The sequence below is a fragment of the Apis mellifera genome, linkage group LG12, assembly GCF_003254395.2.
Source record: "Apis mellifera strain DH4 linkage group LG12, Amel_HAv3.1, whole genome shotgun sequence".
Taxonomy (NCBI): Eukaryota; Metazoa; Arthropoda; class Insecta; order Hymenoptera; family Apidae; genus Apis; species Apis mellifera.
In genome coordinates, this window is record NC_037649.1 from 11,101,771 (window position 1) to 11,173,859 (window position 72,089).

The following is a 72,089-nucleotide window of genomic DNA, read 5'->3' on the forward strand; positions in this document are numbered from 1 at the left end:
ATGTCTCGTCCACCCCTTGGTCAAGGATGGTTTAGGGTGGAGAGGAGAAAAGACGAAACGAAGGCGGGGGGAGGGACGAAAAGGGAGCGGAGGGTGTGCGTACGCCCTTACGCACTTACCCTTACACGTATCCAGGTAACGTACACTTTTGCATAAAGCAAGCGCGCACACGCGCGCGTACACGTAGGTGGTGAGCTCGTCCTCGTCGTATATCCTCACATAAATTACACCGAAACGTGGCTCGGAGGTGGTGGCGTGTGCGCGCGCGCGTGATAGTAGCCGCGGCGTCCGAGGTATATCCCGGAGGAGGAGAGAGGGAGGGAGAGAGAGAGAGAGAGAGAGAGGGGTGGGTGGGCAGAGAAGGGTGGTAGGTAAGACAGAGAGCGGCGCAAAGACGGACAAGGGTCGGGGAGTTGGGCGGAGGTGGCTCTATCTCCTGCACTCCTAACTAACATGTATTTTGCATAAAGCTTACATTACTTGAATTACAATGCTCCGGTGCCGTCTCGTTCCCTTCGCGCCCTTCGCATCCCCGACGCACGCCTATATCCCGCCACCCTTGGTCTCTCCTTCCGAAGGAGAGACGCTGCCACGTAAATTGCTTCGCAGAGGCAAGTTTGCGCGCAAGTGGCCGACACGCTACGCGCGTACGTTTATCTACGTGCGTTGGCCACGCACCGTCGAATCCCTCTCTCTGTTCCCGTGTTCGTGACGCTGATTTTCGACAACTTCCTCCCTCCGCTCTATTAGATAGACGCAGGAGGCTAGGAAGGCGTGTAGTGTAGGCCGCGTTGCAGGAAAGGGAGGGGAGGGAAATTCGTTATTTCCGTGGTGGGGCGGGATGTAAAATCGATTTCGAGCGAGTTTGAAACTCGACGCGTGGAGAAATCGATCTTTCGCGAGAGGATCGGCAAGTTGATACGATTGGGACGACGATTATTGGATCGGTGTGGCTCGTTGGCCGCTCGTGGCCGATGAATCGCCCGGTCGGTCGGGGGGAGGGGGAGAATTTAACCGGATTCGGTTTAACGCGAGAAACCACGGGGAGAGGGAGAGGGGGAAGTTTCTCGATCGTTGTGCCTGACCTCGAGCAAGGAGAAGTTGCGAGATGTTTAATTAAAGTAATTTAAATGACGCGGTTGAACGGATCGCGGGTTGAAAGCGTCGCCAGTTGGCCGCGACTTTAATTATTTGATATCCAGTTATCCGCCGAGGATGTAATATCTTTTGTTTCGACAAGTTTCAGCGCCTTGTGCTCGCGTGGCCGGCCGAAATTTCTCGTTCGAAGAAAGAAAAAAAAATAATCTTAACAAGTCAAAAATGTTAGAGGATCCACTCATCCGTTTATCGATTCCTGGAGAGGATGATCGCCTCCTCTTTACCGATTTTTTCTTTTCTTGCGTCGCTCGTTTTTGCGTACAGTACAATACGTAACCAGTACTGTCAAACAGAGTACAAAGAGGGAAAGACTTTTCGCGTACTGAAAAAGATGCTCGTTCTTCGCACGCAGAAACAAGCCACAAAGAACTAGCACGCGCCAAGCCCTTATCGGTTTTTCACCTCGCGTCATCCCTCAACTTCTCTGCCCTCTCCCTCTCTCTTTCTCCTTTTCATTATTCACGCTCGCGTGCTTCTCCGCGCGCTTGCCTGTTGCCAGGTTAAAAGAGGAGGAAAGAAACAAAGAGAAGGAAAAAAGAAGAAGAAGAAGAAACAAAGTACGAAAGAAACGCGACAGAGAGGAAGATAAAGACTTTTCAGCGGGTGAATAAAAAATAATTTTTTCTTGGGGGAAGCATTCCCCCCTTTCGAGCGGGGGTGGCCGAGCGGAGGGGCGCAACATCTTGTGCACTCGAGCCACCCCGTTGGACAAAGCCCTTATTGGCTTTTTCCTCCTCCTCCCGGCCCTGTATCCCTTTTGCCCGGCTTTCCTTACATTATTCACGCTTGTGTGCCACGCGCGCGTGTACGTGCGTGGCCGCATCACCGTAACGAGGAAAACTCGCGCCCCGTCCCAACACTAATGAACATCGCGGGCGCGACCGCGTCCCTCCGACGAGATAATTACGAGGCCGTGTCCTTGGCGCCCGCTTTTGTCCTTTCCTCCTCCTCCTCCTCCTCCTTTCGCAGGATACCCCGTTCCTCCTATTCCCCTCCTACCCCGCTTCGACGAGCGTATTAACGGAAAGATACGCGGTGTAAATCATCGGATAAAACGATAACTCGATCGTGGGAGCGGATCGGAATGACGAACGTTCCTCGCTTCGAACGTTGACCGTGTCCTGGTCATCGGATCGGTCGAGGAGGAGAGAAATTAATGGGAGGGAATCGTCGTTGATTATTCTCTCACGGTGCGTCGTCGTCCGTGCGAATGAAAATTACGATATCGAAGAATAGTCGGAATGGAAGAGGATCTCTTTTCTCTGCTTCGATACGGTGTCTTTTCCTTTTCCAATGGTCATCGAAAGGATTATGCCTACTTTTGCAAAGGATGGATCTATGAATCGACGTATAAATTCAAGGATTACGTTGAAAACGACCCGGCTCCTTCCTCCGCATCGGCGGATGATCCATGCACCACACCGTGCGCCGGATAACTTATTTAAGGAGAAGACAACGTACGAGATACACGGCCTGCTAGAAGGACGAGCGTTGGGCTACTTTGTATGTACGCATGCTGACATCTTACCCACCCTTTCAACCGCCTCCGCCTTCCTTCAACGGTGGTCGAAGCGGAGGAGTGGGCTGCGAGATCAATACTGGCGCCCCCTGGACCAGAGCCGCCACCGACCCCCCCTTTTTCACCCCCTTCCTCAACCCTCGCAGCGAACGGAACGAAGAGAAGGAGAGAGGGAGAGAGGGAGAGAGAGAGAGGGAGATGGAGATAGAGAGAGAGAGAGGGAAGGCGAAACGAGGCCCACGCGTGTGAGAGCCGGACCTCTTAGAATCACCAACCCCCAAAAACCCAGCCGCCTACGCTGCTGCCTCACGGCCACCGCCGTGGCAACCACCCTCCACGAACATTCACTCTCACCCTTCGCCGCTTTAAAGCGATGTATCCGTATTATAGGCCTGCTGGAAGGAGCCGAAGTAGCTGTGCGAAAAAGAACAAAAATTTAAAGGCGAGCTCGTTCGTTGATAAACGAGAATTTCGGTATACGATACGAAAATGAATGTAAAAGTTTGGATCGACGAAAGCCTTGGATTTCTGGAATAAATAAGAGCTTGAAAATTCTAGGTTGGAAGCTTGAATTTTAGGCGCGATAGGGGAACACGTAAGATGTAATCGAACGCAGATGTAACCGGTTTATCTTCCCATTCGAGAAGTTAATATCTCGGTTTAATTATATCCCCTGGAACGAATAATCCTCGACCTAACAAAAGAGACGATCGTTACGTAGAGAACGTAGTCGAACTGGAAACGGAACGAAATTCGAAGGGAGAAGAATGTCCCACGAAGAATATTTTCCGCCAGCATCTTGGCTCAAGGGTGGCGGCATCTCCACCCTTTTTCCATGCATCCATAGATATATACGCGTCCCCTTCGAGTTTCGCGACGCATCACGGCGACGATCCCCTGTTTAATCATCCCGATAACTTATGCTGGTCTCCTTGACAGCGGGCAAAAAGCGACCTGGACTCGAAGACGGACACACACTCCTATCATTCCGTTAGCCATCGTGAGTTTTTGCATGGCAATTAATCCATCGAGGTAATGGCCCTGATCCTGGCCACCTGGCGCCCAACGTCCCTCCACGGACGTTACCTCTCTTTCCTTCCTCCACGTATTGCGTCCTCTGGTCCGGTGCGTTTCATTAAAGGGGGAGAGGGGGAAAGCCCCCGTGAGATGATGACCTGCGTCATCTCGCGTCCGCGCCGCCCCGTGTGAATGCGGCCACCGCCGTTCCGTGTCTGCATTGTTAAACAGCCTGTCTCTCTCTCTCTTTCTCTTTCTCCGCCTGCCAACACTTTTCGTAATAAACCACGAGACGAGCGTCTCCAGGCGCGAGAATTTATAAAAGGGGATTACGCTTTAATCCTACACCGAGATTCTTTTCCACCGTGTCGTCGAAGGGGAGAGGGGGTTCGCGTTCACGACGCTTTGCGCTGGAAACAAAGAAACGGTTAAAACTGGGGAGAGACTTGTTGTTAGGATCGATCGAGTCAATTTGTCGAAATTTTGGAGGAAAATCTCTCGCTTATCCGATCGAAGGGGACACGGCGCGGTCTTGGATAGGCGAAAACTTCGAGTCGACTTCGGAACTTTGCCAAGCGAACGGTTTGGATCCTCGAGGGGAGGTCGATTAATTTCTAAGGATCGAGGACCGCGTCCACGTGGTACCGTGACCTTACCGACGTGACCTCGGCTTGGGCACAGAGGCACGCCGTTCACCCCCTGACCTGTGGCCTGTCACGATTACACGGTCGTCAAAGTTAATGACACGGTAATGATCGTCCGGCTTATAGGCCCTCGCGAAGGTTGGCGCGGAGGAGCACGAGCTGAAGAAGGGAGGATCGTGCACGGCGAGAGAGGGACACGGATGACTGATGGTCATCGCGCGAACGGTGGACAGCGCGAGGTTAAGGGTCGGTTGTTTGCGCCTAATCCTGATTAATCGTGGAACGCTCCTCCCGTGTGCTTGTACTTTTCACATTCTCGAGCGTACCACTGTCGACGAGGGTCACGGTCGAACAATTTTCAACTTTCCGCCTGTTTTTCACCTTCTCGTCTGGGTAGAATAATTCGTTCGAAACATCTCCACTCCGTTTTTCCTCGCCACGATTCTTCCCTCGTCCTTTTCATTTAATTCACGATGGTAATCGCGATGCTCCCGCATGATAAGCTAGGTGATAGGCGTGAATCGACGTTAAGGAATTGGACGAGAAGGATCCGAAACACGGCCTGAAGGAGAGAGACACGTGGAACTCGGTGGAAAGAAACTGCTCGCATCCGGCAGCGGCGTCGTCCACGATGGAATTGAATTCGATGCTACCCCTTCCCCTCGATCGTCCACCGGCGGGAAGGTGTTTTACATCGAGGACCATGGGTCACGATCTGGGCGTTGCCCGATCCTATCCGATTTCGGTTGGCAGGTCGATGCCGCACCGGCCGCCGGCCGAAATTTTTCTATTGTTTGCAGGTAAAACGCGTACGCGCAGGATGTGGATGTGCGTGCACGTAGGTGAAGGTGCGTGTAAGCGTGATTCCAGCACGTGCTCACGCTCGCGGTCAAACGACAGGGATGACGGGGGTACGTTGGATGCCCTTTGAGAATATGTAGCGAATCGACGGACCTATGGCCGACTCTGATGACCGAGAGAGAGAGAGAAAAGCAGCCTTTAAAGCTGCTTTTGCGAGAGGAAAAGGCGAGCAACTGTCGTAACGGATAATATGCAAATTATAGGAATTTCCAGCCGTGACCGACCAACGGATTTTTCTCGAGCGTTCAGGGCGAACTTTTCGTTCGTTTCAAAATGATTCGTTTCATTTCAAACCTCCTCGTCGTCGAAAGTGATCTTTTATTTCTACGCGAAGTTAGATTCTTCTTTATCCTTTTTTTTTCCTTCGGTCTCACGATGATCAACGAGCCGATCTTTCCAAATGAACAGGTGCTGCTCGATATTACCACTCGGTATTATTCGGAATCAGCTCGTTCAAAACGATCTCTGGACCACGATTGCCAGCACGTGCCGCGATTCTTCTTGACGGGAGGTAACCGGTTCTTTTCCTTTTGTGTTCCCTCCTGCGACAATGACCAATGGTCACTCGAGGTGGAGCAGCAACGGCATTCGGGAGATCTAGCACGTGCCTCGTCAGCTCGTCTTAATCCCGAGATTCGCAACGGAGACACGTCGGGTGAACTTTCAATCGTTTCCTTCTTCTTTCCTCCCCTTCTTCGCCCTTACGTACGCGTGGTCACTGCGCTAATCCCACTCACGTGTCCTTTCTCCTCCTCCACCTCTTCGTAACTTGAAATTTATGGCAAGTAACCGGATATCACGAGGCAACTTGTTCCTATTCACAGCATTCTTCGTTATTGAAAATTTCTTCCAACCCTCGTATCGATACTCGATAATACCGATCCAATATTTAATTCAAATTCTGGCGCGTAAACAATTCGTTCCATTCGAATTAAGATTAAGATTTAAAATCCATGGAAAATTGTTCTCGATACGAAAGAGAAACCCGTTTGTTTCGAGCAGAGTAGATCAATCATCGCGAGACGCGTGGCAAATAAATTCCGTTGTCGCTATATCCTCTCCTTGTGTTCGACACGTGGTCAAGAGTAGTATTTTTCCAGCTGGAAATAAATCGCGCGGCGCACCGCAGACGTCTTTGAGTCTTTCGCACGTTTCTCCAACCCTCGACAGGAGACAGGAGTCCGTCAAGCGGCACATTAATCACGAATCTTTTTTTGCGCTCCTCTACCCTTCGCAACTGTTCTCCCCCCTCCCCTGTTGCACGTCGAGTCGACGCTTACACGTATCGAGTATCGAGACGCGTGATAACGACCCATGCACACCGTCCAACTTTGAAAAATTCGAAACGTTGAAAAATCGTGCGCGATTCGAAAGGGGATATAATCTGTTTATCGAAGTCCTTTTCGAAGTCGGCGAGGTTTAAGTTGGTGGCGCGAGGTGTTGGGCCAAGTTCGAGCTGCAGTTTGCCAGCCAAGTTTCACCGGTGATTTAGGAGAGAGTATCCGGCGCGAGCAAAGTTGTTGGAAAAGTTGGTTGCTTTTCAACGAATGAATTTTCAGAAGAGAAGAATTGTTCCTCGACGAATGGCGAGTTCGGGTTGATTTTTTAACGCGTATCGCGTTAAAAATTACAGTTCTCATTAAGGGAATTAAATTCCTTTCTTCCAACTTTCGGGGCAATTATTTAAGAACCATTCTTCTCGCCAACTTTTACCGTTCTAATTTAACTTCGAGACCGAAAGTGAAATCGAAATTAACTTCGATTCGTTCTAACATATATATATATATATGTATTTCGAATCGAAAATTCAATTATAACTTTTCCATGCTTTTCGCGTTGCGTGCATCGAGAGGAACGAAGAGAGACGAGAAGATGTAACCGGATAACATCGTTGACAGCGGTCGGTCTCTCGTTTGGAAGAATCGACAATCGAGGACCCGTTTCTTTCTTCGAAAGAGGAAGAGGAAAACTCGAGTGTTGCGTGGCACAAAAGGAATCGGAGGAAAGCGTTGCCGCGGCGAGGCGTATGCAAAATCCGTCGCCGATAATTCCATCGGTTTAATCCAATTTCCGTGCGGGGAGGGAGGGGAGGGGAGGGGAGGGCCGTTAATATATGCCGGCCCTCGTTCGGCACACATTCCCTCGCTCCTCGGACCGACTCTTTCTCATCTGATCGATACGAAATCCCCCAGGTATTCGATAATCCTGGACGAATGCGGCCCAAGGAAACGTTTCCAAGCGTTTTCCAACCGTTCCCCGCCCGCCACCTTTTCCGGGAATTTCGTTCCCGATGCAACTACGATTTCGTGACTTCCGGGGGGACCATGTCCATGTCCTCCCATTCCCTCGACTTCGAGGGAAACGTGCCAACGAATTTATAATTACCGACTGGAGAATATATCTTTTCGCTATAAGAAGGATCGAATAAATTCGAAGAACGAAGATCGTGGAAACGGTTTGGAAAAACGGTTCGATTCCGGCAGAATATGAAACGGGAAGAAAGATCGAGAGTTTTATGAGAATTCACTACTCCTTTCTTTCTACATATCCTTTTTCTTTCTCTTCGTTCTTTTTTTTTTGAAAAGCAATTTAATTAATAGGAATTATTATAGGGAAGGGAGGAAAGAAGAGGATAAAATTAACCGGAATGCGAGGTAGGCAGGATTAGGGATGAAAGCGGTAGCCGTTTCGAAGGGGGCAAAATTCGCCGGAACGGAAGACACGAATTTCGTAATTCGGGGCGTTAGAAATATGCTCGTTACGCAACGCTTAAACACGGACCAGTTACTTTCGTTGTTAATTTAATCTAGGTTAAACGGTCGCCCCCCCGGAAAGGGCCAGGAAATTGAGTAAACGCGGCCGTTCCACGTCCACGAGGAGGATCGTTTCCAACGGTTCCGCATCGATTCCAGGTCGGTGGCATAACATTTCCTTAGAATTCGCTTGGTAACCCATAAATCGGTACGTTACACCATAACGAAGGGGTGGAACACCGTCGTAAGAAAGAGAGACGGCGAGGTCGCAGAGAAAGATGGGAGAGCAGAGAGGGAGCATTATAATGTTAAAGGGATGCCACCACCTAGTCGAAGAAGGGGAGGAAGGGAGGGAAGGAGAAAGGAAGAGAGAGAGAGAGGGAGGGAGGGAGGACAGAAGGCTTTGAAAGGCCGACGCGAAAGGGGAGAAATTAAAATGTAAAAGGGATGATGTGCGTGGAAAAGCGGAGGCTGCTTCTCTCTTCTTCCCTCTTCTTCCCTCTCCTTCCCCCGTCCGTCCGCATTTTTTCTCTCGTCTCACAGTCATTGACTGGCCCCGCCGCGCTTATAAGGAAAGGGATTTCGGTAGGAAATTAAAATTAAAAGGGATACAAGCTCGCACGGAGGGGTGCCTCCGCGCTCTTTCGCCCGAGAGAAAATGCGGCAGGTCGGTTATCTCTCCTCGAGATAAATTTCGCGCCGTTTCCCCGCGATTATTCTTTCATCCGCCCTCCCCGATCGCTGATTTTCCTTCCAACCGATATATAATTTCATTTCGAGGAAAAAAATTCGAACGCGACATTTTTGCGAGAATTTCTCCGCACGGCAGATGACACCGATCGGTGGGGGGTAAGGAGGTAATGGGTACAGGTGATCTCTTCTCTCCTCTGTGAGAACATTCCCACAGCATCCGTGCGACGTGTCACCCCTTCCGTGCGCCCAATACCGCAGCCTACGACCCCTCTTCTCCGTGTTTCCCGGTGTTTCGTCGAGCACCTTTCGACTCTCTCTCCCTCTTTCTTCCTTCCTTCCTTTCTCTCCGATCCACGCGGTTAAGGTGCCACTCGCTCCGTTGCACCCCTTTCCGTCCAAATACCTTGGACGATCGTCGTCGAAGCAACGTCGTCGAACCCCTCCTCGACTGAACTGTGCAGAATGGGAGACGGTTAGGGATATATTTCTTCCGGGGAGCGTCGCGAGATATTTTCCTGCCGTCGTGTATCTGCTCCTTCCATCTCTTTCCGTTCCTCTCCTCTTGGTTCATCGCGTTACGCCGCCGTTGTGTTTCGAGAGAAATATTAGGCCGACGAGAATACGAGACGACGACGGGACGCCATTGTGCCGGAGATAGGAGGACCGACAACAGAAACGATTCGCCGGCTCATCTTTACCTGAACGATTCCCACCGTGTTTTCCCTGGACGGGGAGGGAGAGATCGGTGGAAACTCGGTGGGGGCCGGATCTTTAAACAAACGCATGAATAGTCTCCTCTTTTCTTTCTTCCACCACTTCTATTATTTCCCCTTTCATCGAAAGATAAAGGATCTCGGCCGGTGTATCGATGGATCGATTACTTTCTCCTTTCCAATCCTTCGATCCGTAATCCTACACTTTGACGATAATTATTGAAATGGATGGTTCATATATTAACGTTTCTCGGAAGAAAAGATGGAAGGAAGAAGGAGAATTTTCGGAAAGAATTCGGGAAGCAAGCGGACACAGGTATCGACACAGGTCGAAAACAGGTGGAGGCAACGCGTTTTCCTTCCCGTTGCGAAGAATCGATCTTTTATATCCTGGGAGCAAAGGTCGAACGTCGAGGAGAATTGACTCGTTTCCAAAACCAGATTCGTCCACTCGATCGCATTCCGACCCCTGTGACCCGATTTCCGGTTCGTCATCTGGACCTCTGACCACCGGGACAGGTCCCTGTCACGGTCCCATTTAGGATATCGTTTCACGGATTCCAACCTCCAGAAGAAAAAGAAATCACGTTCGAAACACGTTGCGTCCTCTGACAGGAATGGAACCCTTTACGCGCAACTCGACCGATTCGCAAGAAGATTATTTTCATCCGGTTCTCCGCACGAAATCATAGGCCGATTGCGTTGTTTGTTCGAGTAAGAATACTCATTTCTTCTTCTTGGCTCAATAGACTTTTTAAATTCGAAATTTGAATTTCAATTATCATCGCAGAGTTTCGCGTAATTATAATCGCAATTTGTCCGCAATTGTTCGATCTCGTTATATTTCGTTTCATTTTTTAGAATTTCCTTTTTCTTTTTCGAAATTCGAAAGATGACGAACGAAAGCGTACACCGTTTGAAATTATTCGATACAGATAAGGGGAGACATTAGAATAACAAATAGAGAGAGAATGGAGAAACAAAATTCTCGTAGGGTAAAAATCGAGGATTCGGCTCTCATAAGTCGTAATATATATATCTATGGATCTACACGAAGGACGAGGGTCCTGCCTCGAGGATCCTGTTCATGTGTCACCGGCTTAAGGAGCCCTCTTAATTCAAACTGGTATCCACGCACGGGACCCCGTGCCGCCATCGCGATCACCATCTCACCTGGTTTCTGGAATTCTCTCGTCAAATCGAATCCTTCCGGGACGAGAGGACGATTCTTTCACTCTTATCCATTCGCAATGTATGCAAACAAAATCCATACTTATGGAAAAATCCGCGAGAGAATTTTTTCAGGATCGAGATATCGTTCCAATTGGAGATCAATTTTTAATTTTTCAACGTTTAATCGATCCTTGAGAAATGTTTACGATCGTTCGATCGAATGGATCAAGATGTAGAAGAGATCAATTTTCAATTTTTCAACGTTTAATCCTTGAGAAAAAAATGTCGTTCGTGAATCGAGTGGCAATCTTTACGATCGTTCGATCGAATGGATCAAAATGTAGAAGAGATCAATTTTCAATTTTTCAACGTTTAATCGATCCTTGAAAAATGGCAATGTTTACGATCGTTCGATCGAATGGATCAGGATGTAGATGAGATCAATTTTCAATTTTTCAACGTTTAATCAATCCTTGAAAAATGGCAATGTTTACGATCGTTCGATCGAATGGATCAAAATGTAGAAGAGATCAATTTTCAATTTTTCAACGTTTAATCGATCCTTGACAAAAGATCTCGTTCTCGTGAATCGAGTGGCAATGTTTATGATTGTTCGATCGAATGGATCAGGATGTAGAAGAGATCAATTTTCAATTTTTCAACGTTTAATCGATCCTCGACAAAGGATCTCGTTCTCGTGAATCGAGTGGCAATGTTTACGATCGTTCGATCGGATGGATCAAGATGTAGAAGCGGTTGGAACGAAGAGGAGGAGTTAGGGGTCATCCCCGTGGGAGCCACGGGTCAACGAAGTCGAGGGACACGAATAATCGGGCGAGCCGGTCGCTGAGAATGCCGCGCAACGGACCGGAAACGGAGAAAATCGGCAACGATCCCGTTTTTTCGAGGGGATCAACGATACGACGGGGGCCGATGATGGTCAGCACGCGAGCCGCGCGCAGGTTGCCGTCCAACAGGAAACTCGAGCGCGCCGTGATTCCTGAATCACCGGTTCTCGAGGTTTCGAACCGGCCCACCGGTTTTCTACTCCACGTCAAGATGAAACGATGGATGGAAACTTTGTCAACGGTCGTTCCTTCGCGGGTCGGGATCGGGCAAGGGTCATCCACGATCGCGTGGACAACTCGTTAGAAGGGTGAAAGGTTCGGCACGCACTCTCCGAACGCTCGAGCCTCGACCGGCTCGCGTGTCAACGGATTATGAGACGATCAGCCCGGTTAATGAGACCTGGCCTCCGCTATTCTGCCCCCGTACGTACAAATGATTTTTAATACGACTGGTTTCCAAAGATCGAATCTTGAGATTATAGCCCGAACAACCTGGGAACAACCGTCCGTTTCTTTTCACCTCCTCTCGTGGATGATGAATCTTGGCAGGTTTCTTCTTTCCGTAGCGAGGAAACGTTACACGTTCCCGCATCGCGTTGGAGGAAAAGCGATAAATATCGTTCGAGTCGTAGAGATGGATGGAAGAAAGATAGGAGGAATTATTCGTAGGAATAATCCTCGTACACGGGGGATTGGTAATTAGTTTGTCACGAGGTGGTAGAACAGGAATTTAACAGGCGTGTTTCTTCCCGATGGAAGTCCGGTAGGAAGTCCTTCCGGTCAGCCGGGGTCATGTGTCGACGGATTACGAGGTGACGAGCGCGGCTAATGGTCGTACGATGATCTTGACCCGTGAGACACGAGCGTGTAATCCGTCGCTGGCCGCACGGGTCGTGGCAGGGCACGGTTGATAGGGGTCCAAACGGCTTTCCAAACAAGTAATAAAACCGAACTTACGACTGCAAATATCGCGTAAATTACCTCGGCCGCGAGCTCGCAAACACGTAACAAAGTTTCCTCGTGCATGATTAACATCGGCGACGGGATTTACGACTACGTAAAAGAATCCGGGAGAGGAGGAATGTTTCGATAAGAGCGGAGGAAAAACGATTAAACGTAAACAGATGTGCGAAAGCGACAAGGGTGGGAAAATGGTGGCTTACGTTTACTCGGAACGGGATGCTGCAAGGGAGTGATCTTCCTCCTTTTTCAGTCAACGCAGCTGTTGGCTTCTGGCTGTGCCTGCCTACCTACCAACCTACCTACCTACCAACCAAGATTGATTGCCAGATTAGTCCAAGTATCTCGAGCGCGGAAAGGGTTCGTTCTCCCGGGGTATCCGTTTCCGATTCCCGATCCACTCGATCGAGAGATATCGTAAACTCTCGGCGTCGGCCACTCGTCTTACCCTTTCCTTAGCTTCTACAGGATTTCGATTAACTCTTCGAATACTCCCGGGGAAGGAAAAATTTCAATCTCGAGACACGAGATACGTTCGGATTAGCAACGTTTCACGCGTTCAACGCGTCACGCGTCGAATAATGCACGCGCGACGCGTTTGGGAAAAATAAGAAGGCGTGGATGGGAAGAGAATTCGATCCCTCGCATAGGCGAGGAGGTTGTCGCTCGTTAACGAAACGAATCCTTGCCGGCCCCCGTCAAATTTTTCAGGTGTCCGTGTGACAAACGATCGCCGTACGTGCGGATACATTTCTCGGCGGATTTTCGCAGCCGCGCGGCCCGCCCCACCGCGCCCTCCGAGAAATGAACCTGTTGCGGAGCTTTATGAGAGGCATTAGCATACCTCGCCTTCGTTCGACTCGTCCTCCCGACCCCGGAGGGTTCGGCGCCGCGGTGCATCGGCGATGCATCGCCGACGAAACAGCCGCGAGATAAAAAGGAACGACCGGCCGCGGAGACCGTGCACTTGTTGCTGCCGCTACTCTCGATACACCGCCGCGCTCTCCTCCTCCTCCTTCGTCTCTCGGATAAGGGATGAATTTTTTATGCGATACGAACTCTTCTGTGATTACAAGTGGATATTTTAATTTCTCATTCGAATTAGTCAGAATTAGTCGACGAGGATGTCGTTTCTCTCTTTCTCCCTGTAAATAGAAGATAATAGAATTATCGCGCAGTTTCATCCGAACGAATTTTTCGATGATTTTTCCCCCGATGAAAGTTCGGGGACAGCTGCAAACTTCTCTAGTTGGCACGTTTTCCTCTTCCGCTGAATGCTGACGATGCATTGTCTCCTGTAAGAGGACGCCAAGCTGCGAAAATAATTGCTCGTCGAAAGACAGAGACGTGTCAGAAACGTCGGAACAGAAAGTCGGTGGAAAGGAAGGAAGAAAGGAAGGAAGGAAGGAAGGAAGGAAGGAAGAAAAGGTGAAAATAAATAAAGAAAGAGGAGGAAAAAAAACGGTTCCCAGGATTCGAATGGCCTCGTATGTCTCTTATAAAGGGAAGATTGTTCTGGCTCCATTCTGCTTGGAGGGATGCCTGAAAACGAAGGGTCTTCTCGCTTCTTGTGGTGGTTCCGCGAAGGGTGGTGGTTAAGAGGGATGCTGCTGTTTCTGTTCCCGCTGCATCTGCCCCTTTAGTGTAATGATATCTGAAGAAGAAAAAAGGAAAAAAGACAGATCCATTCATCGCTACGCCTCTCGACCATCAATTTGCCTCTTAAATAGATTCTTTTCCAGTGCGTCCATCGAGATGCTTCCGAGCGAATCTCTCAATTTCTCTCGCCACTGATCGACCATACACTCTCCAAGTTATCTTCATTATCGGAATCGAAACGGATCCATCCTTTCGTTCGATGCATTGTCATTCCAAAAAAATTTTCCTTCGTAGATAGATAACAGTACAAGGATACAAGTTTCGAAAGAATCTGTTCCCCGGGAAGAAGAAGTTTCAATCTCGTCCGTAGCAAGCAGGGAATCCCAACAGTGATCTCGCAGGACATTCAACGGGGACGTGATACGATTCGTTTCGCCGCTGTATCGGCGAAATGGCGCTTCGCGCCAGGAATACGGAAAAATCAAAAACACGAGGTGGCGCGTGAAAACGAAACGAGAGAGAATTGAGGGCAAGAGGTGGAGGGTACGCCTATCAGCAAATACAAATACGTTCCCTCGATAAACGTGTCCCAAAAAAATTGAGCGGAGGTGAAAAACTCGATCGCGATCACGAAACGAAAATGGATTTGCAGGAAAGGCGAATCGTCATGGTCATTTCATGGCATGCTGTTCCGCATTGTCCCGCGGAGGAGCAGAGGTGGAAAACGACGCAGGAACGGAGGGGGAGGGGAGGAGGAAATGCGAGGGGCAAGACAGAGGCGAGCCGACACCCTATATTTTCGTCTCATTTTACTAAAAGCCGATCGTATTTCACGATTCCACTCGTCGCGGGGACAATACTCGTCTGCGCGCCGTTTTCTATTCGCCACTGCACCCCAAAAGTTTCTCTATCCGCGGCTCTCGTTTTCACCAAATTCGTAACCTGACTTGGAGCAACGACAGTTTTTTTTCTCTCTCTTCTCTTCTCTAACTGTTTTCTTCTTTCCCCTCTCCGCTTCTTTTCGACGATTTTCGACAGCACGCGGTATTGAGACGCGGTCATTTGTCCGCAATTTGACCATAAATGGAGAACCAACCATGGGAATATTTACTGGAGTGCAGTAAAAGCGGTTTTTCTCCTATTTCTTTTTTTCTCTTCTCCTCTCCATTCTTCTTTTTTTTCCTTTTCCCTTTTTTGCTTCTTTTCGCGCTGCTCTTTTTTCCTTTTTCCTTTTCTTTTCTTTTTCAAACGAAGAGATATATCGCCGTAGGTTCAAACGGCAGTAACCGAGACCAAGCGGCGTGGAAATTTGGAAGATTTTCAGATTGTAGGATATCGCGTCACGGATCTACGGAATAAAAATAGGTCGATGCGAAATGTCAACGATGGAACGAGCGTGAATTCAAGCGTGTTCGATTCTCATTACAGAAATGATTTTTACGGTGATCTTTCGAGTAAAGATATAAAGACAATCGTTAGAAACGTTACCAATGAATGAAGAATGAAAAAAAAAGATGTCCATAACGTTACGATTTAACCATTTGCAAGCAGAAGCTGAAGAAAAGAGTTAGATCGTCCTTAGCTTCGAAGGTATAAGGTCGGAATAGTTGTACGGCTCGACCAATCGTGTTCGTTCATTCGTTGGTCGAAGTAGGGAAAAAAATGGTACGGAAAAGGATTGTTCGACCGGTAGATCGTAGGTAGAGAAAGGTAGGAAAGCGCGAGGGGTGGGGGAATTGAATCGGAGTCGAATCCTCCGGACGATCCGGGAAGGACAGCGCCGGGGACACACGTGAAATTGGACAATGGTGACAATGGTGGTTCTAGGCCGTTGGCCAGAATTCAGCCGGGCATTCGTTGATACAGATTTGAATATTAATTTAAGACCGTCCCTGGGCCGGCGGCAGGTCCGAAAGAAGGATCGCCTCGGTATACGTTGCAGTCTGTTAATAAAGAGCCACCACCTTTCGCTTGATTTGTAGATCAGATATTACGTAACGAGCATTTGTAACGGGCGTTTAAGTCTCTCTCTCTCTTTCTCTCGATTCGTTTTATTCATTTTCCTAATTTGGATCGGCTCAAAAGGATTTTGAAAAAAGTATCGTATTAAATTGTACGATAGAGAGAGGAAGAAAGAGATATAGAGAAGACATAATCGAAATGGTTACAAGAATGACACGCGAAGAATTGGTCGATTCCTCGAGGAAAGATTTTTTGAACGTTCTCCCAAATTCTTGGAAAGAGAAATTAACGATTCCGGCAACGAGTTATTATGTCGTAATTACAATGTACGGATTCGCGAACGACAGTGAGAAAGAGGAATATATTCGAGAATTGATCGGTCCACGTCTAGATTCCTCCTTTCGTTTCTTCTCTTCGTGTATTCCTTCTTCTTTCTTTTTTTTTTCACTTCTTTTTTTCTCTCTCTCTCTCTCTCTCTTTCTTTCATCTTTCGGCCGTTGTATTGGCTTTTAATAGGTGCCGACGGTCCTCCACGGCCGGCTGAAATCCGCCGATCGCCGGCGTGGAAATCATGGGAGCGGGTGCCTCGAATAAAACGAATTATCATATTAATACCGGCGTGTCATCGTCGCATTATTCATGCGTGCCCCCGACGAATATCCTACGGCATTCGATTATAAATCACACGCTTTCGTGGAAGTCGGTCTTTTCCTATGATTTTGAAAATTCGAAGCCAGTCATTTACAAAGAATCCCGCGCTCTTCGATCTTCTTCGTTAATTATCGAACGAGCCCGCCGCTCTGCGTCGCTCTATTATTACGACAGATGCCATCGTTACTTTCGATCGATTTCCTTTTTTCGAACTTCTATTCTCGAGAAAAATCCTATTTTCTCCTATTTTAAAACTTTATTAGTTGACCATCGTGATCAATTTCGTGAAATCTTCCCATCGATTCGAATTACTTTTCTGGAACTACTTTTCTCCTATTTCTTTCTCTTTTCACAATCAATGCGATTAAACTCGAGTGAATTTCTCTCATTCTAATTTCTTCTTTTTTTTTTCTTAAATCGAATAATTTTCGAGACGAAATATACGTTGGAATTTTTTCTCCTTTTCTGCAATTCGTTATATAAATCGAAAAAAAATATTCCTCACCTATGATTTGTTACTTTAATACTTCATCATTATTATAAATCAATTGTAAACAGTGGATTATAAATTATTACCGAGATCGACGAAAAAAAAAAAAAGAAAAGAAAAAAGAAACAGTTGAATATTATCGCCCACGTCGGAGCTATAAAAAGATTTGAGATTTGTTCTGCCTAAAAAAACTCTTGAAAGCTTGACTTTATAAACCTTTCGACTCGTGGAACCAGTCCACTTGTATTCTCTTGCTTTTTTGAAAAGGCCAACAACCTCACCCGAATATTCGACTCTCGAAAATTGAATAATTTATTTGCATTTTGCACAATCCTCGAACACTCCTCCGAATCTCCTCCAAAGTTTCTACTTCTCCAAAGTATTTTGCCAAAATATCTATATTCGTCTACTTGTCTTGCGATATGCGATGTATGCGGATTGATAAAAATTTTTCTGTTCCTCGTTCCCATCACCTATTTTTACATATAAATTTATACAAGTAACTTAAAAAAAAAAAAAGAAAAAAAGAAAAAAGAACAAGGTCGTCCCCTTGGTGGATGATCGGGCAATAAGAAAACGAAAGGTAGAAAAGTAGGAAGGATTTCTTCTCTACCATTTATTCTCCCCCTCCCTCCTCCCTCCTCCTCTTCCTTCTTTTTTCATCCTGGAAGGCCGAGCGCAGTATTGTAGAGATTCAAGCAATAATTCAATTAGCCCCGAAGATTTAGTAGCACGGACTCCATAATTCACCGGTGCACCGTACGAGTGAAATAGAAATGGAAAGGACGGGAGGAACGGGGGAGAGGGGGGAGGCGAGCGGAGATGGAAGAGAGGAGGCTAGACCCACCTTGGCATAAATTAGAAGAACAATGCGCGGGGTCCAAGGTGGACGAGCGTAATGGCACCGACACCGACGGGGGGGGGAGGGGGGTACGCGAAGGACGCTAATAATATAAGCAGCGCGCGTTGCACCGAAAGAACGGTCAAATTTGCGGGAACTCGGCCATTTTCCATCTCCTCTTCTCTCGAATTCATACGTATACATTTTATTTCCTTCTTACTTTCAACTCGATTCGAAAATTTTCCAATCACCTATCCGCTTTTCAATAATTTCGTTTCTCTCGCGAGAGAATGGGAAAGGATGGAAGGCCGGACGAAACGGGAAAAGGAAAAAGGTGGCGCGAAAGGTGGTGGACGAAGGGCGAGGAACGTAGGGTGTGGTGAGAGGGGATGCTAATAACTCGGGGCTGATGTCCCGCAGAAGGAGGAACGGACAGAGGCGAAATTCATGCGTAATGTATGCGCGATACGCGAGAGAGGCATGGGATGGCAGCGCATGGCGGCCTCGTGGTCGTGGCCGTCGTCGTTGGCCTCCCAAACAATTAGAAAGGGTCCGTGATGGCCGTGTACGAGGACGGGCACCGGCGAGGGCTGGCGACGTAGGGGTTGCGCGTTTCAATTTCGCTAGGAACCGTTATATTGCAACGTCTTCCGAAATTAAAACGCTTGGACTGCTTCCAACGTGTGCGAATGGCCGGGGCCGAGGAGGGCGAGTGTACGAATAATACATTTCTCGTGAGACGCTTCCAACGCACCACTTAAATGTCCCGTGAATTCGTTCGAGAACTACGTGGATAATCGCGCCAATGAAATTCGAGACGCCTCGTGTTTTCTTTCGTCGAACGAATATTCTCCTGTTTCCAGGAGACAATGGACGAATCCGTCACACGATTGGTTCATTGGTCCGTCCGAGAGAATTAAAATCTGTCGGATTAGTTTTTCGATTCGTTGGAGGCGAGACTCGAACTCTTTGATTCGCGAGTTTAAAAGAAATTTTAAAAAAGCGCGTATAGGTTAAACGTGAGGGTTACTCGAAAGGGAAAAGTTCATCATCGGACCAGCCACTCATTCAGAATAATCCCTAATAACATCAGGATACGTCAGTTCGTTTGACACGTCCTCCCTTCCCCCTCTCCCTTCCTCGATGACCATCCTGAAGAACGTCGCGTAAAACAGCCCTTTGGCCCGGCGTCTTCTTTTCCACAGAGGAAGGGAAGGAACCGAGAAACCGGTAAGGCCCGTGCCCTAAATTTCGCTCGATCGACTCGGTAGTTTCCAAGTGAAGTGATCGAGGTCCCCTAGTTTCAAAAAAAAAAAAAAAGGAAGGAAGGAAGGAAGGAAAAAGGTTACAAGACGCGATGGACGATGACCCTTCCCGAGGTCATCCAAAAGGGTCACTGATGTCCGACCAATGACCCAACCCCGCCCTGACACTTCCGTGTACAATTATAAATGTATTAAACCCATCCCCCTTACAAGATAATATTTAAATCGTGGCGATGGGTTAAAGGACGAACTGGCACGATTGAAAAAAAAAATAGGGTGGTGGAAGTGTGTAAGTACGCCACCCGGGGTTGTTTTATCGCATGAGTATTGGTGTTTCTCGAGCCTATTAGCCTCGATTTTATTGCGTGTATTTTACGTTATAAATTCACCGATCGTATTTACCCCTGTCTCGAGAGGAACGGGGAGAACGGAACGAAAGGAAGGATCCACGCGTCGATCTTTCCATGCTCGACTTTGATTTCTTTTTCACCAATTTCGCACGATTAAATATTTTTCGTGGGAATTGCTCGATTTCACAGTGTGTATATACATATAATAACATTCCTCTTTCAAAGAGGAAAGCCAAATCGAATAGCCGACGTAGGAATAGAAGCTCGGCAATTGGAGACAAGCCATTTAATTTAAACGGCGACCGGTGGCCTGTTTCCGCATAATTTCCGAGCGCTCGTATTTTCGTGATTGTGTTCGTACCGGTGTTTTATCGCGTGTATTTTCTATCATAAATCCGTCGGAGGACCCTCGTCGAGGTTCGAAAGGGTATCGGGGAGGGACGCTTGTGAACCCCTTGATACAATGACCAACAATCCAAGGAGAGATACGAGAGCGATAGAAAGAATTTAGTGGCGCGAGTAATAATGGAAGAGAAGGGGAAGGAAGGGGGGGGGGAGAAGGGGCCGGGTCAGAGTTGGACAATGAGAAATTGCGTACGCATTGCACGGCATCGTGCGTTTCGCGTGGAATAGAAACGCGCGCGCTAATTCGAGACTCGGACCTCGTGTATTTTCCCAACAGGATCGGTTGGGACTGTTGATGCTTCAGTTTAATTTCGATTTGAGCGTTTGAACGGAGGAATCGTGAATGCTTTCGACGATCGATCAAATTTTCGAGAATAATTTAAGTAAATTTTTTCTCTCTCTCTCTCTCTCTCTTTCCTTTCGCTGCTTTTCAACCAAGTGTCGAGAGGGATTGCTTCGCTTTGTCGTTGCCGTGAACGTGATTGGAATACACTTCTACTTCGAATAGATAACGTGGGTCACCAGTGATCCATACGGCGTTTACTATTATTTAAAGGATAAAGGTCAGCGTTAGATGGTATCAAAGAAAAAGTATAGATTTCTGTTTAAAGGGATGCAAGGTTTGCCCTTGATAAAGTTTATAAAATCGATCGTCCCGATAGTTTTTTAGACTCTGCTCAAAAAAAATTCTTAATCTTTTTGGCGAAACGTTCAGTTTAGTTGTGCAAAATCAATTTCCATAAAATTATTCGTATTTTAATACAACGGGAGACAAGCACGATCAATCATATTACTCGTTTTTTATAGGACAGCAATATTGAAATTTAATACTCGATCGGCCAATCTCATATTACTAAAAACTCTCTTTTTCTTTGGTTCGGGGATTATACGTGTTTTTGCCATCATAATCAAAAATATTAGCCGTCATAATATTAATTATGCTATAGATCTTCTTTTTTCTTTTTTTATATATATATATATATATATATATATATATATATATAAATATATTTCTGGATTCATCGATTATTTTTCAACGCTTGTATCTTGAAATTTAAAAGTTTCACATACGCATTTTCGAAGACTTCTCGGAATAATCGAATTTTTGATTTTTGCATGAACGTGTGAACAACGAATTTCTATTTTATATTACGCGGAGAAATATATATATCGATTTTGTAAAATTGATGTCTCGAGTTTGAGCGAGTATTCTTCCTTCCAGTTTCTTCCTTCGAGGCTCGTCCTTGAAAAACAAGCAAAACTAAACTTCGAGGCGGAAATTCCATTCGTCTGGCGCGCAGACGAGATGAGCTGGCGGCAATTTCGAGCGGATTCCGAATTCGCAACTCACCGCTTCCGGTTTCGTCTTTCCCGTTTCCTGCGAAATAGTTCAGCCAATCCGAGCATCTCGTCTACACGAAAATCTAGTTGCAGAGAAAACTTTGTCGTTCCGCCCGATACGTTGCTACTAGATTTTCTTTCCATAGCGAAACCTGGTTAATTCGTCTTCGATTCAATGTTATTTTTTGCCGTTGAAAATTTATCGAGATATCCGGCAAATAATCATAGTAGTAAAAATCGAAAAGAGCTGTGAAATGAGATGATAAATTTTAGAATATTTAGTTTAGTGGTGTTTCATAAAGGTATTTCTTTTTTTTTTCTTTTTATTTTATTAAATAAATCGTCGAATCGTACGATTAAATCGTCCGCTTCTATCCGATGCAATGGTCCATCGTCGACTCCGGATGGAAGATAAGCGAACTTTCTGTCGCGTATCGATCCGAATTCCGATTCAATTTTCCACGTTCTCGATGTACACGGGGAAATGCCATGCATTCGAGATATAAGACGCACAATACACGATCTAATCTACAAATGTAATCTACAAGTACATCGATATTATAACAATGACATTAACCAAAATGAGAATTTTATCGCAAAATATCGCCAGACGAAAAGATAATTTCAATAGCAATTATAATAAAACATTAATTTTTATCAAGATTCTTTTTATCAAGAGATATTAAAAATATAATCTAATCTAAAGTGTATATGTGATTTTTCCCCTCTCGAAATTCAACGAGTCGTTTCGCTTTCGAAACCGTATTTCGTCTCGCGAGAATTTGAGAAGGATTGGATCGTCGTTTACCCCGGTGATAATTATTTATGCGAGAATCATGTAAATAGGGACGAGTCGAGATACGTGGCACGTGAAACGGGCGAGGAAAGCGAGAAAGCGATCACCGAAAGCGCGCGTAAACTTTGGCATAATAATTACACGCATCGGTCGCGCCTATTACGCGTGCTTGTAATAGGCCGAGACGCGAAATAACTATAATTTACGTGTATCACCTTATTCCGTATGCCGAGTAAGGTCGTAAAGTATTTGCGCACAGGCCCCGTCGGGACCGTCGAAAATTATAATCAACCGCGAGTTATTTAAGTTGGCAATTTTATTTCGCTCCGTCTCTGTCCATCAACGGACGTGTCCTGCGGATATGCGGAGGAATCACGGTTTCGGGATTCCATCGACGGCGCCCAGAGAGAGAGTCGACCAGAAGACAGCGGCGGTCTGCTCTATTATTAGCCGTAATGGGCCGGGAAAACTTTCATTAACTTGTCCGATGCCTAATTCATGAGACCGGGCCGCGATACCTTGCCTCTTTCTTCATCTCGGTCGAGGAGAAGAATTCGTATCCGATCGGGGAAACGAATTCGTTTTGATTTGGAAGAAAAGAAAGAAAGAAAGAAAGGGGAAAAAATATTATTTTCAATAAACGATATATTCTCCGATATATGGTCGAAAAGTTCGGGAGAAGATATCGGTCAAGCAAATATATCTTTAATGGAAGATTACTTGGTTGTATTTTCGATTCTATAAATACAAATGTTATAAATACCATGGTAGAGAGGAAAAAAATTAATTAGATAAACTTTTAAACTTTTAAACTACGAAATCATAGAAATTTTTTGCGAACTAAATGATAGTGAATTGAAATATTATTTTGTTTGTTATTTAAATCATTATCTTTATCAATGAGTATAATTACTAAAATATTAATTAATATTTTGATTTCTTGGTAAAATATATACGTATGTATATTGATATTTGCAATTATCTATTTATCGCTTCGTCTTTTTCAAAATTAGAATCATATTATTGTGTATACGTTCGTTCTATAATATTTAAATATATAGTTAATAAAATTTAAATTCAAACTTTTCTTTTCTGCCATCTATGGAGTATTAAAAGAACCATCTGAGAAACAGGAAATGAATTGCATACTTTACCTACCGTCTCCATTTCCTGTTACCGACGCTCTTTTCGTATTTGTCGTTTCCTTCCTTCCCTTGAATCGATGTAAACCGCTCGCCGTTGTTATAAACTAATTCTAAAATGAATTTATCATGCGATGGATTTTGAACGTATCGATGAAAAATATCGAAGGAAACGGAATACTTTTATTAAAGTTTAACGTGCGCAAGATAGAATTATGCAGTTCTCTCGATCTTAACTTCTGAAATCTGTCAATGCAATGTCTGAACAGATAGATGATCTACGTTCCGTTTCTAAGAATTTTAAGATAAATCGAATTAAGAAGATGGTGATGAAAGAATATTAAATAACTTGTAAATTATTAATCGTTTGCTTAAAAAATTAACTTCAATTACGTGTCGAATCATTATTTATAAAATGATTAATAAAATATTTTTTTAACATGTAAACCTTTCAATTTAATATTTTAGATATTTTCGATAAAGTAAAAGATATATTAGATACAATTATCGTGTCTATAATTCCATATTATTAATTAGTTATATAAATCGTACATACATATATTTATTATGTGATATAAGAAATAAAGTAATTTTCTGTTTTGATGTTATGGTACAATATCATTCAATGGTAATTTTGTAATAAATTAGATGATTTAGCAAATCTAGCATAATTCTTTTTAATTACTATTATTTCTTATACATGCGATTATTATGCGATTAAAATTTTACAATTTACATTTTTTTAACGATGAAAAACCATGAATTTACACTTTATAGGAAAAAAAAATATTATGTAAAAAAAAAAAAAAAAAAAAAATAAAAAAATAAAATATATAAAAATATCATATATAAGATTGTAGAATAATATAAGAATAATATGATATAATATTATAAAATAAAAAAATAAAATATAGAAAGATTTATATTATAAGAGATAATTTGCGTTAATACATTTCAATTCAATATACTATGCAAATATTCAAATATTTATTAATATTTATTATTTCATTTCTTGTATTATAAATAAAAATATTTAACATAATATAATGCACAGTATAATATATTATATTTATACAATGATAGTATGTTTCTGTGAAGATCTTAATCATTATTCAAATTAATGCAGATAATTATGCACATAATTTTAATAGGTTTATCGAAGGTCAAAAAATTTAAATGAACGATTGATATTAAGTTAAAAAATATTTATTATTAAAAGTATTAAAGTATTATATTTAAATAATTCAAATTATAAACAATCCAAATTTATTGATTAAAATTAATATTGAATATTGAATATAATAATATATAAATATAACGATAAATTAAAAAAAGTAAAATAAATTCACGTAGTATGAGTACGTATTCGTCATGTCATGTTAAGAATGTGAATAAAATCTTTTATTTCTACTGCATAATAATCTTGGCTATAATATATATACAATATATATCATTTATACAAATAAATTTCAATTATTTTCTCAATTCAATCTTTTGAATTATTATCTAAATATATTTCAAATATAATTTCAATGAGAAAGCAGGCAAATTAATTTGATATAATACAATTTTTTGTAGATAAATTAGTAAAGATTTTTTTGAAGATCAATTCATTATTTTTTTAATGAAAACATATATAACAATAAATATCCCAAATTAAAATTTTGAATATAAAATCATTTTTATATATAGAATTTCTCATTATTCATTTTCATCCCTTAAATATTTTTTAAATAATTTTGTAAGCAAGAGAAACAGGCAAGAGAATCGAATACTTCGCAATATTCTATAATGTCTTTATCTATAAATATGATATATTTGACCGTTCGTTAATGCGAATCAATTATTTAATTATTATAATTTTTTATCATATCTAATACCTACTTAAAATACGTGTGTTTTTATAATATAATTTCAAAGTTCAATAATCTGTCCTTGAAATTACAACCAATAATTTCCTGTTTGGCTAATTATAATAACTTAATTAGCAATTTTAAACAAAATTAAACAATTTTTAAGATAAATAATTTTTAAAATAAATTTTTTTTTTTTAAATGAAAATAAGTTAAATTAACTAGAAGATAAATTAATTCTTATTTATTGGAAAAAGAAAAATTTTATTTCTAAAAAATTATTTCTAAATATTTTTAAAATTATTAGTCATATCCAATTATTATAAACACTCTATTATCAATGACACGCAAGAAGAAAAAAAAATGGAAAGGAACAGCTTAGAAGGAAATATAGCATAGATAACTAAATATACACTGCGAATATATATATATATATTTCATTTGATGATATTATGTTCAGTTTGAATCACGAAGCTCTTAAGATCAGAAGATATTTGTGGGTGAAAATGTAATTTGACATAAACTTTGTTCACTAGTGTTCATTTTCGGAAATTTCGTTCTATACAAATTTACATATTTTATCATGAAGTGTGAAAAAAAGTATTATTATTGTTAATTATTATCATTCAACTTTTTTTTTCTTTTGTTTCCTATTATTTCCCATTATAATTCGTTAATTCGTTAATATTTTACTTTTTACTTTCATTGCACTTTTTTTCATATCTATCTAAAATTTTTTTTTCATATTTGAATAAATATAGATAATTTTCATCTTCGTTCTTTTATTACTCGAAATCAATTAATATCAATCAACTAATATATCTTGACTCGATATCGATATAAAATTTATGATATTTATTTTTTAAATAGAATATATTTAAATCCATCAATTTTCTTATCTATTTATTCGTTACAATTTTTATTTTTATTCCATTATTATTTTTTCCATCGATATCGAAATTTCAAATTCCAAACAAAAATTAATTTTTTTATAGATCCGTTCAAAATGAACCTTTTAACGCCATATTGGAGTCTGGATATCCTTATCGTTTCCTCTTCCTTGATGATAGCCGTTTACTTGTACGCGTCTTGGAAATTGAAATATTGGTCGAGGAGAGGCATTATGCAGATTACTCCTTCGCCCTTGTTTGGCAACTTTAAAAAGTGCATATTGTTTCAAAAATCAGTTTCAGAAATAATAAGGGAGTTGTACGGACAAAACGAAGGATTGCCTTTCATGGGCTTTTATATTTTCTACAAACCGTTCTTTTTAGTTCGTGATATTGAACTCGTGAAACATATTTTGGTGAAAGATTTTAATACATTTGCGAATAAACACACGTCAGCGGATAGTAAAAATGATCGTATCGGATATTCAAATCTGTTCATAATAAAGAATCCCGCATGGAAATATCTCAGAGGGAAACTTACGTCGGTCTTTACTTCGGGCAAGCTAAAAAAAATGTTCGATTTGATGTTGATAATCGGTAAAAATCTGGAGAAGCATTTGGAATTATTGAATTTGGATGGTAAATCGCACTTATGATCATCGTACAATCGCGAAAATCTATCGATTACGATAGATTTATGATTTTAGAAATATATCTTTTTCAGGGAATGGAAAAGAGGTAGAATTGAAGGATCTTTGTGCGAACTTCACCACTGATTTGATCGGTACCACCGCGTTTGGAGTGAATTTGAATTCGTTGAAGGATCCGAATAGCGATTTCCGTGAAAATGGCAGATTGGTCTTCGATTACAATCTTAAGCGTGCCTTCGAATTCTTTTCAATATTCTTTTTCCCCAATTTGAACAAATATTTCTCTGTAAAATTTTTCGGAAAAGCGACCGACTATTTCCGAAATAGTTTTTGGAGTGTGATCAACCAACGAATCGAATCGAATGTAAAAAGAAACGATCTTATCGATTGTCTGATCGAATTGAGAGAGAAACACAAGAACGACGAAAGTTTCGAAGGTTTCAGTATGTATTTCTCAATATTTTATTCGTTATGGAATATGCGATGATTCAAGAGGCTAAGAATTATGATTTCAGGATTCGACGGCGACGATTTAGTATCTCAAGCGGCTATCTTCTTCACCGGTGGATTCGAAACATCCTCCACTACCATATCTTTTACATTGTACGAATTGGCATTGAACAAAGATATACAAAAAACTGTGAGAACTGAGATTCACGAGGCTCTAGCGCAAACCGATGGAAAAATCACGTACGATATGGTACGAACGATTCATAATCAATAATCATTCAACTAGCGCTTAATTAACATTTGACCTTTCAAGAAATTAAATTACGATAAAAAAAAAAAGATTGAAGTTTATAAGTTTGTTGCAATCTTAATTTTTCTAGATAACGAATCTACCGTATTTAGATATGGTAGTATCGGAAACTCTTCGCAAATATCCACCTCTAGGATTCTTGGATCGAGTGGCTCTTCACGATTACAAAATACCCAATTCTGATGTGACGATAGACAAAGATACTCCTGTCATCATTCCTATGATAGCTTTTCACTACGATCCCAAGTATTTTCCAAATCCAGAAAAATACGATCCTCTCAGATTTTCCGAGGAGGTTAAAAAGACTAGGCCAAGTTACGTGTACATGCCCTTCGGCGAAGGACCTCACATATGCATTGGTAAGCATAATATTTCTTTTTTCTTTATCTTTCGATACGTTTAACGTCGAAATTACTTATAACGTCACAGTTTATTGCACTATCCTTTTAATATCCAAGAGAGGTAAAGTTTTTGAAATCATTTTTTTCCCTCTATACAAAAAAATCTGGCAACTTTTTCGTTACGTTATCAATTTAGAAAGTGAATTATATTTGAACTATGAACTATGTTCTATATTCTATATTTGAGAGTCAGATATTAAAAAACATTGAGATAATAAATTTTTACAAAGTCATGATAAAATTATAATAATACATATAAATATTACCGATATCAATTAAGATTCAACATTTTTTTTTTTCTGATACTGATTGGTTATACGATATTTAAATTTTTCAATCTTAGATCACATTATGGAAAACTGATAAGTTTTTTTTCTACAAGTATTTCTTATAATTTCTTATAAATTAGCGAAGTGATTAATCAACGTTATTAGATTTTCAGAATTTACATATTTTTAGATTTTTTTTTTATTATATTTAGATCATTAAGCGATAATTTATAAATCGCGATATTATACTAATTCAATTATACGTACGACAATCATTATTCAAATATTTCAAAATGTTTATTTTACATAATTATATCACACTGAAGATTAGCAAATAATCATATAACTTTTTGATATCAACGTATACGAGTCATTTAATTTGAAAAAATATAATATTTTTCTTATATAATAAAAATATATATATATATATATTTGAATATTTTATATAATTCAATTATACTTTATTGATTAATCATGATTCAAAAATATATAATTATTTTTGTTTATTTTTATATATCATATTTGCGAATAAGTTGAATGTTCCAGATACAAAATTGAATAATAAACTGGTATATTAAAAAAAAAAAAAGAAAAAGAAAAAAAACGTAATAAATATCGATTTTATCATCTTATTATTATTATTCTTTTTTTTTTTTATTTTAGGTATGCGACTAGGACTTTTACAATCGAAGCTTGGAATTATCGAAATATTGAAAGATTATGAAGTTTCACCATGCGAGAAAACAAAAATCCCGATGGTTCTGGATCCCAAAGGATTGACAACCACAGCATTAGGAGGATTATACTTAAACATTCGAAAGATCACGATCGCGGCTGGTTAAACTCTTACCACTTACTTGCACGATATATCCAACTTTTCACTTTGTAATTATTGTAATATCCTTGACTAATTATTATTTTATTTTTCAATAAATTTTAAAAAAACTAACATCAGTTTTAAAGATTGTAAAGATTATTCAAATAAAAAAAAAAAATATTCAAACATGTGAAATTTTAATCTACGTATCACTTATGCGGGGGAAGGGAGAGAAGAAAATATAATATAATACGCAGGGAACAGAATTGTTTCGTGTTTGTTTCACTTACGCGGTCACGTATATGTATTTATTTCATTCACTTATTCTCATTTACAAAAGAGACTAACCGGCCGATCGTGGCCCGTGCGCATGTAACCGCCGATATTTATCTTACAATTAAATCTCTGTAATATATTAGTACGACACCTTAGAGTTAAATTGGAATGGCGGATACCGTGCGGTATCCCGGCACCAAGTTTGAGCGCGTTTGTTCGAAAATGACATTCGACATTTACCCACAAATCAACCGTGTACGGTCGGTACATATACGTATAGAGAGAAACATCGAATATTAGTCGCAAGATTGTTGATTCCACGACATTCCGACTCGAAGACAATCAATTATTCGACATTAATCTTCCGATTCCTGGTAAAATTCTATTTATATCGCTCTTTAATAAGGGAAATTATAGAATTATGTCTTTGTGGTGATGATCTTTCTCGGTCGAGTATTTCATATATTAGATTCAGTATTTTTTTCTAATTTAGATTAAATATTCTTTTTTTTTTTTAATAATAATTCCAAACAGATAATTCCAACAGATGAACGAATAGGGAATCGTTACGGTATGGAATCTATCAATTATATTTATTCATACCGACCAAGCGCAGAATATATACGTTTTTTTTTTTTTTTCTTTTTCCATTTGTTTATTGCGGACAAACAATGTGATCGATCGTCATCGTCGAACAACGCACGAACATCGAGTGTACACGCCTCTGCAACGTGCTTGAATTTGTTCCACGATAGTTTTACACACATATTAACTATACAATTCATCGTTTACAATATACTCGCCCGCGAGCTTAGCTGTTCTGTTTCACGTTCTTCGTTTTTTTATAATTCTTTCTCGCCAGGTAAATACACATTATACATACATATATCTAGAATCGTTTTTTTGTTCGTCACATCACTCATATATCTTGACCCGTTTTACTTTTTCTTCTTCTTCTTCTTTTTCTTCGTCTTCTTCTTCTTCTTTTTTTTCTTCTTCTTCATTTTTATTATAATTATCGCTGTTTTTCTCTTTGTGATAATTTTGCAAATCTACGTTCACTTGCGCACCGATTAAAATCTAACGTGGATTAGCGATGCGACGTTGAATAGAAAATGTTTCGAATGAAAGATAATTTTCGAAAATTTTGAATTTTAATAAATCTTTCCCCAAGTTTAAAATATTACGATATCAATAATTTAAAAACGCCATCTAAACGCCATGAGAAGAGAAATAAATTACAAGTAAATTTAATAATTTCATAATTCATTTCATCGTCATATCACGTTATAAAAGAAACACGATGTATCGAGACATTTCAGTCGCGTTAAAATCTTCGCTAATATCCTAGAAATTAATAAAAGATAGCATCCAAGATATCGTATCAACGTGGCATCGTTAATTTGTACTTTAAACTTTTAAAAATTTCGAAACGTTCAGTTCGATCGATAATTCGAATCTCTAAATTTTGGCCCCGTTTCTTCTCCTCTACCTCCTCTCTCGAAATCGGAGCAAACGCGCGTACACTTCAACCGTACGTTCGACTCGTTTGACCGACATCCCCGCCAATTTCTCCCAATTTTTTTTCTTCTCAACGAACGAACGAACGAACGAACGAAGGATCCGACGACAAGGATCGAGGCGAAATGATCCGGGCGCGATTCGATTCACAATATTATCGCAAGGAACGTTGGATTCCTTATTACGCTAATTAACGCTGCACTTCTCGCTGCGAGGATGGTGGGGAATGGAAACGAGAATTGCGCCAAGATTGCGGCTATTCTCCCGGCTTATCCCAGAAAATTACACGCTATGGCCTAGTTTCGTTCACAATTTCCGACGACACTCTACCATCCGTCCCTTCTTTCCACCGCCAGGAGAAAACGTACGATCGATTACGGTAATTGACGAGAATAATTGGGATACGAGGGATGCGCTACCTCGCCACTTCTACGATTGAACGATCAATCGACGAGTGGGAATCATCGTCATCGTCCTGTCTGCCGACCGTGATCATCATCGAGTTTCGTTCCATCTTCGCTCCTCCTCAACATCTCTGATTAAAAAGATTATTAAAATTCGGCTGACCGCGTTTTTTAATAATTCTCGAAAGTTATAGACCGCGTAACACTTGGACGATTCAACGACGAGGAGGTATAATTCGATTGTCGACACGGGGTGGTCCGAGAGTTTCTCTTAGGAAAAATCCGATTATACCGATATGCGTACAGTATACGATTTATATATGTCTAGGAAGAGACAAATAAATATTGACAAAGGTCAGGCACAGATAGCGAGTGATAGAACGAAAAAAGCATTTGATTTCTTTCTTTTTTTTTTTTCTATCAGTCGTTGATTATCAAACGAATCGAAATCGATCGACGTAGCTCTCTCGGTGTAGATTTGCGGATTCGTTTGTTATCGGTTGTTGTTCAAGATCAAATACTTTTTTTGCCCCGTATCACTGAAAGTTCGATTAATAATTTACATTATAGCCTGGCACGCAACGTTGAATTGATTCAACGTTGGCAAACGAACACACTCGTGTCTCTATATATCCTCTGTCCCTGTATTTGCCTACGTGGAGCAACGACGAGCTATTTCTCCACGACGAAATGGAAGATTGACGATGGATCGACGATAGATTCGCGCGGGTTTCTTGACCGCCGTGGGAAGAGATTTAACAAATCGACGAATCGACGAATTTTCGATCGTTACGTTTAATTGTAAATCAAATGATTCCTTCGAAATCGAACGAATCTCTTCTCGCGGCTTCTTCGGTTAGGGAAGAATTTCGAACGAGCATTTGCGTCGAATACGGAAGATCGGGTGGATATACAGGTGGATTCATATCTTCCTGTTGTTTCTACGATTCTACGTTGTAGAAAAATGTTGTAGAAGGATGTTTCCTCTTTCAAAAAAGATCAGTTTTTTTTTTTCCCTTATTTTTTTCTTCTTCTTTTGAGGGGCGGGAGGGGAGGGGAGGAGAGGGGAGGGGGAGATGAAGACAATAACGTAAGACTAGACTTCAACAATACATGCGGTTCTTCATCGCCGTAGAGACACATCGCTGGTGGAGTATAAAAATATAAACATCTAAAAAAAAATGAAGAAGCGAGACGTCGTTTAGACGCGGAAAAATAATCTTTGCGTCGAGCAAACGTGAAAACGCGTGCATCACGAGGGTTTTTCTCTTTTTTTTTTTTCCTTTAAACGTTTATCCATTCATTTCAGCCGATCTTGTCCCCTTTATTTCGCTTTTTTTTCATCCTCGTTCTAAACGCGTTCGAAAATAGACCAAAGAGTGTACTTTTTGTCGATCCGTTGTATAAATTTAGCGATAAGATGAGAGTAACGTGATAGCTATAAAAAATAAATAGAGTAAATATTCGTCGACTATTACTGATAAAAGAATTAAAATAATCGTTATAGATCCAAAAGATTCCACCGATTTTACAACAACTTTTCCACGAGAGTGTATATATAACATTTTTTTTAAATCATAGGAAGACATTTTTTTTTTTTTCAACGAGGAAACAACATTTATTTAACATTCATCTAAATTTTTGACAGATCAACAAAATCGTTTTTTTCGTGCGAATGATATTCCTCGAAATAATTGGAAACCGATTGATTTCGTCTCTTTCCCCGCGACGTTCGAGATAAACACGAAATTATTTTCTTTTTCCTCTCTCTCTCTCTCTCTCTTTCTCTTTCTGCTTTCTTTTCTTCTTATTTTTTTCCCCTGTGACAGAGGGAGTTTTTCAAACGGGGGATAAATTTTTAATTCTAATTCAACGCGACACTTGAATCTTGAATCTTTTCATTTCACTATCTGTATCTATAATCTGTCGAATTCTTTTTTCGTTACAGTAGATCCACTTTTTCGTACGAGAGAGAGATTCTTTTCTTTATATAATATCTTTTTATAATATATATATACGTTATGTTCTCGTTTCGATGGGAATCGCATATCTTTCTTTTCACGTCTTTGTATACATTGCGTTATTTTGCATATATTTTATGTATGTATATATATATATATATATATATATAATAACGAACAACATTAATGATTACTCATTAGGCTCATTATCCTTTTTTTAATTGGACAATAAATAAAATAGTTTATATAGTGCGCCTTTTTCTTCCTCCTCTTCTTCTTTTTCTTCTTTCAGGCCGTCCATTTTCGTTTCTTCCTCGCTTCGATTCTTTTTTTCTTTTTTCGATATCATTTTTTCGTTTTCAATCTCTATGCCAGTACGAACCGCTCGATCTCGACAAATTATTATATTTCATCGTTACGCGATATTTTCTTTTCTACCTTTCTCTCCCTCTCTTTCACTCCTATTCACAGTCTCTCCACTCGCTCTCTCCCGCTCTTTCATTCAACTGTTGCTCTCGGAACGGAGATCGATAATTAGGAGCAATATACATATATTTGGTATTGGCCAGCTGTTCGACAGTTTGGCTTCGATACGAACGAATTAATTACACTCACACATTCTCTGGCTACATTTGGAAACAGCTAATCGACTTACTATACGCAGACGTACTATAAGACGTACTATTTTTTTCCCTTTAAATCGCGCTTCGATCCTCGCACAACCCTTATCCTATCTTCCTTTCTCTCCGATCGTAATCATCCCGAATGATCCGTGACGCGACGGGATACAGTCAGATCGTTTGTGCGAACGTTCCTCTTTGTCTCCGCGATCCGATCCGGTATTTGCCCGATTTATTATCTAATCGCTCGAGTTCCACGCGAAAAATTCCGTCGACTCTTCCTACACCGAGACGCAGAATCCAGATCGGACGCAGAAGATCGTCACGCAGAGGAGGTTTTCCTAATCGTTGGCCGAGAATCGATGGAGAGAAAAAGGATGTCTCCGTTTAGCTCTCGATAAATGAGTCCGACGCTTGAGATCGAGTCGAAATAATAATCGAGCCAACTCGAGGGAGAGACGCGGATCATTTCGATCCTCGACACGTTCCGTGCATCCCCTTCCGCGTTTCCAATGCGCTCGTTGCGTCTCCTCCCCCGCATCTTCTTCTCAATTTCAGCGATTCGTCGACGATCTTTGGCTCCGTCTCCTCCCGACTGTTCGGGACGGAGACTTGGCTCGTTCCCTCGAGCCCGCGAATAAATGGCGAACGTTTTAACCGCTACAGCAGAAGATATTCTCGGCCAGCCACCTGTGCAGGCCCGACAATTGTTTCTCGGAAGAGTCCTCGACCAGCCGTAGACCGTATCACTTGATCTCCTCTCGGCTGGGCGAACGCGGGGGATGGGAGGAGGAGAAGGGTGGCGGTTCCGAGGCCACCTGCTGCCTCTTGGGCCGAAAGCTCGCCGTCAACGAGGAGATCCAACCGCTCGGCGATTGCGAGCTTTGATCGTGCAACGAGTCGCTGTTGCTGTTGCTCCTCGTGCTGTCCATGCTCATCCCGGACTTGAACCGCGACAACAGGCCGGGGGAAGATTTTTTCGACGCGGTGGTCGGCGAGGAGCACGCGGCCTTCTTTCCAGATTTCAAAGAATCCTTGTACAGCATCGAGTCCAAGCTACCCGCGTGGGGCCGCTCCTCGCTCGCTTTCTTTGGCTCCAACGAACCGAGCATCGCGCTCTCAGCCTGCTTCGCCATCTTCGATATATCCTCCATGCTCGCCGAGCTTCTTCTGATCTCCACCTTGCTCTCCACGTCCTCCCGTTCCACGACCTCTCTCGACCCGTACTCGACCCCCTTCACGATTATCTCCGGTTGATGGTGGTGATGGTGGAGGTGGTGGTGGTGGTGGTGGTGGTGGCGATTGTGGTGGCGATTGTGGTGCTGCTGCTTCTTCGTGCGCACGTCGATCTCCGCGAACTCCATGTCCAAACTCTTCTGATCCTTCACCGTTCTCAAGCTGTGCGACTTGCCCTCCGGATTCGAGGAATTCCGCCGATGTTTCGACAAAGACGTGTCCGAAATGGCGGCGGGCAAAGCCTCCAACGAGGCGGAGGATCGCTTCTCCTTGGCGAACACCGTCCTCCAACTTTTGTTCTTGCAATCGGCCGACTTTCTCACCTTCGGCAACGTCATAGCCCGTTTCTCCATCGGGGACAACTCCACCACCGTCGCCACGCCGCCACCTTTGCTCTCCTTCGACGAGCTCTTGGCCAGATTGCACCGCTTGCAAACCGTCGCCGACGTTGAGTTGTTGCACTGGGCGGACTGGGACGAGGTCGCGGCTATCGAGTTGCTCTTGTTCAACGTTTTGTTCGTCGTCGCGGCGTGTTTGGCCGGCTTGGGCGTGGGCGGATCCTTCGAGTCGAAGCTGATGCTCAACCGATCCGTGAAGTTTCTCAATCTCGAGAAGATGGACTTGTGATTGTTGGAACCGGTCTTGTCCTCGCAGCAGCACCGCGACCCGACCACCGACTTCCTCCGAACCTCCTTCGAGCCATCGCTCCTCGCCTTCTCCTCCTCGCCTTCTCCCGCCCTCCTCGAGCTGTTCCTCCGCTCCTCCACCTCCACCACCACGTTCCCGTTACCCTCCACCATCGTCGTCGCCCTTCGCTCCCTCGACCTCGCGTCCAACTCCCGTCCAACGCCCTCGTCCGCCCTCTCCAACTCCTCCAAGATCCTCGTTTCCTCCGCGGACCAACCGCTCGCAGGCGAGCTCAGGTCGCTGCCGAGGCTCTCCCCCTTACCTCCGCCTCCTCGTTTTCTTTCGTGCTCCCTCACAGCCCTGGCCAGGTCGTGATTATGATAATCCAGTGACGATTTCTCACGGCTACCCTTCCGGCTACCCGGGTAGCTTTTCCTACCTGTTCCAGCCCCGGACAGCGTCCCCTCCGTCGAGATCTTGAACTTCAACGTTTTCTCGCTCACCTCCACCTCGGTCGCCGTTTCCGGGTCCGAGCTCTCCACGTTCTCCGCGTCCTCCCCCGTCAAGTTCTCCGTCACGTCCTCGTCCGTGGAGCGCGACCGCGACCGAATCGTCCCCGCCGACCGTTTCGACCGCATGCTGTGCGACGAGCTCGACTTAACCACGCTCGACGACCCGCCGCCGCCCCCGCCGCCACCACCGCCCCCGCCGCCTCCAACGCTCCCCGCCGTGCTCGCCGACGTCGATTCCCCGACATCCGCCACGCTCTTTCGATGATGCCGCTCGTCCTTCGCCGCCTCGTTCAACCTGCGATAATACTCCAACGCCTCCCTCACCGGCTGCACTATCAGGCCCTGGAAATCGATATCCCTCGTTTTCCAAATTTTCTCTATAGGTCCTGGAATTTAATCCTATCCTCTCTTCTCTTTCGAACAAAGCGTAGAAATACCTGCAGTTCCGGGAACAGTTCCCCCAGGGCCTCGAAAAGAGGGAGCAAGACGAGACCGATGAAGCTGACTTGGGACGAGGGTTTGGTCACTTTGTCGCGGTCCATGAACGGCGTGACCGGCAGTCCTTCCAGCTTCTCGGCGTCGCTCTGCTTGAAGAATTCCTGGAGCAGCCTGTCCAACCACGGTTCCGCGACTTCCATAGGCCGGGCCTCGTTGCTGATGTCCGCCACTTTGATGAGAATCATCGATAACTGGAACACAAGCACGACGTAGACGCTCGACGACGAGGGTTCGCCCGTTTCTTTTAAAAAAACGCCCCTCCCCCCCCTTTTCGTCCACTTACGAGATTGATATGAGCCTTGCTCGAATAATCGAACTCCGGGATAATGTCGGTGAACTGGCCGAGAATCTCGTTGTGTCTGGCCATGTCCGTGGCAAGAATACACCTGATGATCCCCTCGCGCACCACCCGGTACGTAGGGTTGTCCAACGACGCCAATATGTTGCATTCCGGTGCTTCGAGAACGCGAAACGCGACGGAGCAATGATGGTTCTCCAGCGGCGAAATATCGTTGTAACGGAGCGCCAACTCGGTGCGGGCGTTTATTTGATAAATGTTGTTGTATCCCGGATGATCCAGGTCGTGGCAGATGCAGGAGACGATCAATATAAAAACCTCCAGATCACCGATTCGTGACGGCAGATCCACCGCCCAAGATATCGCGTACATCTGGAATAGAGAATATCTTTCCTTAATGTTACTCTCTTTGTTTCGAATTCATCGATCATACTACTTTCCGTCGTACACGAGGATTTTATTCTCTCGCTCCCTCGTCAATTTCGTTTCTTCTACGAAAAAATTTATAATCAACATCGCGAAAATGATACAATTTTACATCGTATTTGTATCGTTGTTATTTTTATATTCGTTAGACAAATAAATAATTCGTATTCGCGTCGTGCATCGCGACTCGTTTTAACGTTTGACAGGAATATATATATAAATATATATATACTTGCCATTTGCGCCACGCAGAAACAATGCCTGAAGTTATGAAACGGCACTTCGTTATAGTTGTTGTAAACTTCGTAGAGGAAGTTCCTCAGGATTGGTAAAGGAATGTTAAACTTTTGAGGTAGGTCCAGCTCGACGAACATGGTTTGCAGCATAAGAAGAAGCTCTTCGTCCTCCCACTGCCGGGCATCGAAAGCCGGTGAACGTAGCCACTCCCGAACGCTCGACGATATCGACACGTCGCTACAAGCACAATCACAGATATTAATTTTCCTTCGTTTCGAGATTAAGCAAGCAAACTCCTTCCCTCGACAATTTATTTCTATATCGATTAAATTGATCGTCATTACTTCAAAGTTCGATAATTGCTGGTGTCGAATGTGACCAATTCACGAGCAAAATATCAAATAATTTCACGCGTATTGTTTGATATCGCGTTATAAATTCCACAGATTCCTCCTTCTTCGCGAAGATACCGAGTTTGCTTGGAGATCGACTGACCATTCCATTTCTCTGGCTCGTTGTTCGGATGAAATTAGTCAAATTAATATGTCATTTTGCGCCGCTCGATCGGCGTATTTAGTACTTTGCGCAATAATGGATTATCCGCTTATTGAACTAAATCAACACGGAGCCTGGACCTACACGACGCATTGGAATTACATTAGGGGTGTATCGATTTGTCGACGTATAACACACGTGTCTGATCACGATTAATACGTTACAATATACGCGTTCAAAAATCGATGAAATATCGAGTAAAGGTTTTATTAAAAGCTTTCACGCTTCTTTTTTTTTTTTTTTTTATTTTTTGGAAAGAGAAAGAACCGTTGTTCGACCGAAAAAGAAGGGATGGGACACGAGACAATCGTGTAGATGGGAAAATTTCTCGATCTCGAGAGAAACGACTCATCTATTCACGCTCGCGATGAAATATAGGTGCAATATCTATTTTTAAAAACGAGAGTATTCTTCTTGAAAGATTTACCTTGCCTCTTGGAAATGAATTCCCATTAACCGAGACCGTTCCATTCAAGATTTCACGAATTCAAATCGCATCTCTAAATACAATTAACCCGTTTTACGTGGGAGTCGATGCGTCGAGATCGAGGCATGATCAAGGAGATTAAGCAGAAGCGTGTGTAGCGAAGACCGCTAATTGGCAATCCGCATTTAGCTCGCGCATCAAATCACGGTACGCGATAATGTTCGCTTTGTGACGCTCCCTATTATAACCCGCCAATACCAGGTTATTATAGAGATAACGGTAGCTTAATGGCATTTCGCGGTAACGTTACGGAGCTTGCTACCATCGTTCCAACCATTCGTTCCAATCGGCCAAGTCGCGAAGAATTCAATCCTCGAATTTCCTCGTTTCAACGAGGAACGCTCCATTCCTTTCGATCCAATTTTTTTTCGATCACTCTTCCTCTTAATTCGGAACCCAAATATTTTTCCCTTCGTTCTTCTGTCGATAATTCAATGAAAATTATATTCCTATCTTTTTTTTTTTTTTTGACAAAATTTTTCGAGTTTCTGAACGAGTATTGAAATTTTCATTTAGTTTACCGCGAAAGAAAATTGGCTAAAATAAAATAGAATCATTCTATTATAATTCTTCAATAATTCGATTCTATGAACATTGATCGGGTATTGATTGAAAAAAAAAAAAAAAGAAGCGAATATTATTGTTATTAGTGGCTTTAATAATTTGAACTTGAACCGAACTTTCGAAACGATATTTTCGTACGATATTTCCGCGAACAGCGATTTGCTACATTTGCACCACGCCTCGCTCCATGTGTATTTGTTCGTTTAACGTTTCGTACACGTTTTGCTCCGGTTTATTTGCCCTGTTTCCCCGCGAAAATCGATTCTAGTTTGTTTTTTGCGAGCATTTTTTCTCCCCCTCCGCGGAAAAAGGAAACATTCGCGAAATAATAATCGAATGTACGCTCGTATTACGCGTAATAAAATTTCCCCCGAGGAAAATATTCGTGACGATTATTTCGACGCTCGAAAGAAAGAAACGAAATTAAATAAGGCGAGAGAAAGAGAGAGAGAGAAAGAGAGAAAGGAGAGAAAAAAGGTTGGATCGAAAGTGAGCGAGAGAAATCCGTACGCGAAACGTTCGTTAACGGGATGAGCGTGATTTATGAATGAAAATTAAAAGTAAATAAAACGCGTATAAAACACGTCCATGCATATTTATATGGGTGTTTCGATGATGTTGCGAATATCGAATAAATTTGATCTTTTCGATCGTTATTATCGGGATTGTGTAATCGTTATTTACGAACGGCGCGAATCCGATTGTAATTTAAAAAAAAAAAAAAAAAAAAATCACTTCCCCTCGAATGAAATTGATCGAGAAACGAGCAAATATTTTCGTTCGAGGATCGGGAATAAAAACAGGATCTCGGAGAATCTCGTTTTGTTTCGAGCGTGAAACGCGGATCCCCGGCGGGCGAAGCCTTTAAGATCCGCCTCGAAATTCAATTTGCTCCCGTAATTCGGTGTAATCTTGACGAAAATCTCACGGGCCGTGAACTTAATCGCTCATGAAACGATCTCGAACGTGTTGCTCGTGCTGCAACACGCGAGATCTTCGCAATGTGAATACATAAAGAACGGGACAATGGAACGACGCATTTCAATGAAACGTGCCTGAAACGTGTCACCACACGAACGATCGTGATTCGTGGCGAGCAATTTTAATTCGCTTCCATATAAAATATCAAATTATTGTCGAAGAAAGAAAGAGAGAAAGAAGAACGTTTTTCAATTTTAAAAAGTTTAGACAAATTTTCTGAGTCAACGATGAAAAAGTTACATTATACTTTTATCACGAATATTACACGTTTATTGAGAGTAGAGTGAAAATAATTGCGCAAAGTTAAGAGTTTGATCAATCTTTTTCGTTACTGTTCGAATTTACAAACAGTTTTTCATAAATTTATCTTGAAGGGAAAATAAATAAAAACGAGAAAGAGAATAACGAAAATAACACAGAACGAATCGAGATTAACACGCTTCTTTGAAATTATTTTTCCATACGATATCTACGTTATACGTGAACGCGTGAAAAAACTTTAAAAATGGATTCGTTGAATTTTCAATTTAAAAAAAAAAATGTTTTCTCTATTAAGAGAAAGAGAGAGAGAGAGGAAGTAGCACTATCGATATCCGGAAAAATTCCAATTTAAACCATCAAAATTCCTCCAACTTCAAATGGAAATGAATCGGCAATGGAAACGCGTTACAATCGCATCGAAATTCGATCTTTCGGCTGGATAATCTTCCTCTGAAAGCCTGAAGCTCGCTATTCACACGGAAAGATACTGACATCGGTGTAAACACATGAACGAGTCGATCGAATGGCCGTGGAACAGAAGGCTCATAGATGATCCGATAGATCGCCGCGTCTGGATGGATCGTCTAGATCGATGTCGGCCAGTCGATGAATTCGAAATGCGAATGAATATGTTTTCAAGACGGATCTCGACTGTGTTTAATCGTTCGGTTATTCTCCATTTTATTAAAGAATCTTCTTTGAATTCGTCGTTTAACCAAAAACCAGTCTTACTTTTAATCATTAAAAACAGAATTTTCCCGTTAGAATTACTTTGAAAATTATTCTCTCTAGTATTTGATAAAAAAGTTGCAAGAATTTCCATCTCGCTTTGCTTTCGGAAAGATTTATCGATCTGGACTAATGGACTCATAAATCCATATAAATATTTGTACGAAAAACTATTTGTAACCGAGATCATCTCTCTGGGAAAAATATTCCACGACGAAAATTGCGTGAAATTTTTATAACGGACGAATTAATATTTATTCGTAAGAAAATTCAAAGAAAATTAATTTCTCACGTTTCCATTCTACGTTTCACGTTCACAATTAAATATGAATATTCGTTCTCTTTGTTAAATCATGATGACCGGTTAGATCAAAGGCATGCCTACTCTTGTTAACATAATCAAATTTTTCAATTGTTCAAAACGGTCGAATGACTCTCTGTGAGAATTTTTAATATTCCGAAAGAGAACGTAACCTTTTTTGATATTTCCAACGAATATACAAATTTCTCTTTCGTTTCATTCTCCGTTTATTTTTCTTCTCGCTCGAATGAACGAAACAAGATTTTCTTTAAACATTTTTCATTCATTTCTCGCGACACACAAATAATCCTTCCTCGCACCGTGATGTTGAAAATTGAACTCGTCTCGAATATTTTGCTCTCGCATTTCCCTTCCCTTCGTCTTGATCGATCTCCCCCTTCGTCACACTCGTCCCAACTTGATAAAAAATTACAAACGTTCTTCGGTGAAAATATTACGAATAATCCCGCGATTCCATCTTCCCGCTCCTTTCATCCGCCCATGATTCAGGCGACGTAACGATTCAAAGGAACGAGAACTTCCTATTCCACCTTCTTTTTTTCGTTGTTTCGTCTCGTCTTTTTCTTTCATTTTTTTTTCTTCATCCGTTCAAAATTCCACCATCGTTCTTCTCCTCTCCCTTTCGCCTCCAAGAAAAAGCAATATCCTGCCGATCAACTCGATAAAGTCTCGCGGATAAATGAATGAATAATCTCGCGACAACGTGTCCCTTTTGAACTTGTTAAATAAAATTCTGCGATCGACGAAGAGGGCGATCGTTTGATTTATTATTAAACTTCGTGCTAAGAAGATTGGCTCGCGTGTGCCAAGCGTTCGAATAGAAACTTGGCTGATTTACAATCTTTTCGAATATATCCGTTCCTACTGTTAACCGTATACTCACCAACTTATGAGGCGATTCTACCTTTCTTTCTTCCTTTCTTCCTTCCTTTCTTTATCGACCGAGTTTAATTTAACGCCATAGGCGTGTGAGTTTTACGAGTCAGTTCACTTTAAAGGATTAAACGAGTTTTTCGTAATTGTACACAGAATCGGTAACGTCGCCTCTCTCGCCACAATTTTTTCTACCATTTTTCCCTGCCATGTATAAACAATATATTGCAGCTTTATCGGGAAAATACGTATACAATACACTTTTGAAACGAAAATCATTTCCAGCCAAATGGAAATGCGTCGATCTCTTTGAACGATTTTTTTCCCTCGATTCTGATAACGAACGAAATTTTTCCTCGGTCAAATGGTTTATAATCAAGTGTTCGTTCCATATTTTTGTATTTGTCGTCGTACGCACCGTTCCTGGTCTCGTTTATGTTCAACGGAAAGGAGATATTCTCGAAATATAATATCGAGCAACGTCGAAACAAATATTCCAGATTTGGAAAAAATGTATTCTAACTGTATTCCATGTAGAATCTATATTTATATTCCATATAGTTGTTGATTTTTTTTGTTACGATTATTGCAGTGGAAAGTATCTCTCTTTGTTAAAATTTTTTTTAAAAAATAATTCGATTCGTGTATCGAAAATTTTCATTGTTCAACTTTAATGATCATTCTTTTATTTTTCGGGTGACGATAAATATATCGAGAAAAATTAAAATAAGTGAAAAAAAATGTTAACACCACGAACGAGAAATATCAGTTATTCTTTGTAAAAATACACCGTTCGTTATTGTCGCAATGTTCAATGGAATATTGTTTCTAGAACGTATATCAACTTGTATGTCTCCCTATTGATTGACTTATACTACTGCAGAATACAAACTCCATCTAAAGATGGTATAAATTAACTTTTGTTAATACGAAAAATTTATTTATCAGTAACTTCAATAAAAACTGATTAATAAAATTATTAAAGCATATAAAATAAAATCAGATATACAAGTTTGTTTGATATCTTTCATAATTAAATTTCTATATCTTTTAAATTTATCGTTTCGTATTAAATTTAATTACTTTGCGATAAATGATATATTCTGCTTTTTTTTACGAATAATTATACGGATAACGATCGTAATAAATTCTATTTCGTTTACTTTTATCGAAAAATGTAAGTAGACAATGGAACCTTTTGAAAATTTAAAGATTGATTAAACAAATTTAGAAAAAATATATATATATATATATATATATGATTTAAAATAACTAATTTTTTTATAAAAATTCATATAAATCATATAATATTTATTTCTTGCTACATTATTCCTTTTTATTCTATTACATTCCAATTTTTATTTTATAATTAATTTATTGTATTTCTTTTTCGAATTGTATCTCAATTCTGGACGAAATACATTTTGTCGATAAGTTAGAGATCGAATAAAAAGTTTCCGCGGTCAACGCCATCTCGCGTTTGGATCACCGAAGCTTCGACTCGTTACTAGCATAGCAGAATATGCAAGGAGGTATGCGAAGTCGTAGACGAAGAAAGCACTATTGTGCGACAAGGACAGAGAGCATTCCCCACCACTATGGAAACGATACATGGAATTAATTAATTAATTACTCGTTTTCTACGTAAAATTTCTATACTTTTAAGATCGCATCTTGAAGCTAGAACTCCAGACAACTTTCTAGTATCAATTTTAATGTAAAATTATTTGTCATTAATTAATTATTAACGATTAATGCGTCGTACGTTCTAATACATCGAAGACGCCATATTGAATATTCATTAATCACGCACTTTCTACGCAAAATTTCTATACTTTTAAGATCGCATTTTAAAGCTAAGACTTCACATAAGTTTCTCCTATCAATTTTAACATAAAATTCTTTGCCATTGATTAATTATTAACGATTAATAACGATTAACGCGTCATACGTTTTAATACATCGAAGACGCCATATTGAATATTCATTAATTACGTGTTTTCTACGCAAAATTTCTATACTTTTAAGATCGCATTTTAAAGCTAAGACTTCACATAAATTTCTCCTATCAATTTTAACATAAAATTCTTTGCCATTGATTAATTATTAACGATTAATAACGATTAATGCGTCATACGTTCTAATACATCGAAGACGCCATATTGAATATTCATTAATTACGCGCTTTCTACGCAAAATTTCGACACTTTTAAGGTTACATCTTGATGCTAGAACCTCGTACAAGTTTCCTCCATCAATTTTAATATCACGTTTCATTTCATTAATTATTTATTAATAATTAATTAAAAACGGGTCTTCGATATATTAGAACATTCGACGTGTTATCGTTATTAATCATTAATAATTAATTAACGGAAAAAGTTTTTATATTAAAATTGATAAGAGAAATTTGTCTGGAGTTTTAACTTTAAGATGCGATCTTAAAAGTGGAAAAATTTTATGTAGAAAACGAGTAATTAATGAATTTTCAACATAGCGATTTATTTAATATTCGATTTATTAGGACGTACAACGCATTAATCGTTAATAATTAATTAATGGCAAAGAATTTTATGTTAAAATTGATAGGAGAAACTCGTGTGAAGTACTAGCTTTAAAACACGATCTTAAAAGTATAGAAATTTTGCGTAGAAGACGCGTAATTAATGAATATTCAATATGGCGTCCTCGATGAATTAGAACGTATAACGTATTATGACGCATTAATTGTTAATAATTAATTAACGACAAGGAATTTTATATCAAATTTGATACGAGAAAGTTGTCTGGAGTTCTAGCTTCAAGATGCGATCTTAAAAGTATAGAAATTTTACGTAAAAAACGAATAATTAATTAATTAATTCCATGTATCGTTTTCGTAGTGGTGGGGGATGCTCTCTGTCTTTCTCGCGCAATAGTGCTTTCCTTGTCTAAGACTTCGCATACCTCCTTGCATATTCTGCTATGCTAGTAACGAGTCGAAGCTTCGGCGATCCAAACGCGAGATGGCGCTGACCGCGGAAACTTTTTAATCGATCTCTAACTTATCGACAAAATGTATTTCGTCAATAGTTGGGATACAATTCGAAATAGAATGGCATTAATTATAGTCTAAAAATATTAAAGTGGATAAAATATTAAATGTAAGCGTAGAGTAAAACAGAATAATAAAGTAAAGAAAGAATATTATTATGTATGTGATTTATATAGATTTTTATAATAAATTAATTTTTTTATGAATTTTATATTTATATTTTTCATATATATTTTTGTATTTTTTCTATATTTTTAAAAATGTTTTTTCTGGAAATAGGCTGCCTAAAAAAATATATAAACAATATAAAAAAGTAATAAAAAAATAAGTATATTAAATTTTAAAATAAATTTTCTCATTTCTTCTTGAATTATATTCTTCTGATACAAAATCGATCTATTGAGAAATTTTGACAACTCTGGGAAGTAACATTTCAAATTTCCGGAAATTCCGAAATTCTTTCGAAAATAATATCAAATTTTTCGTTTCTTTACAAACATTGATCCGTTTATTTTGATTTTCAATGCTTATTTACAAAAATTTTCGAAAATTTTCGTTTATTTACAAACACTGATTTGTTTGTTTCCATTTTCAATATTTAGTTACATTTTTTTTGCGAAAATTCTTGGAAATGACGATTAATCCCTGGAATTTTCGAAATTTCTTCGTTTTTTCTAATGGTTTCATTCATATTCAAAATATACTTACTTTTACAGCTTTCATTTCTTGAATTCAATATTGAATTTCTTTTTGACAATTTTCTTACTTCAAAGTATGCTTACCTTTTAGATCTTTCTTAAAATACTAAATTTTTATCATAATTTATTACCAAAAGATATTGGAATATGCCGGAATGTGTAATTTTTATCATTTAGAATATCTTCCGAATTGTTTTTGATAACGTTTTAAAATATTTCAGAGGAAAATAGTTTGCAAGGAAAACGCATCCTAATGTAATTAATTTTTTTCTACGTGGAACTTTTCTAAAAGTCAACCTCCTTATTCAACACGGTATTATATATATTTTTTAATGTCCAAACAATGTAATTCTGCATTTTTTTTATATACATAAAAATGTCAATCTTAAAAATATTAAATTAAAGAATTCGCTTAAGGAATAATAAAGTATCTTTTAAAAGTTTCTTCATAAGAAACATCTATTAATGTATTAAAAATCGTATAATTCCATTGAAAAAGACTAATTTGACCGATCTTTTAAAGAAGATAACTAAACCATATATACTGTCTCTTTCATCTGAAATATTTTTCAATTTTATCAAAACTAAACTAAATTTTATAGGATACGATTAGACGAAGAATTAAGACGGATGCAAACGATCGAGGGAGAACGAAAATGAGAAGGAATAGGAAAATTAATCAAACTGATCGAACACGTTTTAATATATATGTGAATTCGTGAAACGATTGTCTTTTTAAACAAAATAATCCATCGTACGTCTTCTCGAGAATTGTCAGAAATAAATATGGTAAAAACAAATAATATATATATGTTTATTCGCGAAAAACAAGACTCGTTGCCTCGTTTATCCTGACGTTGAACCTTAAAACAATCATATTTCTGTTAATTTAACATTGATTATTCGGTTCACGTACGGAATGGTAGTCGGTAGACGTTAAATTAGTTTATTCGAAATGGTAAGTTTCAATGAAACGTGATCGTTTTAGTGAATCAGCGTGACGTCAACTGTAACGATGAATTAAAAATAGATTCCATGAACGGAACTTATGATATATGTACACACGCACACGCGCACGCACGCACGCACACACGCGCAGGATTTCTTGTTTATGAGAAGATTTCAAACTTGGTTATTTATGGGTAACGAACTTGCGAATTCTAATTAAGGATTAAAAGAGACTCTCCGAGTTTTTGAGAGAGAGAGTCTCTAAATGCTGGGATTAAGAGACGTTCTTTTTTTTCGAATTGTCTCTACTTTCGAATCTCTTTCATTCAACCCCTCGCTAACTAAGCCAACTCTATTTTTCGCAGTTTTTTAAAATTCGAAGCTTTCATTAATGTCAATAAATTAGTTAAACCTGTAATTTCTCCAAGAAAAAGTAAAAATTAAATTAATTAATGTTAACAATAGAATATCTCACGAAATGAAAATTAATTACATCAAATATAACTGAAACTTGATCAATTAAAATGATTATAAAGAGATACGAATCACCTGTCATTTCGAGAGAGAGAGAGAGAGAGGGAGGAAGAGCAAAAGGAATAATGGACAGGAAAAAATAACTTTTCCTCTTGATCCGAGGTTACTCGCCCTCGTAAACATCGTCGTCGTCGGACGGCGACAAAATCGATCGACCAGTTTATCGTTCCTTCACCTGTCCCCTTCGATATCTCGAATTAAATCGCGGTTGGAGGCAGCAAAGGGGGGCGACCGAATGGCCGTTCGTAAATGAGAAAGGATAAAGAGAGAGAAAGAAGGAAGGAAGGAAGAATCGACGGGTGTAACTCGTAAAAAGAGAAACAAAAAGAAAAAAGAAAGAGTAATTTCTATCGACTCACCAAATATTGAGGAACTTTTCTCGCACCTTCCGCTTCATGCTGTCGCTCTTCCGCCGATACTGCAATCTGCGGCAGGAATCCGCGTAGAGGGGCTCTGGAAGCTGTTTGTAGAAACCTGAAAGTGACAGCGGCCTGGAGATTGAACCCTTCCTCTAAAAAAAATCCTTCCAAGCTCCCTCCTCTCCAAGCTTTCTCATCGATCGATACCTAATATTTTTTACTTCCATCGATAATTGCTTCGAATCTTCTATTTTCGATCGCGACGACTTGGAAACACACGAAACGAGAGTCGGGAAGAAAATTAAGAGAGAGAGGGACGGGAGGAAGAAAAGCTTGGCGGAACGCTTCTATTGGCTTTATTGGCTTCTGTCACGTGTCATGGCGAAAATATGGGGTAGGGGGGAAAATTGTTATAATGATTGAGAGGTAAGAGAGGTAAAGGTTGATACGTGTGCACGGATAATACGGCGTTTGGCCAGGAAGCGAAGATAGGAATAGCTGGGACGGTTCCTTGCAAATATTTATTCAGCGGCAGACGCGATGGACCGTTGCGCTGTTTATTCGCGCGTATATCCATCGTCTCTCGGCGGATCGGTAACGTTGCAATCATTTTTCGATTCCCGGCTGCAAATTTTTCTTTAATCACTTCTTTTCTCGTTGGGAAAAATTCGTTGTGAAAATAAATAATAATAATAATAGTGACAACAATTTGAGAAATGAGAAAAATTGGATTGGTAGAATCGAGAGAAATCCATCGTATATTCATCGTCTCTCAGTAACGTTGCAATGATTTTTCGATTCCCGGCTGGAAATTTTTCTTAATCCTGTTTCTTTTCTCGTTGTAAAAATAAATAATAATAATAATAATAGTGACAACAATTTGTTCGAGGAATAGGAGAAAATCGAGAAAGATTGGATTGTCGAGAGAAATCCATCGTATTCATCGTCTCTCGGCGGATCGGTAACATTGCAATGATTTTTCGATTCCCGACTGGAAATTTTTCTTAATCCTGTTTCTTTTCTCGTTGTGAAAATAAATAATAATAATAGTAATAATAATAATAGTGACAACAATTTGTTCGAGGAATGGGCGAAAATCGAGAAAGATTGGATTGGTATCGAGAGAAATCCATCGTATATTCATCGTCTCTCGGTAACGTTGCAATGATTTTTCGATTCCCGGCTGGAAATTTTTCTTTAATCATTTCTTTTCTCGTTGGGAAAAATTCGTTGTGAAAATAATAATAATAGTGACAACAATTTGTCCGAGGAATGGGCGAGAATCGAGAAAAATTAGTATCGAGAGAAATCCATCGTATATTCATGGTTTCTCAGCGGATCGGTAACGTTGCAATGATTTTTCGATTCTCGGTTGGAAATTTTTCTTAATCCTGTTTCTTTTCTCGTTGTGAAAATAAATAATAATAATAGTGACAACAATTTGTCCGAGGAATGGGCGAGGATCGAGAAAGATTGGATCGGTATCGAGAGAAATGAGCGAGAACGAAGGCCTGTTTCATTTTTCCGGAATAGGAGAGAGGAGAAGGACGCGGTTCCGGAAAAAACTGGATCGTGCCGCTCGACAAAAGAGGAGAAGAGGGAGGAAAATGAAAAATTCGAAAGGTTTGATCCTTTATTTTCCGGTGGCATGCTTGCACTTTGGCCAGATGTGCAATTTTGCGCACGAACGGTGTTTACGCGCCACCATCTACCGGATTAAATTATACACGGAAGGAGGAATGATTCACCTTTGTTTCCGGATATTCAATTTCCATTTTTCAATCGGTCAGTCAATTTCGTATCGTCCAGTTTGGATCGAGGATCGATCGAAAAAAAGGAAAGAAAGAGCGGGAGATAATAAAGAAAATAACAAAGGAGCTTCTTCTTTTTAAATATACTCCACGAAGATTGCTCCTTTTTTCCACTCTTTCTTCTTTTTTTCTAGAAAATACGAGTCTTTCGTATCTTTGTCGTTGAATTTCGAAAAATCAAAATTTTTAATAAGCAATTTAATATAGTTGGACAGAATATGTACAGAGGCAATGTAAAACTTACTCAGCCAACTGAGTTGGTCGTTGTGCTCCAACTTGTTCTTGAAACTGTCGACCTGCCGCTTCAGTTCGCGAAGAGCGAACGAAGGCGATGCGTACAGAGCTTCTTGATGCTCCCTAAGTTGCCGTTCCAAGGCCGCCACACGCCTCTCGAGGGCCCACAGCACTTCCGCCTCGATCACCCCCGACGAGGCCGGATGAGCTCCGACGATCTTAAAAAGAGGAAATACGCTTCTTCCAGCCATCAAACTTCCATCAATCGCGAATCGAGCGCGTTCGTTTTAACCAACTCTCAACCTCTCAACTCCATCCTTCCGTCTAAATAATAAAGGGCGTTGCGTTGCTGCGTTCCATTTTCAATTTTAATTTAAAAGAAATAACGGAGAGATCCAAAATTAACGCGAAACGCGTTTCCACGTACTTGGAAAATAATTTACACGCGCGCGTACAACGTATAATTATTTAAAAAAAGAATAATAAATAAAATAAAATAATTCAACGTTTAATTTAATTATACCCGCGTAATTACTGCAACCGGTGTAATATCCATTTGCATCGTAATTATTTTTTCACCTTCAATTTAACGTTTATTATTAAAATTAATGGGCTCAGCGAAGGTAGAAGAAGTGGGAGATTTTGCGGGGAGGGGATTAAACACGAGAATAGAGATAATCTTGCCAAATCTAAGAAAGATTTTTATTCATTAATCGAGTATTACGAGTCGAATTCTCGATGCAATGGGAAACGATAAAAACTTTTCAATACGAGTCATACGGAAAAGTTTCGACGAAACGTTTTAAAATTAAAAATGAACTTGATGCACAATTCTCGTTAAACTGAAAAATTTCTATCCCTTTTCCTGGGATTAAACTCGTTAATTTAGAAGTAAAAGAAAGAAAGAAAAAGAGCTTCGAGTTTCTTGGAATTACAATAGGAGAAGAAAAATCCTTATCCCTTGTTTTATCCTGATATCAACGATCGAATAAAAGTTTTTCAATTCGAAACGATTCCATCGACGTTGAAAAGAAGAGCAAGAAGAAGAAGAAGGAAGAGGAAACGAGATTGCATAATCGAGGATGGCCGAATCGTTACCTGAAGGACATAGGGAGAATCGGGTGTGTTCGCCGGCAAATTAGTCGAAATGTTCAACAGTTTGTCCTCTTTGCAAAGCTTCACGATGTCCAGAGGTCCAGCCTCTGCTGCGTTCCTAAAGAGTTCTGCAACAAAGATAAGAAAATTGTCAGAGAGATCCTGTTTGTCAAGGGAGGCCGATAATTTCCGACAACCTTGTCACACGCGTCGTGTAAATACTTTGTTCTCGAATATCCGAGAATATCCGCTCTTATCATATTATTACGATTGATAACGAAACTTTATAAGAAGGAAAAAAGTTTTATACAAACATTCGGAGAGATCGCCTGGTATAATAACAGAATTATAGAAATATAAAAGTCCAATTATTAATTGGACGGATATGAGGAAATTTTAATGGACGCGCAACGAGGCGAAATCAGAATTATTATTTATTATTCCAATAGCCAAACTTTCAATGGCCAATTAATAATTAATAGTATTTCAAAGCCTCGATAAACAAGCTTTTCGATACGATAATAAACCCGAAAATCTCGTTAAAATCTCAATTAAAGCGATTCAAATCCCCTCCCCGTTCCGCAATTTTCGATCGCCTACATCCCTGGTTTAACAGAGAGAGAGAGAGAGAGTGTCTAGTTCGAACGGACGATCATTTCGATCGTTAACTCTGGTCAAGGTCGACGGTTTCCTCGTGACAATTCCAGGGGGGAAAACAAATGACGACGTGGCGTTAAAAAGAAAAAATAAGGGGAGAGAAAGAGAGAGAGGAGAAAAATGGCACGGGAAAGCATACAGTCGGCCGTGAATTAATTATTCAAATGGCACCGCTCCAAGCGGTGTATCCTTTCGGTGATATCGAGCGTAACGACATTTTATAAGTGCATGTTTTATTCATCGTTCCGAACGCAGTTGTGCGTAACTCGGCCTAACACGTGCATTATGTCGGCGCAATTACAGCCACGGTGCCGGAACGAGCGCTCCGTCACATGTTGTTCCTTTCCATCCAAATTTCCATCCGAAATTATTGTTCGCCACCCGGAGAAACGAAATGATTTATTTGTAAAACGATTTACGGATCCAAACTCGAGTTAAAAACAGGGAGAAGAGTGGAAAGAATGGCGAGGGCTCGATTTGTTCGATCGTTGGAGGTTCACCGCAAGTAGAATTTATCTTAGGTAGCAAACGACGAATGCCAGATTAGAGTTAATCAGGATTCCACGTAGATCGAATACTCTCTGGTTTCTCCTGGCTTCACTCCCTCGCAGAATCGGCCAATAATCCATAAATTTAACATGGAGCAAACATCGGCAAGATCAACTAATTAACGAGGCAAAGAAACCGGTGCATAAATCCCGCAAATGAAATTACCATTTAACAACAACGATCGGTGTGCGTTTCTTACGAGACGTCAAAGTTTTCAGGGAGGTTGACCAACGAAATATATTCTCGCCTAATGTTGTATCATGCACGTAGGAGAATTAACACCGATGTTTTCCAATGAATCAAAGAAGAACTAAAGAGAACAAGGATTCGATGGCAATTGATCATCGTAAGTTGTAAACGTTTCAATGTAGATTTATACCGACGAAACTAATAATAAACGACGAATTATCGAACGAAAATGATAGTATCAGTATTGCTCGCCAGATCTATGAAATGAAACACCAAGTTAACGGTTTTTCACCGTGTTATTTTGCTCTCTTTCTAAAAGTGATTAACGCGAAAAGGGAAGAGAAGTAAGCGAAGTGGATGTGGCGAAGCCCCTGTTCCAAAGAAGATAAAGAGCGAGGAATCGCGTAGCTTTCGGATATAAAAAAGAAGAAAACGCTAATGGCATTCGCCGGTTGGTTAAAAAACAGAAAGAGAGGGGGGAGGGGGTAAAAGTTTCTGGTCGTTTCAGTTATCGATTCGACAAAACGCGAGGAGCTTACTTCTTCCTCGACGTATTCAACGTGAAGATTCATGATTCTTCGTGAAAAATGAGTTTTTCCACAGCCTCGCAGAATGTCGTGCGAGGATCATTTATAAAATCCAGCTGTTGCTTATAACCCTCCTTTATTTCATTTTCGTTTCTTTCTTCTTTTTTTTTTTTACGAACGACCCATATATATTTTTTATAAACATAATGGAAAACGCGGAAAGATACCACCATTTATCGATTTTAATTAAATCTCCCTCGCGCGGAAATTTGGCGGAACACGTTCACGTGACGTGATGAAATGTTGTAACGGAACAGATGCGCGTTTTCACTTGAGAAGAACGCGTTATGAATTAATTTTAACGTGCAATTTGTTCTTTTTACAACGATGATGATATTAAATGACTCGTATTTTAATTAGAATTGATGGAGAAATATTTACGTTTTATTTATCAACTTTAACTTTTATATCTGTTAAATATTAAATTAATTATTTTTATTTCTTCGGATAAAGAAAAAGGAATTTACATTTTACGTTCTTTAACGATTAAAATATAAGTTGGCGCAGATTGAACCGACTGATTGTTTGAAGAAAACCTTCTGGAATATTTGTACGGGATAATTAATAAGAATCCTCAAAAGAATCCTTTAAAAGAAAACTTAATTCTTCCCTTCCTTCGAAAATTGGGCGTAGCGAGTTTCAATTATAACAACGAAGCAGAAAGTACAATAAAGACATTGAAGAATTATTTATCAATAATTTTCTTCGTTATCTTTCTTCTCTTTTTACACCTTGGCAAGAAGAAAGGACAATTACGAACGAAAGAATTTTTACAAACAAATATTCTTGAATACTCTTCCCCTTAAAAATGTATACAAATTAACGATGCTAAAGACAAATTACAGGATTCTTCGAGTGGAAAATAAATTTTCCAACGAGCATTTATTTTTCTAATGAAATTCTCTTTGCGTCTATAAAAAAAAATAGGACGAGGGAATAGAAAAGAATAGAAAAGAAGAAAGGAAAAAATTTGCCGCCGCACTTGATTAAATTTTCTTCCTCAAAATTGAAAACAAAAAAGAAAAAAAAAGAAGAAAAAGAATCGATAGCCTACGACATCGCACACCACCAGGTATCAAAGGTATGATTCTAATTCAACGATTTCGCATTGATCTGCTATGATTGACCTGTGAAAAGTGGCTTTGGCGCGAACAACAGATTTCTTATTGACGTTTTTTCCGGCTCGGCCAAATATGAAATAGAATTTTGAAAACAAGCCCTTTGTAACAACGAGATCCCGCGGTAATTCGTTTCGACGGTTGAAACTCGAATAAAATTGGAGGGGAAAAAAGTGGATCAACCGGAAGGAGAGAGAGAGATGAAAGAATAGAAGCGGGATAAATATTCCAGGGATGTTTTATCTCAACTTTCACCCTCGTTCGATGCGTTAATTTTAAAAATGTCACGGGAAATGTGGCTTTATACGTATCCCCCCCTCCCCATCTCGTATCGTAAAAATTCTCCCTTTTACGGGGAATCGTTTCGGTTATTTGAACCGTGGAAAAAACTCTAGGAAGCATCCCTGAACGAGCGAGAAATCCTCGAATTCGAGGTGGAATATGGCTTGGTCCTTGATCGTTACGAGATTCGTTATGCACGTGGGAGGAGAACATTTTAGAGAGAAAAAAACGTGCACAGATCGAGGGAAGAACGAAATTTTCATTGTTTTCATGTTACGCTCGACGTAACATTTTTCTTATCAATGATCGGATTTCGTCGTGAAAAGCTCTCGTCTTTTTTTCTTCTTTTTTTTTTTTACGAAAATTTAGATAAATAAAAAGCACTGGAGAGCAGCACAGAGAATCGCGAAGAGGAAAGCGATCGAGGGAACGAAAACGAGGGTAAGAAAAATTCCAAGGTTCGTGTTGTTCCAATATTCATGAACTTCCTGTACACCCGTTGTGCACGAAAAGCAACGCGGGCCTCGCAGTGCACGAGCGCGACTCGCGTACTACCCACGCCCACGCGTGCATTTCAATGGAGGCCGCTAATTAAACCGAAACTGTTCATAGCGTGGCGCGAACGATATTTACAACCCGTACTATCCTTCGAATTCCGCTTAAAAAAAATCTAAAAACGGAAACGATACTGTACACCAACCCGTTTTCATCAAATATATCCACTCTTTTCCACGTTTCAAATTAATCGTTGATCAATTAATTAATTCTCGAGAACTCGATTCCTTTCGCGGTATTGTTAGAAAATGTAGCCATTGTTGAAATAAATATAAAAATTTCAAGACGGAGAGGAAATATCTAAATAATTAAAACTCGATTTTTTATTTTTTATTTATACTTTTGGAAAAAATGCATTACAACGAAAATGTTACTTTTCGATATAAAATTTATAAAATCCGCGTGTCTCTCCTTTTTTTCATGACGCTATAAATTTTGAAAATTTTTATCTCGACAAATTTTGTTTATTTATTTATTTATTTATTTATTTTTCAAGATTTACGCGACAATATTCACGATAGAGAGAATCTTGAGCGCGAGCATAAAACGACCCGACCCAGAAAAAGGGGGCGAATGAACGATTCGTGGGCAACGATGGGAACAGTGGCCGGTTTATTGGTTGTTGACCAACCTGCCGGCGATTCTGTTCAAATTTCCTGGACAAGCCATCGTCAAAGGATACGCCGTGCGAGTTCGAATCGAGTTGATTAACTTTTTCGGGACAGTGTTTCTTTAACAGGTGGAAATTGCTGAAAATCGATTGATCGGCGTTCTCGAAAGATCTCCGGGAAAAGATTGGTTTTCTTTCTTTTTTTCCTTTTTTTTTTTAACAATTTCGGAACGAATCAATAAATCATATCGAAACTCACGATGATGATTACGAAAGTAAGAAAAAAAAGAAACGTGGACGCACCCTTATTTGGTTTCGAACTATCGCACTCGCTAATATTATTGCACGTGTGGGTGGATAAGTATTAAAGCAAACGGTAAAGAGGAAAGATAAAAAAATTTACGAAGTAATAAAGTCATGGGAAGAACAACCCTTATAAAAATAAACGCGATCCAGTTATTTCAGTTTATGAAATTTTAATACAAAATCTATAATTAAGACGTTACCTGTTATATATTGAACAATTTTTACGTAAAATAAACGTATTGATAAAAATGAAATGAAATGATTGAAGATTAGATATTAATCATTGTATAAAGAATTTGTTTCGACGTATATATAAATAAAGTACAAGGATAAAACCTAATTAGACGTATGACGTTTAATTAAAATCGACCATACGTGCTCCAAAAACCTATTGCAATTCGATAAAAAATTTTGGAAATAGTTGTCCATTACAATTGGAAATCCTGAAAAAAAGTCCATCGTACGTATGAAAAAAATTATAAGAAGGAAAATTAAAAATGATTTAAATCCCGTTTACGCGGAATAATAGAATGAGGTATTTATGACGTGAAATCTCTTGAAATAACCGAGACGCAAAGAAATAAAACATTTTGTACATATTTACCATAAATGTTGTAATTATTTCATAAAGCGCAATTATTCTTTCATCGAGACTCGTAAAAGTCAAAGATAAAATTTTAAATTACAAAAAAAAGACCGATTAATGAAAATTCTATAGCGAAGGTAAAAATATAAAATCTGGATACATTTCCCTTTCTTGCGTATGCGGAACGTGTTCAAATTCATCGGGGATGAACGTTTAATATGTGATAAAATCAAGTTGAAACTGGCTTAAATTTGATATCTCAAAATTTCCAACCGATGTGCACATCTTGAGCCGCAAAATCGGCTTACCGAATCCCCCATCTAAAATTAACTATCGCCAATGCGCGGCAAACCCTCGTCCAACATCGTTCGAAAGTCGTGTCACGTCACTCGGCTCGAGTCAAATCGATGCTTGGTCGCGACAGGAATTTTCCAAACGAGAAAAAAAGCGGCCGTACCGTCAATTACACTTGTCCAAATTACCAAATCAAATATTAGCCCGGCCGCCGACGTGGAGGATAAAAGAGTCTGAAATTAGAACGAAAGGGGGGGGAGGAAAGATGGGGATAGATGGCGTACCTTGGACAACCTATAAAAATCGAGGGCGGCACGCGCTATCGTTTGCCGAGCAAACTCTTTTAATTGAACACTGGGGTGGGTGACTAAGAGTCTACGCTCTTTCCAGATACGAACGAGATCATTTCATAGTTTCGACAAATGGATGGAATTGGAGGGGAAAGAATTAGCTTGGACGGAAACAACTTTCTCGTTCTCTTTGAAATTACGATTATTTCTTTCTTTTTTCTCTTTTTTTTTTCGTAGAAATCGAGGAGGATTTTTCCATGTGATTTTCGATGAATCACAGAGTGTAGAGCGAACGATTGGATTGGGGGGGAAAAAGTTTCGAAATCGTCGAAATGGACGAGTTATTTTACAATATTTCGAAATTGACGATTTGGGTATGTATTGTTAGAGTTTATACAACTATGATTTTTCAAATACCTTTTTTCTATTTTTTTTCTTTTTTTTTTTTTATTGATTGACAAATAACTATTGCTTTTTGTAGTTATGTACTTTTTTTTTTGTAACCTTTTTGTAGCATTCGATTTATTTCGGTGGATATATTTTAAAAGTATTTTATTAGTAATTCGTTTCGTTGGAATATTCGTCAAATTGATCGTATCCGATATTCGATATTCATTTGTTAATTGATATCCAATTTCGCGAATTCGTTGAGAGCAACGGATCGATTAGATCCTTCGACGATTTTCATTGAAAGAAATCGCATGTTGTAGTTTTAACAAATCTTTCGTAAAACGTGCCTGCGCACAGAGTGTGGTACACGAGAGAACGATTTCTACGCAACAAATCTATTCGTTAAAACTTATTATTGAGCCGGCAATTGATTCGAATTCCATTCCTTGCGGAATCGCATTCTTAAGAAAATCCCTCCTTCTGAGGGATGCAAAAGTAACGTTCTGATAAAGCAGAAGATTGTAGAGGATCGTGAATCGCGATCTCTTCCGCGATAAAGTAGGAAGTATCCGCGGACGAGTTCATCTCCTCTTCCCCCCTTTCCCAGTTTACCAACCGTAATCACGTTTCTTGTTCAAAGAACAAAAGGGAAGAAAGAAAGGAGACGAGAGATGGACGGAAGGAAGATGGATAGAAGCCATCTCGCTTCGTTCGCCATCATTTCGAAGGAGCTCGAGATTTATTTGACGAAACGCAACGTACAAAAGGGGACGGGGGGGAAGGAAGGACGAATCGTCGATTCCATGAATTATTCTCCGCCGTCTCGATCTAATTCCTTTGAAACGGGGCAGAGTAAACTTGGAATTACAGAGGGTAAACGAGCAATCGACAATCGTGTTACACGGCTGCGTACAAGCGATACAAAGCGCGCGAGTAGTATCGATGATTTACCTCACGAAACGAGGTTAAATTACCCTGAAACGTCGGCGTGACTTCGCCTCTTGTTTCTCCAAAGTAGCCTCTCCCTTCTCCCTCCTCCCCTATCCTCACTTTCGATTCCAAGGGACATTTACCGTTGGCCAACTTTCGGCCGGTCCATCTCGGATCGATCGAAGCAGTCGATCGTGTCCAAACTTCCTCGTGCAACGATTAAAGATCCTGTTTATACCGGCAACTTTGATCGACGAAGCGAACGTTGTTTCGCGTTGCAAACGCAGCTCTACAAAGCTTGCAAAGACAGACCGTTGTTTCTAAATTGAGTAAAAATATCCAAATACCGACAAAGTGATATTAATCTGTAAAAATTACAAATAATTGGAAAATTCGAAATTCGACGCAAGAGAGAGAGAGAGAGAGAGAGAAAACATAAAGCTGGCGGCGCGTCACTGCAACGAGTCGGTGAGGTATAAACTAAACTCGGCTATCCGTAAAATCCGTGGTCCCAACCCACATCCCACAGATGCGTTCCGATCTAAGTGTTCGAAAGTTAAGCTACCGACGGAAATCAAATGGTTGGTCTTCCTACCTTCTCCGCTTCGCTCGTCCGCTTGCACGATTGTACGCGCGAGAGGTTTGCGCGAGCGACAGTTGTTGCGGCTGGTTTGCTCCTGGCTCACACGACGCGGCTCCGTAACGAAACGAGACGAGCGTGGTGGCACATATACAGAGAGCGAAAGAAGGGGGAGAGCTATCTTCCGACCCGTCCATTGGCTCTAATAGGATAATGAAACGTGAATCATGGATGTACGGCGGACGATTATATTTTTATTGTGACCCACGCTCAATTTATTCATTATTTTGTTGAGGCCAATATCATTGGTACGAGGTGTAGGAAGCCATTGCTGGTCGGAAAGCATCGCTCGAGAGTTCCTACGGGTCCCCGTGCTACTATTACTTTTTATTATACCACGACGAATTAGAAAATAAACGTATAAATGGATTGGCTACATCCTCCGCGTACTCGTAACGATCGTGTAATTAGACAGGGCCCGATCTCACGGGAAATCGCCATGCCCTACGCCAACCCATTCTTATTCCCTCTTCCACCGATTCAGATATCCCGAGAAATATATTCGATTTCGTTTAAATTCAATTTAACGATCGATCGTCGAGGATCGAAGATCGCGCTAGTCATATTCGTGGTTCGATAATATTCGAAAGTTTACACCGTATCGTATGCGCGTTAATCGTCTTGCAAGTTGCACTAACTTCGTTGCACGTGTCGCGGAGTAGCCCGTTTCTAAGTAAAGGAAATCGATCAATTTCGATGCAACGATGTAACGATGTTCTAGTTAGAAGTTAACCAATAAAAACGAGATTTTTATACCAAATCGTTTACTAAATTTTACCAAGTTTTTAAATAATATTTATGATATTCTTTTTTTTCTTGTTTTTACAAATCTTCCTCCCAAATCCATTAAATCTCTGCGAACGAGCGAACGAGGAAACATGCGCTGACCGCAAGAAAAACCAATTCATCGTAGCGCGGTGGTATGCAATCATTGTCGATTTTCACTCGGTGCGCGAGCCAACTTTCCACGATTCCGAGCGGAAATCGACTGCATCGAAATTGTCGATAGTCGACAGGGCCGGCTTCCGGGACTCTCCGGTAAATGAGACTGTCACGCTGTAAAATTGACTCACCGATTATTCCATTTTCCAGAAGAATCGAACACGAATTCGCGCGAGTACGATTGGAAAAGTACGATATAATTTTACGATTGATCAAATTTTAAGATTTGTTCTTTCTTTTTTTTTTATCCTTTTCTGCAAATATGCGATCGAATGAACGCGAGAAGATCGAGGTTTCGAGAAAAGTTGGAAAAGAGGAGAAAAGAAAATTTTTATGGCCACAGACCTTAGGAAGCACGAACAAAGTTCAGTTCAGACCGGTTACCGTTGCATCAATGCGTCGGTTTATTTCTTCAGAATCCATCCAACTTATTCTTTTCCATAAAAGTTACGATATATACTCGTAGTGATATAAAATCATTACGATTGTAGATAGAAATTATTTTTCAAGTCGGAATAAATCAAATTTTTGTTGGATATTTAATTAATTTTTCGTTTTTTTTTCTTTTTCTCTTACTTTCATTCCCGCGGGGATATAAATCTTTCCGATCCCGTCACGATTAAACGATGTAATTATATTTACGACTCCGTGCACGAGTCTAAGTTTCACCAACAGGAAGATTGAAATAAGAATTTTAAACACATTTGTTGGTGAAAAACAAAAATCTTCTTGAATTCTTTTCGCAATGGTATCTCGGAGAGGAGGGAGATAAATGTTTCAGCGCAGGGCGCAAAAACGTCGGATTATGAGATTGACTAGACGCGAGGCCGATTGGTGAACAATGGTGAACGTGGTTTTTAAATGGAAATACATGACATTCGTCCGCGAAACCGACCAACCAAATGTCGCGACGAAATATTGCGAAAATGTCAACCAAATGGTATTTTCATGGAGTGTAAAACATGGCTACCCGTGTATTTTTTTTTTTTTTTACATCAATTGTTAAAAAACTATACATATTAAGTGAAAATAAAAATTCGTTTCAATCCCTCGAAATTGAAATTAAAACTTTTGGAAATATACATTGCGTTAACGTGTTACGCGATAAAGGAATAATATTTTTTTTTTTTTTTACATTTAGACAATAATGAAAATGGAAAATGAAAGATTACGGGATACGTATATATATCGTCCCACGTTTCTCTCGAATGAAAAATTATCCGAAAGGGGTTGATATACCCTGAATGGGGAGTATTAAGTTAATGTCAGTCGTACAAAACGGACGACGGGAAAACATAGAGAAAAAAAACTTTTAATCTCGTCAATGCGATATCTCGAGTAATCCACTTATTTCTACGCTACTCAATCTACTTCTTTTCATCATCGATAACATTCGTAACTATCTTATCTAATCTTTCTAAACAGGCGTACGTTCGTGATATTTAGACTATCGTCTATTTGCATCGTTGTTATCATAAAAATTGGAGAAATTTTCTGTAACATATAAATTATCGAATCTTGATCGTGGATTTTAGCATGATGCATCGAAATCTTTTGAAATCGACGATAATAATGTTACGTGATTTAAAAAAATATTCATTAACCGAGGGGAGGAATATAATACGATAAAAATAGAAGACAAGAAAATTCTTATCTTTCTTTCAAGCGAGCATCGAGTGTAGTATCTTGATTGGCAAGAAATCTTCGGGTTAAAGTTCATTCTTACGTTCACGAAAAAGCATCTTCTCGATACTCACTTGGGACGAACGTGCTCGGGGTCGAGGTAAAGGATGCTTCTAGGTACGGCTTGATTGATTTCGAGGCGGAGTTACACGGGGGGCCACCTTCGTCTCTCTAATCGATACATTTCCACGGTTATATACACGGTTTATTGTGCCAACTAACCGCGAATAAATACACGAACATCGAGATACAGTACAGCTTATACAGTTGTGTGCAAAAGTTACATCACTTACCTTCCAAGTCTTACAATGTAAATTAAACGTAACGTTTCGAAGAATGTTTCCACAACGCGTTGTACGGAAATCTTTTCACGATATTTATGGTTCACCGACTTTTCGAAAATAATTATTGCGATACATAAAGCTGAATGGTTCAAACTTTCATAATGTACGGAATTAAAATTTTCAACTTATCGCGATCCTTGAGTCACGATTCTTCGAGTGGCAGCGATTTCATTGAAACTTTCAGAAACTTTTTTTTCTAGAAAATAATTTTTCCAGTGTAAAACTTTTTCACGTTAGAACCATTTCTATTGTTGTTTAGACAGAGGCACGTATGAAAATTCGTAAAGCCATTCCTTAAGGCCGTGCACAATATGTGTTGCGATATAAAATTCTGGCAATATGATCGATGCTGTTAATTTAATAAAATTAAGATATCGAAAATTTAAAGATACAAAGTATAATTCGGTAGATTGGAAATTAATTTTCGAGTAGAATTGATTTTGAACGTTTATTAAAATGTCTCTTCGCGCCTTATAACGATCGAACGAAATTGTTGCCTTGTCGCGCTGCGATAATAACATTAATATAACGATGCGATATTAACTCGAATTAAATAGGACAACATGTAACACGGAATATTTAGAATATACGTTCGATGCAATAACTGTAACATTTAGAGCAAAATAGACGTAATGCAATTATTTCTATAGAAGCGTTAAATCAATTTACATAAAAAGCAACAAACAATAATCACAAAAAATCGCCAATTATCAATCAACCATCTTTCTTTTTTTTATATAATAAAAGACATACATGAAATTGGAATAAAAGAGAAAAGAAATATCGGAATCACAAGAAAAAAGGAAAACATTGCACGCGATTGCTCGGGGTGGAAAAAATTCGACCCCGATACTCGAACTTCTTGTCCAATTTTAATTAACCTCGATTACAAATTCCATTCACCCCACATTCGACACAAATTACCTATCCGCTGAATGCGGCGAATTACAATTTAACCGAACGGCGTAAGGAAAATGGTCGCGTTTTGATTGAATACAGGCCGCCGAGGTTGTACGAGCGCGAACGTATCGAATCCATCGTGAGCGGAAACTAAGGAAAGAAGAATCGGTATTCTCGCGTTCTGCACGCGTTCAGGGATCGATCGGTCGATTATCGTATTATACGCAAGCGTACACTCCACACTGGGTTTCGTGTCCAGGGTAAATAGTCGAGAGATCGTAATCGTCTGAATTCCCGGAAAGAAAAAAACCACCACTCGAAACGAACGAGCTTTCTATTATTCGAGGCGATATAATTTACGCCGTGGGCGATGTTTTAAAAATGGATACAACGAATTTTAAATTTGTCGTCAAAGAAACGCAAATTTCGATCCTTCGTGAATCGTTTCGATCGTGATTTTAACGTATGACACCAGCCCTCCCCCCCCGTCTCTATAATTTAGAATTTTCGTTAACGAGAGGAACAACGAATCGTGGAAATATATATTTCCCGAGGCTGATGCAAAGGTAATTCAACATGACCATGAGAATCCAGCTGTTTGTTGCACTCATTAAAGCAGTAGAGACAAGTTTCCCCATTATAATTGTCGAGTGGAAGTATGATATAGCCGTGATACGGCGCGTTAATTATCGCGAGGAATAATTTTTTCTTTCTTTCTTTCTTTTTTATTTCATTGAGCTCCACGTTTCATTAAAATATAAATACTCGTTAATACGTGTATTTCCGAACTTTTTTTTTTTTTTTTATTTTTAAAAGATTACAAGTGAAAGTGTAAATAATTCGAAAACGTATTGTGGAACGGATTATTGTTGTGTATCGGCGAAACAAAATAATTTTGACAAGCTCGTAATTAATTAAGACAATCAATTTATCTCATCGATACGCAACAAACCAATTAACCGTGTCATTACCTATTCATTTACGAATTACGTTCTATCTTATATCGAGTGTAATTCGTGTAAATGTAATATAGTTCTTTTCAAGAGAGAGAGAGAGAGAGAGAAGAATTCAAATTTAAAATAAAATTCAACGTTCAAAGCAACGAGGGAGGCTTATTTTCAATGGTTCGTTTCGAGAGAACGAGAATTTCGTGACGGTGGTGAGCGGACAATAAGGGTCAATTTACCCTTACGAACGATATCGATTCTCGTCAAAGCGTCTCGTTGGCATATTTTTTTCGCCGTACGACCAGCGACCTCGTTGAAAAGCTTTCTAATTAACTAGAAGGAAGAATATATATATATATGTATGTATGTATCGGCAACACGGAGCTCGGAAATTTCGCGTGGACGGGAGAGGGTGGCGCGACACAGGGGTGAGATCTAAATGATCAAGTCTATTACAGGGTTATATTTGCGAGCGTCGTAACGGGGCTCGTTCGTGAATCGTGGTCGTCGCAGCGAACCAATGCGAAAGGATAATCGGTGAAATCGGGGAAATTTCACGGGGGATAAAAACGGAGGATTGTGATTACCTGGGTTTTCGTTTCGAAATTTAGCAGAAAGAGAATCGTAGGAGGATGAATTTCGAACGACGAGGTTTCGATAAGGGATATCTTTGTGATCTGTGTTGGACAGAATTTCCAATTCTTGATCTTGTTTCGATTCCACGCCTTTTTTTTTTCCCCCCCCCCCTATTCCATCGAATTTTGCCTGCGAACAAGGGAATTCTAACGATAATATTCGGCAAAGAAATTTAAATCGCCATCGTAACGTGCGTGGCGTGAACAATGAAAATCAGTCCCCGCCGTTGAAAAATATTCCATGACGTTTCTGACTTACGAATTATATTCACAGATGAACGATAATATTTGTGAGAGATACGCATAAAAGTTTTAAAATATAACATGAATGAACGTCAGAGCCTCCTATCTAGGCTTCATTCATGATACATGACAATCATTCGTATAATCTTATTCCTTTAAATTTATGTATAACATGAGTCGTAAACTCGTGTGTAGCGCGTGTCTGAATTCAAAAAGGAAAAAGAAAAAAAAAGAAGAAGAAGAAAAAGAAAAGGAAAAGAAAAAAAAAAAGGGAGAGAAATATCGATACTTTCCAAGCAGAATCTTTCCAAGTAGAATTAATCGATCGATCGTGTCGCGTCCCCGTATATTTGTACAACATGTATTTCGCAAGACGAGGAACGCCGGAGAGAAGAGAAGATCGATAAAGGGATTTCTTTCAAGCCGTTTCCTTTCAACATTCTCTGTCACGAATTCGGGAACAAGGCTAAAGAACCACAAAAAGAATCGCGCGGATACAAAGACTTCTTGCGGCGAACCGAGAGTTTTTGAATCACATTTCTGTTTCACGTGTGCTCTTTTACAATGCCTCTCTCTTGCCGTTGGCGTGACGGCAAAACAATTTCCAACTAACCAACTTACAACCCAATATAAATCGTAATACCATTATCATCCTCCATTAAGCGATGCACTTTGACGCGAGTCCGCTCTTCTTGCGATTCACGAATACACGATCGATCATCGAAATAATTCGTGTAAGCGTCCCTTAAGTAGATCTAGATAAGAATGGATAGAAATTTGCGCGATACGTTCTTCTCTCCAATTAGAGATACCTTCGAACGTGTAAAATTGCTTTAAAATTATTCGTCGAATACGAATTTTTCGACGAATATTTATATCTTTCCCTATCCACGTAACACGCGATAATTTTATCGTTTGATCCCCGATGGAACAAGGGGGAGGGGAGAAAAAAAAAGTGCATTAATATCAAGGAATAGATAAAAACAGTTTGGTATTTAAGTGAATTGCACTAGCAATGGGCAGGCATTAGAGAGACAATCTCATTCGCTCGCATAATTTCCAATCGCTTTTCTAATTATATAACTTTATTACTCGTATATTTATAACCGTATCGCTTGTTTTTAATTCATCCACATAGATTCGAACTCGCATAGATTTTATACGTTGCCACGTTAATTTCCGTCCGGATTGGTACGACAATAATTAGACGCCTAAAACGTAAAGCTTGTAAACACGGAGAAAATTGCGTAACAAGTTGCAATTAGACGGTCTATTGCCTTTAGAAACCGTGCGCTTATTACGATCTCGAGCGTCCCGAGATGCTATAAGGATCGCTGTGCGCCTGTGAGCATGGTTTTAAATGGACGAAGAGAACGAAGTGACGAGGAAACAAGCGTAAAATCGGCCAACGACTGCGCTCGGGTTTAATTTCCATAATTCGACGAATGGTGGATCGAAACGCGTCACTAGCTATCGCCGATCGTTTTAGCATCTTACGACGATGCTTACGCGCAAGTCGTAAAATAGCGGCGGTGAAATTAACGAAACTCTCGGTAAGCGAGTTAAACCGAGGAAAACTTTATAATTTCCATTAAACCGGCGGAATGAGTTTCGCAAGATTGCAAAGAGAAAGAAATACTCGTATCCTCGTTACGATTACAAACAAATTTCGCTGGAAGAGAATGAGAAACGTTAACAAAGGAGGGAGGAACAAAAAAAAAACATTTCGAAGCAAAAACTAGGGGCAACGAATTTTACGTTGCGAGGAATTGACTAGTTTTTCTCTTTTTTTTTTTTTGCGATATAATAAGAAAAAAAAATTGTTCGATGCTCCTTGTATTTTCCGCAAGATTTTTCCTCGCATTGAATTTTATAGTTCCTCGGAGGAAAAACACCGTGGGATGGAAATATTGTCTAAAAGGGTCTCTCGGATAATATTAAAACTCTTTACGGTAAATAATTAAGTTTGCAACGGAGCAGTTTCAGTTTACCTTGCCGAGCAGAGGTATCCGAAACATTTATAGAACTAGAAATTGCATTTCTTCACAGAGAGGGAAATAGAGTGTACGGTTAAAACAATATTGCTAGATATCGTTACCTTGTATTATTTAAAAACGATTCCAACGATCTATATATAGGAGGGAAATAGAAGAGAGAGAAAAAAAGAAACTTGGACGACGATACGATAAGGCGAATAAGTTTGGAACCGATCTCTTCTTCTTAAAGCTCTCGAAAGCTTTGGATAGCATCCTCGAGATTTCGCCTGAGGTATTGGCTGGAACAAGCAACTGGACATAAATCCCTGTTTGCTTTGTCGTCCAACGCACAGGAGAAGGTGAAACAAGCTTGATTGGCAAGTTAGATCCTCGGAGGCTACTTTCGGGAGACATTCTCCGGTCGATAGGTCATGGTTCGAAGTGTGTGCAAACATAATTTCGCTAGTGCTTACAAACACCCTTTCCTGTATAAACGTACAACCGAACAGGATGCCGATAATTTACGTTACTCGGATCACCGAGTATACCGAACGGAGACTTTTTCCATTTTTTAAGAAATTTGTCAACTTTGAGATTCGGCGAAAAAAAGAATAATCGAGAGGGACACGCGTTTAAATTTATTTTTATTAAATGCGTCAACAAACTAATTTAAACGTAAAATTTGCGAATCAACGTTATAATTCACTCTCCTCGTAATTCGTATCGTATTTCCTATTAATAAGAAATACCGTACGCATAACACGGTAATAATATTTTTCATTAAATATTCATATAATCGAGTCGATGAATATGAAAAGAATTTGCCCGTCAAGCAAGATTAAAAAGAAAAAAAAAAGAAGAAAGAAGAAGAAAGAAAAATAAAAATAAAGAATACTCTTTTCTTTCAAATTAATAAACGTAACGTCATCCAACCGATAAAATGATCTGGAGGTGGGGGAAAAGAAAGAAAAAAAAAAGACAGGCAACAAGCAGTTGTATCAAAGGATCGATTAATTAAATGGACTTGCCCTTAAGCTCCATGTCCGTGACCTGATCCGCTTTGTAGGTGGCCGTCTCCCTGCGTTCCCCAACCATGAAATAAATATTCGTGTATTCCTCTTCGTTACCACCGGTCCCGTTCCTCGCCTCGAGGTCCATGGCCAAGCGGCTAATATCGGCCTTGAACCGGCTTCCGCTCCTCTGTGCTCGACCTTGCGACGACTCGCGAGCCGACCCGGCCGCCTTCCTATTATTACTCGGGGCTGCGCAGCAAACCATTCCATCAATGCGTTCGAAAATCGATACGTTATCGATTTGGGGGGAGGGGGAGAGGAAAGGAAAGCGAGAGGACAATAGGGAGAGGAGCGATAAATCTGGAAAGGAATCGTCACAACTAACCTCTGGTCGGGTGTAGAGAGATAGCGGTATCCTCAGCGAGCTCATCGTCGCATCGCCGCCCCGGCGGCAACAACCGGGTCACCCCCGATTATTGCACCTGTCGACTTCGTACCTGCCGTGGCCAACACCCGCGGGGTGAACGATTCAGCGTTGCAGGATCCCGTCGATGACCGTCCAGCCGCCAACCGAGAGGACGACCGCTCGTCTACTACCAGCTCACGCTGCGCTCCTTCATGGTCCATTCTGTAAATTTCCCAACCAACGTTCCCTTCTTATTTCCATTTCCTTTTCCTTATCCATTATCCATCCTCACTTCCTCCTCCTTTCTTTCTTTCTTTCTTTTTTTTTCTTTCGTTCGCGCAAAAAGAAGTATTCAATTATTCAATTTTTCCACCACGTATCTAGCTCACGGTCCCCCCCCCCTCTCTCTCTATCGGTAGATAGAAGGTAGAAGGTAGAAGGAATTGCAGGCTACGCGATCTCTCTCGTGTAATAATTTTCCTCGTACTTGAAATTTCACTTAAGTATAGATCCCTGACCCTGATCGGAGCTCGATGTACGCGAATAAGAAATACATTTGCTAACATTTGGAAGCAAAGCGAATCGATTACAGATCGGCCCAACTTACTTGCTTGCTTTCAATTCTGAGGAAAATGCAAAAAGTGGACCGTTGAAAAATTTACCGAATAACGAACAACGATCCGACGACCGCGAAACAGTTGGGAGAGTTTTCCCGCTGCCCGGTGTATGTACCGGCAAACTTGGAACGAGGCAATAAATTCAAGATAAGCAAAAAGATGGATGGAGCAAGAAGTGGTACTCGAGGATGAATATTGAAAAAGTGTGGGAATATAGATGGAAGGAGGAGTGGAAAGTTTCGTTGGAAAAAGTGATGCAGTACGCGTTGCTTTTTCTTGTTCGTAAATTTTTCAATTTACACGGCCTATTATATATATATATATATTGAATTGGATATTAAAGATAAAAATGGGGAGGTTTGCCCGCGCTGTTCATCGAGGATGGAATAATTCGAGCGATGGGGGATGATTGGCATTATGTCGATTTATCAAGTTTCACGAATATAATCAAGAATAAACCGTATCGAGGGAAGATCGATACGATTTATCAATTATCGAATTTCTAGATCAAAATTTCGGGCGCAATGTATGAATAGTAGGTGAAAATAAAGAGACCAATTATACGTATCGCGATGTATACATATTGAATCGCATTATCGAATCGAACAAAAGGAGAGCCAGTTACGAGATTAATATTTGATCCCTAATCTACTGGAGGATCGAATTAATTATAATATCGATATTCATATACAGAAATAATGAAGAGAGAGAGAGAGAGAATGAATTATTTATCCCTTTCTAATTTAAAAGTCTCGCCGAGGATATTCATTTCGATGCAACGAATAGAATATTCATCGATAGTATTTTGAATATTGGGGCCGTGATTAAATGGAGTGATATTTTAATTATTTATTATTTTTTGTTTAATCTTTACATTAAATTTTAAACGATACCACAACGATTAATAAGATTCTTCGAGATTCCTACTTATAAAACGAATTGTCACCTCCTCGCCAATACAATTTTCAACGAACCCGCTCACTGATACGATGAGCTCGATCATTTCTTCTGGTATGGTGAAATCCAGCTACCTGTCGCGCGCGTAACGCGCCGCGTCGATCTCGTATCTCCCCGTATAGGGAAGATGTCACGTGAAGCCTACGTGGAAACCTGTTGCGGAACAATATCTGTTTTCAACTTGGGAACCCGCGCGCGCGAGATCCGCATGAAAATTCATGCTCACGTCGAATCGGTCCATCGGTGCAACGCGCTTTTAATTGAATCGAAGCGCTCGTATTTGATAACGTGACGAGATATCCACCGCCGCGATGTGGAGTATAATCGAGTGAGGGGGCGTCAGATCGAAAGATCGAAGTCTATCGCGCGACAGCTTTCGAAATAACAGAGATATCGGGATGACGTGGGCAGGCGGACATCTTGCTTTGAAAAACTTTTCCTCGCGCGAAATTGAAATTAGCCTCTATCTAGATTTAATATCCTGGTAAATTGAATTTCATCTCTCTTCCTTCCTTTCTTTCTTTTATTATTTTTTTAATCCTTCAGAATTTTTAAAAATAAAAATAAAAATAAAAAAAATTGAAAGCGCGTTCTCAACGAAGATGCTTAATACTCCTCTCATTTGCAAATAGACCGATAAAATACTCCTCAAATCCCTGAAATCTCTTCTTTATCGCGATTTAGGTTCGATAATCCCGCATTTATCCGAATGGTTGTAACGTTTGAAAGGGATCGAGGAAACCGATCAATGGACAAACGTTTTAGATGTAAAGCTCGAAGCGTGAAATATACTGCAAGATTGGAACGGGAATCGTGGAGAGAGGGGGGGGGGCTCTAATCCAGCCGGCCGATCTAAAAGGTGATTTTTCAGGATTAAGAGTCGCGGCCAATCGGCGTTGCGCACCTGTGATCGGCCTCCACCCACCAATTGCTCCGCGCTATTTCCACCCTTTCCACGATTGTTACGTTCCAACGATCCACCCGATCGATCGAGCGCGTTCCATAGATTCCAATTGATTAACCGATATCCTCTCCGCCAAACTTGCGAACTTCAAACTTGCCGGTTGAACGCGGTCTTCCGGTCGAAATATCCCCGAATCTCGATCAAACTTGGCCGAACATGGAAATTTCGATTGGAAGGAATCGAGATGCGACGATGTCATCGATGATACACGTTTCAGAGGAGGAGACATTTCTCAACCTGTCTGTTCCAACAACAAGAAAGAAAAGAGGAATTGTTGATATCACGGTTTTCGAATTCAATTCACGTTCTCAAATTCCATCGAGGCTGCTCATCTCGGCCGACGATTTTAATACGTGTCTGTATACATGAACAACGTGATTTGCAAACGCGGTTACACTTGCGCAAACATCACTGTCAATATTAACAGCTGGGCTGGGAACAATATTAAATATAATTTCGCACGCGCGCGCGCATGTATGTATGTACAACATCCACCACGATGGAATCAACGATGGAACAGGGAAAGGAGTATTAATAATTAGAACCAACACACGCGCGATATTTTTCGTCAAAGAATTTGGCTCCGAGTAATTTCTCTTTAATAATCCTGACGCGTGCTCAATTTTCATCACGGAAGGGAAAACTAGCTTTACGCTCTTAGGCATCGAGTAATTTTGTTCATACCTCTTTCTTCTCGTCCGTAAATTTACCTCGTGATTAATGAAAACACGGGATTAAAATATTTTTCCCTCTTTCTTTTTACGCTTTCGAATAATTCGATAATTATAAACGTTACCGGATCCCTAAGAGCTTTAGTAAAATTTTATAATATTAAAAAACGTGATGGAAGGGAAGGATGAAAATTTTCCTTTCCCGAAATTTATGCAACAATATCTTCGACGCGTTCGTAAGCGTGAAATTAATCGCGAAACGTCCGAAAATGTAATCATCGATCGTACATTTGAAAATATCCATTTGTTTGTCGGGAAACGTTAATAAAATAATCTTTGTTGAATCAATCTTCGTTCGAAATTCTTTAATATTAATTAAAGCCCATGCGGAAACAATGATTAAAGTAGAAGGCAAATATCGCTTGTTGTTTGAAATAATACAATAATTGTAACTCGTTCGTTTTATTTTCGACGAAACAAATTTCATTTGAAATGACAACTTTCGATAAACGTTATTACGGCGACAAATCTACGTATAACGTAGGAAAATAAAATCGAAATTTCAACCGTTAAAAGTACGTTTCGTGAGCGTGTAACTTCCGATTCGTGACCGTGAATGTTTGCATCGCTTTAATAGCGGCAAACGCCGCATAAAAAGCCACTTCGCGAAATTGTCAGGAAGCGGAACGCATTAACGATCGCAGATACACGCGCAAAAGAAGTAAATTATTATCATCGAAACGATATGATCGAGGATGTTTCTCGTAAAAAAAAGAAAAAAATGAACTCACGTCGCTAAAAGCCACGTATGTTTTTATACGTACACTCGACTTTACGACTCGAGAATACAACGTCGTACGAATTTGTCGGAGAAACATTGTTTTAA

At 40.1% G+C, this 72,089-nt stretch overlaps 2 protein-coding genes across 5 annotated transcripts; one reads left to right on the plus strand and one right to left on the minus strand.

Moving 5' to 3' along the window:
* Nucleotides 1-25,486: 25,486 nt before the first annotated feature.
* On the plus strand, nucleotides 25,487-29,007 carry CYP6AQ1 (cytochrome P450 6AQ1). Of its 4 annotated transcripts, none has more exon segments than NM_001205062.1 (6): nucleotides 25,487-25,542; nucleotides 26,030-26,563; nucleotides 26,649-27,017; nucleotides 27,090-27,274; nucleotides 27,405-27,693; nucleotides 28,668-29,007. In NM_001205062.1, coding segments are annotated over 5 exon segments (1,545 nt in total). In that variant the 5' UTR covers nucleotides 25,487-25,542; nucleotides 26,030-26,040; the 3' UTR covers nucleotides 28,847-29,007.
* Nucleotides 29,008-29,546: 539 nt separating this feature from the next.
* LOC410379 lies at nucleotides 29,547-58,995 on the minus strand. Its single transcript, XM_006566860.3, is given in 10 exon segments — nucleotides 29,547-36,320; nucleotides 36,416-36,667; nucleotides 36,760-37,146; nucleotides 37,437-37,674; nucleotides 47,783-47,897; nucleotides 49,838-50,045; nucleotides 50,926-51,050; nucleotides 58,861-58,910; nucleotides 58,912-58,967; nucleotides 58,969-58,995. Coding segments are annotated over 10 exon segments (3,429 nt in total). The 3' UTR covers nucleotides 29,547-34,349.
* Between the last annotated feature and the right edge of the window lie 13,094 nt (nucleotides 58,996-72,089).

Bases quoted from the DNA above. Each gene is read 5' to 3' on its own strand.
- CYP6AQ1 (XM_016915338.2), top strand. From the start codon at position 26,041: ATGAACCTTTTAACGCCATATTGGAGTCTGGATATCCTTATCGTTTCC. The intron at 26,564-26,648 runs GTAAATCGCACT...TATCTTTTTCAG, and splicing joins GGAATTATTGAATTTGGATG to GGAATGGAAAAGAGGTAGAA. The intron at 27,018-27,089 runs GTATGTATTTCT...TTATGATTTCAG, and splicing joins CGAAAGTTTCGAAGGTTTCA to GATTCGACGGCGACGATTTA.